Genomic DNA, 72,089 nt, shown 5'->3' with positions numbered 1-72,089 from the left:
AGCATTTATGATTGAGGAGCTACACCAATGGTAAAATCATGTTGGCCTCCATTATTTTATGATAATAAAATGGGTAGTTTGAAAGTATTCTACTAACAAAGTTATCATTGTATTTTAGACACATGCCTTCCTACACAAGTACTATGTGGTCTACGACAAACGCTAAAAACAAAAGAAATATCAATCAAGTCTCCAAGCCAAAACCAAAACTCGTTGAAGATTGTAGCTTGGAAGAAGAACTTACACAAAATAAGCTTGAAAACTTGAAGACCTAGAGTAAAAGTAAAATAAAAAATCTCAAAAACTCTAGTTACGTAAGTAGATAACCAACCAAATTTAGTTTCTCAAGCACAAATATGTAATAGAGGTTTAGGGCATCAAATATTTTAAACCAACTCCCAACAACCGCGCCCCCCCCCCCCCCCCCCCCCCCGCCCCCCCCCTTGTTGGGGAGGATTAGCTGAGTATTTCTTGGCTATTCAAAGCATTCCAAGGCTTTTTTAATTGAAACTATCAATAAACCTTCTTGAGAGAAAAAAAGTAGTTTTATCTCAAAATAACTTCATTCTCTTTCAGATCACTCAACATGCCTAGCTATCTCAAACTCCTCTACATAATCTCTCATGTTTGAAGATTTGGAAGTTTAGATTGCATAGGAGAGGGTATCTCTCCAACAAAATGTTGTAAGTTTTATATTACTCTTTTATATTTTAGTTTATTTAATAGAGGTTCTCTAGTACCTTTAAGAGAGAAGAATTGGCATTCTAGAGTATGGAATCAAGAAAGGGAATGCTTGATCCAAGGAGCATCTTGAGTTGCAGCCCAAGCAGTTAGAGAGAAACACCTGTAAGTGTGCGATTTCTCTTGTAAATTATTTCTTCATAGTGGATTACTATAGTGGCAGAAGACAGGATGTAGTCTTAGCTTGAGGAAAACTTGTATAAATCTTGTTGTCTTTTTTCCATGGTTTCTTTTCCCTTCTTTCACAATGTGGTGTCAAAGGAAACTACAATAGGGATGATGAAGATTTTGTTCGACATGTATGAGAAGCCGTCTGCAAATAATAAGGTACATCTCATAAAAAAACTCTTCAATTTAATGATGACATAAAATACACTAGTGGCATCACATTTGAATGAGTTTAGCACGATTTTCAATCATTTGACCTCGGTTCAGATTAAATTTAACTATGAGGTTTGTGCTTTAATTCTTTTGGCATCTCTGTCAAATTGTTGGGAGCCTATGAGGGTTGCAGTCAACATCTCTGTAAGCAACGGGAAGTTGACTTTTAATGATATTCGGGATACCATTCTTGTGGAGGAAGTTTGTAGAAAGGACTCTAGAGAATCGTCGACATCTAATTCTGCCCTAAGTGTTGATACTAGGGGCAGGAACTTCGAGAGGAATTCCAACTAGGGCAATGGTAGAGAGAAGTCAAAGAATGGAAGAAGGAAGTCCAAATTTTGAAGGAATGTCGAGTTCCAGAATTGTGGGAAGTCTGGTCACATAAAGAAGACCTGCAGAGCATCGAAGAAGGATGAAAAGAAAGGTGATGTTGTAAATACGATGACTGAAGAAGTTAAGATGCTTTACTCTTGTCGGTTGATAGCCCTATTGATTCTTTGGTGTTAGATTGAAGAATTAACAATCCATGAAGAGAATTGTCAACCACTATAAATCCTATGTTAGATTCACCACTATAAGATGCTCCGTCATTCAGCCTGAAGTGATGCAACATAGACTCAACCTTATGTTTTAGAAAGTCAAACATGGGATTAAAGGGTCATGTAGATGCTGACATGGTTGGACACATTGATGGCAGGAAGTGTACCACTGGATATGTATACACATTGGGTGGTATAGCAGTTAGTTGGGTCTGTAAGTTTTAAAAGATAGTTGCTCTTTTCCCATTGAGGTAGAATATGTCACCGTGACCGAAGCTAGCAAAGAGATGGTATGGCTCCAATCTTTTTGGGAAGAATTTCATCTCAAACACGGGAAGAATTTCATCTCAAACATGGGAAGAATGTGTTGTATTGAGACAGTCAAAGTTCTATTCATTCAGCAAAGAATCTTGTTTATCATGCCAGAACAAAGCACATACAGGTACATTACACTTCATCACATCAGCTCTAGAGGATGAAGTCTTAGTGTCACAATGTGGGACCCACCATTGTTGCATGAGCTGGTGGGATCCACCATTAGAACATGAGATGCCAAGAGGAGTCATCACACAAGCTGGCATGAGTTGGAAGATAACAAGCACGAGCTGGAATGAGTTGAAATATTTGAGCATCAAGTGGGACCCACAAAGATACCACGAGTTGGTATCCTTATCACATGAGTTGGAAGAACAAGTGGAACCCACAAAGATAACCACGAGTTGGCATATTTATCCTATGGTCACATCCTCATAGAAGAATTTTAGTTTGAGTTATATTAGTCTTCTAATTATGTTGAATTATTTTATTATAATAAACTTATCTTTAAGTGTTATAGTTTGAATGTAATTAGGAGAATGGTAGTTTAATCGTACTTGGACTCTACTACTTTCCTCTAATATAAAGAGAGGTGCTTGTACTCAAACTTAAATCTTCAAAGTGAAGTAGTTCTCAACTTCTCTCTAGTGAAAATTTCTTCTCTTGCCTAAACTCTTTTCTTTCCGTTTTTTCTCTTCTCTCCTCTCTACCCGAGAACCCTCTTTCTCCTTCTTTTATTTTCTCCCTCTCTCACCTTGCTTGAGATTTCAGTAAAGCGATCCTAAATTCAACACTTAGCACTTGAGAAGATTCAAGGGAATCAGAATCCAACTGATATGTTGACGAAGATTGTTATGATCGAGAAACTGAAGTTGTGTGCAACTTCAGTTGGACTTCTTTTTGAGGATTGAGAAGTTGTTGCCGCTGTAGAGGAGATATTGATGATATCTCCAAGTGGGAGATTGTTAAGTTGTGGAGCCTAATTAACGCCTTACGTTGAGTTGGTCGTGGATATATTAATTGTTGTTTCATTAAGGGTAGTTTTGGAATTTCACTCTTGTAATGTGGTTGCCCTAGCTTTTTGTGCTTGTTTTTCCCTTCTTCCGCGTTTATTATTATTGCTCTCATTAGTTTGGAATTAGGGTATCTAATTCCTAACATCAAATACCTGAGAATCCACCTCAAGTGACTCGTTGGTTTTGCATCATTCATGTTGAACTTGCTCAACACCTCTTCACATATTCTTCTTGTGACAGTTTCAAAACATCAATATCCTTACTAACCCTCATCCCAAGGAGTTGTTTTTCAGCACCCAAATCCTTGATTACAAACTTCTTGGACAACTCCATTTTCAACTTATCTATTTCCCTTTTGCAAGCACCTATAATCAACATGTCATCAACATATAGTATTAGAATGATGTAGGAGTTATCAAGGTTCTTTACGCAACAACAATGATCCACTAAAACCTTAAGAAACCAATACTACTGATGATGGTGTCAAACTTCTTATACCACTGTCTTGGAGCTTGTTTAAGACCATACAAGCACTCTCGAAGTTTTCACACCATTTTCTCCTTTCATGTGCTTTGAAACCTTGTGGGTGGATCATGTAAATTTTTTCCTCCAAATCACCATGAAGAAAAGTTGTTTTTACATCCAATTGCTCTAAGTGCAAGTCTTCATTTGTCACTAGTTCAAACATTATTCTAATAGTAGTCAATTTCACTACTAGAGAGAAAATTTCAGTGTAGTCAATGTCCTCTTTTGTTGAAAGCCCTTTACAACCAGTCTTGCCTTGTACCGCTTGCTGCCATCATATTCGTGCTGCCATCATATTCGTCTTTTATTCACTACACCTATTTATTCTACAAAGACTTCTTCCCTTTTGGTAACTTAGTAAACTACCATGTCTGATTGGATAACAGTGAATCCATCTCATCCCTCATGGCCAACTCCCACTTGGGTGATTCATCAACTTGCATAACTTCTTCATAACTCTCTGGTTCACCTTTATCAGTCAACAAAATATAATTCATTGCAAGGGAGTATCTCTATGGTGGTCTTCTAGTTCTGGTAGATCTTATGAGTTCAGTCACAGAAATGTTCTGATTTACTTTTGGGGCTATATTTTTCTGGTCTTGAGAAATATTCGCCATCTCAATAATTGGAAGATCTCTCAACTGAATCACTTCAAAGTTCTTAGCTTCAATACTTGTGCTCTCAGAATCTGTTCTCTACATGTCTTTATAAAGGGTACCTTCATTGAAGATCCCATCTTTGCTCCAGATAACATTAAGACTTTGGTCATCCCAAAAATGTTATCCAAGCTCGGTACCACCATAGCCAATAAAGAAACATATCTTGGATTTGGCATCAAGTTTACTTCTAATAGCATAATCAATGTGAATATATGAAACACAACCAAGCACTTTCAAGAAAGAAAGGTTTACCTATTTGCCGCTCCAAACCTCTTATAGTATTTTGCAATCCAATGGTGTTGAAGGACCTTTTTTTATCAAATAGGCCTCAGACCAGAAGGTCATTGGAAATCCCACATGTAATCTCATGCTCCTAATATGCTCGTTCAAAATCCTATTCATCCTCTTAGCCACACCATTCTATTGATGTTTTTCGGGAATGGTCTTCTTCATCTTGATTCCATTATCAACATAATTCCACTTGAAATCATTATCTATGTATTCTCCCTCATTATCTTACTACAAGCACTCCACCTTCAAATCTGTCTCATTCTCAACCATTGCTATCCATCTCTTGAATGTATGAAAAACATCATATTTATTTTTTAGGAAATAAAATCAAATTGTTCTGCTTGCTTCATCAATAAATGTCATTTAGTAATTAGAACCACCAAGGGAGGTAACAGTATAAGGTCCCCACACATCTATATGAACGAACACCAATTTTGTTATCTTTTGCTACTTTCCCGCCTTAGAAAAGCTAACCCTTTTCTGTTTGCCAAAAATACAGCCTTCACACAAACTGTTGTTTACAGATTTCAACCCTGGTAGCTTCCCTTTGGACTAAAGCACTTTCATTCCCTTTTCACTCATGTGACCGTGCCTATAATGCCACAAAGAATTAATAACAACAACCGCAACCGCAACCGTGTTTCTACAACTAGAAGTGATGTAAAGAGTTCCAGCTTTAACTCCTCATGCAATAACCATGGCTCCCTTAGTGAATTTCCATGTGACACCATTAAAAGTCTCATTATGACCTTCACTATCAAGATGCCCTACTAAGATTAGATTACGCATCAGTTTTTGCACATGTCTCTCTTTGTCAATTTTCACCCTAACCCATTTGACATCCTCAAATTGACATCACCAATACTGACAATATCAATGGTTCTCCATCAGTAAGATACACCTTCCCGTGATTTTCATGAACATAATTCTCCATGATCTTGTGATGCATAGTGGTGTGAAAGGAAGCTCCTAAATCTAATAGCCAAGAGTCAATAGGGCTATCAATTGACAAGAGTAAAGTATCTTGTACTTCTTCAGTCACCGCATTTGCAACATCTTTTTTCTTTCATCCTTCTTTGGTGCTCTGCAGTTCTTCTTTATATGACCAGACTTGCCACAATTCCACCATTCCACATTCCTTCCAAATTTGGATTTGCTTCTTCATTCCTTGCCATCTATTGTTGCCCTTGTTGGAATTACACTCAAATTTCTTGCCCCTAGTATCAACATTTAGGGCAGAATTAGATGTCGTTCTTTGGAGTCCTTTCTACAAACTTTCTAAGCAAGAATAGTAACCCGAACATCATTAAAGTTCAACTTCCATTACAGAAAGAATTGTTGACCGCAACCCTCATAGGCTCCCAACTATTTGGCAGAGATGCCAAAAGAATTAAGGCACAAACCTTATTATCAAATTAATCTAAAAGGAGGTCAATTGATTGACAATCGTACAAAACTCATTCAAATTTGTTGCCACTAGTGTATTTTCTGTCATTTTTAAATTGAACAGTTTTTTCATGAGAGGTACCTTATTATTTGTAGAAGGCTTCTCATACATATCAAACATAGGAATTAGATGCCCTAATTCCAAACTAACGAGAGAAATAGTAATAATCACGGAAGCAAGGAAAAACAAGCACGATAACAAACAAGATTTATACAAGTTCGTGTCAAGGTGAGACTACATCCTGTCTTTCATCGTTGTTGTAATCCACTATAAAGATGAAATTATTTACAAGAAAAATTACACACACTTACATGTGGTTTTTCTCTATCCTCTCTTGAACACAACTGATGCACATCGGATGATAAAATCCTAATAACAACACCCCAAATATAAAGAGGAAACAAGGGCAATAGCGATACAAGAGTTAAATTATCAAACTACCCTTAATGAATAGTAGTTAATATATCGTGGACTGGGAGGGGCGCTTCCTACCCCCCTTCCAACCCCCAGGACGATCTTACTGCTATGGTCAATCCGCATACCGACTCAGCATAGGGCATTGATAACAATCTTCATCATTCTCGTTGTGATTTTCTCCAATGCCACGTTATGAGTGGCATTCTTCGATAGTGTCAACTGGATCACTCCCAAATCCTATCATCTTTCATGCCTTCTGGTTTCATATCTAAAAGTGGTGAGTGCATCTTTTTACTATACAGATAATCTTCAATCTGCATTGTCTAGAATGAAAAATTCATACCATCAAACTTGTTGATTCCAAGTGTTGATCCTTCTCCGCTAGTCATTGCTCTCAATCCCGAACAAAACTCTTATACCACTTGTTCGGAATTAGACACCCTAGTTCAATACTAGTGAGAGCAATAATAATGGCAGAAGAAGAAATAATCAAGCATGAAAAACTCAAGATTTATACAGGTTCACCTCAAGGTGAGACCACCTCCTATCTTTTGCCGCTGCAACACTTCACTAGGATGATAAAGCAGTTTACAAGAGAAATCGCACCCACACACACAAGATCTATCCACATACTAACTTTTCTTAAGGCGTTATTTAGACTCTGCAATTTAACACTACCATGTTAACTTTCAAATAGTAAGCATGGTAGACAAAGAGAAGAGGAGAAAACGTAAGAGAGAGGAGAAAAGAGAGGAAATCGAAGAGTGAATGAATCTATATGAAGAGGAAATTGTGAGAGTGGTGTATTTATTGCTCTTTTACATGGTCCTTTTTATAATAGAATACTGACTTATGCTAAAAATAAACTTTTTTAAAGTTCCTAATTACGCCCAATAATCTCTCACTAAATCTAATCACAATACTTTGCAATAAGAAAACTATAACTAAGAGAATAAGGAGGAAATCTTCCTCTCACATATGATCGACTAAGATTCTTCTTCTTCTCTTTCTCTTTGACTTTATTTTATTAGTGAGACCTCCTTTTCATGAGACTCACCTTGGATTATTTGGTAATAGCTTTCTTCAACACTTTATATCTACCTTCACCCTCTTCCAAACCTTTTAATCACCCTATCTCAGTCTTCCATTGTGCTTGACTACAAGGGTAGGACCTTTCCAATGAAGGTTCTATCATATGGAAGTTAAGCTTCCTATGGTGATGAAATGTGATAATCAAGCAACTATATTAATAGAATAATCTAGCATTTTATGAAAGAACTAAACACATGGAAGTGGATTATCAATATATTAGAGACCAAGTTATGAATGGAAAGATAATTACTTATCATGAGAGAAATGAAGATCAAGTAGACCTCTCTAACAAGGCTTTCCAAAGAGCTCAATTTACTAAATTGGCTTCCAAGCCAGGAATGTTTGATTTTTATTATCCAACTTGTGGGGAGTGTTAGAATATAAGGAGATAGTTTGTAAAGATTAGTATTTAAATAAGGGTAGAAAGTGTAATTTAAATAACTTTTTTTTAAATATCTATTGTATAGCTCATTGGGTATTATTAATAATTTTCAGTGTTCCTCTTATATAACTTGATGGAGAACTTTAGTGAGCTTAATCTTTTGGGGCAAGCCTTTGAACAATTCAATTTCTCTCTTTCCTTCTTTCCTACTTCTTTTTCAAAATCTTATGTAATTAATCTCAGATTAAGCTCACACTTAATCACACTTTCCTTGTCCAAATTTGATAAAAAAAAATTGTTAACCTATATTTGTCGAGTCCAAACTGGAGTCGGCTCGTTGATAGACAAAAACATGGTTTTCTTTCTTTTCCTTGGAAATCATTGTAATAACTACCATAAAAATCTTATTATATTTCAAAATAATTTCAAATAAGAAAATAATAAGATTTTAAATTAGAGATTTCTAGAAAACCTGTAATCATGAAAAACTTTGTAGGAAATGCTTTCCCTAGGATTCTCATGATTTTCAACCAGGGCAGTGACATGGCCTAAGGATTGTACTAACTAAAAAGAAAATCATATGTTGTACAAGACATAGAAGTGTGCTCTTTTAACCTCCATCCTATTTACTTTTTAGAACCATTCTTTACGTGGTACAATTAGTAGTATCACTTCTGCAGCAACTTTTAAGATGGACTGGCCAAGAATATTGGTAATGTTGCTTTTAAGATAGGAATTTACTGTATTTGTTGAAGAGAGTAAGACTTACCTCCAAATGGGATCCTCAATTGGCTGAGAATAGACACTAATCATCTTATCTTCATTTCTCTTTTTCACAAAGCCTAAACAGATCTCCGTGGGGTCTTTCTGAGGTGCAGTCTCTTGACGTCTTTTTTTCTCTGATTCACGAGGAGCTGAACTTGTTTCTCCATCCAAACGTTTCCTTGGGCTGCTAGTCCCCCGCTTCCTTTGGGCAGGAGTCAAGTTGAGATCAAACTTAACAAGTCTTGAGCTCATTCCGATTCACTTCTATGCAAGAATTACTGCAAGACCAAACGATTGCAGAGCTCAAACAAAACGGGTGCAGTAAAAGAAGAAGAATCGGCAATCATGAAACTAGTTTTGTTTCAACAGTTTGCATCTGACAACTGTATTATGATACGATATAGAGCGCAAGTGAATCTAAGTACTTTGATTATTTATGATTTTTGAAAGAGCATTAGCAACTTGTAACAGAGGACTGTATATTAGCGCAAGTGTAACAGAGCAAGAATAGTTGTTTGGCTATGACCGTACGGCTTGAGAAAAACTAATGCCATTTTGATAATGAACTTTTTTTACTTATAGTGCTGAAATTTGTGTTACACTTTTGACTTCTTTCATCCTTTGTAGATTTTCTTTGGTGTAGGGAATGGAACGATGCATGAGACTCATTGACTAAGGAGAGCAGTTCCTATTCACTCCAATGGATCTAACCCCATGCTAAAATGGGCTAGCATATCTAAACTCAATTTTTTATATCTTTTGTAAGACAGAAATGCACATCCACACATAACAAAGTTTAAAAGAAAAAAGAAAAACACATAGATATGATAATATATCAACTCACTTCTACTCTATTGTCTCTTCTTTGATTGTGTTTCGTTTGATTGTTGTTTCAAGACAGATGCAATTTTTCACTATTTAATAGGAAACATACCCTAAAATTCGGATTCTCAATATGTTGGCTCTTACAACTTTCCCCCAATTAATCAGCAATGGAATCTAAAAAGAGTAAAAACCTTGGATGAAAGATTTTCAGGATCTTCAATCGTCTCTCATCAACAAACGATACTCTCCAAACTTACCTTTATATAATGTGGAAAACACAAAATTAAACAAAAAAACATCAAATGGGTGATTCGTTTGTAGCTGATTTATGTTTCATATTTTTCCAAAAATAATATTATCTCCATAGGTCACCAAATTGAAAAATACTACAATGAATTCTACCCATATAAAAAGTAATGAAATTAATATTTTAACATCTTACCACAAACTTTTTTTTTTTTTTTGTAAAATCTGAACAAGTTATTGCCATGTTTACAAAAATTATAAATAACCTTTAAACATAGTTTTGTGTGTCTTAAGTGTTTTTTGTCTGCCAAAGTAGTAAAACAAAAGGTTCAAAAAAATTCTAAATTGTAAACTACTAAAATAATTCTTATTACATTCAAAGGACAAGGAGGTTGGACTTGTGTTCTCCCAAGTTTAGTTACATGCAACCTTTTCCCATGCTTATAAAACTCATAATATCGACTGGGTTGCAAACTACCACATTTCATCTACAAAGGTTTTTTTTATCTTTTATCCTTCAATAACATAAACTTTTTATTTATTTTATATATATTTAAAAAATATATTATAATATAAAAACTTAAATATCATCAACTATCAATAATTTAAAAAAGATATTTCATTGAAATCCAACAACTAATTAAATATGGAATAGCAAATGACTACTCGGATTAAATCCATGTTCTTGATTTCTTCATATAAAATGTCTCTTATTATTTTATACCTATAAATTTTCTCTTATTGGAAATTTCATTTATAATCATTTATACATATATATCTCTAGGCACACTCATGATGTGCAAGGGCGATAAAGAAAATAATTGTATATCTTCAACTAACCATACAAAATTAAATTGTTAAATTTAAGAAACATTTTATTAATTTTATTAACACATGAATAATTTCATCTAAGAAATTTTTTGTTTTAATATATATATTAGTAAAATATCTATTTGCAATGGGTTAATTTGGTAATCGTTTCAAAAAGCCCAAACATATGTCTTGCTTCTCGGTTCTTATTGAATTATAGCCTAGCTTGAGGGTAATAAAAGCCTCATATAAATCATAGCACTAAGAAACCACAATCTAATCAATCTATTTCTCATGTGGAGTGAGATAGACTTCATGTGGTGTGAAAAAAAATACGGTAAAAATGGACAAGGACTTTAGACCAATAAAACCTACAAAACACAATTTAGAGAGGTGAAGATTTCAGGATGAAAACTATAGAGTAATATTCTTATAAAAAGAAGAAGAAGAATAAGAAGAAGAAGAAGAAGAAGAAGAATACAACCATACATAAACATTAAGGATCTAAAACAGAAATACTCTTACTTGGAAGACTGGAAGTGCAAAATTTCAAATCTGGCTCAAGTAATCTTTTTGTGCTTCCGTAGCAATGCGCCGCGTAATATGACTGCTTGAAAGATATGTAGAAGGAAGAAATAGAATTCCTAGGGTTTTGATTTATATACTTTAAATTTCTTAACCTTAATTAATAACCCCCTAAATATTTATAGTAAAAAACTCGTAAAGATGTATAAAAAAACAATTGCATGCGAATAGGACTATTCATTATGGGGTACATACATCTAAAATCCATTCAGAATTGAGTTAGCTTATAACCTGGCTTAGATTTTCAGACCCAAACTCAAACTTAAGTTAAAATCCTAAACCAACAACAGAAGTTCTTCGGATGCCTTTACCTAGTACTTACCCTTATAATAGATTACATCTCCTAGAAAATATTAAGATAGATGATGATAAGCTCGGGGTGGCAACAAGGTGGGATAACAAGATATAATGTCATAGTACAATGGCCATTTATCCTCACAAGACAAGTATAAGGCCAAGTGGTTTAGTTTGAGGTTAGAATGTGTTTTTTTACCCCTAGTTACCTTTTAAAATTTTAAAGAAATGTGGCAAATAAGTAGAATAAAGAATAATTATAACCTATTTTTTAAATGATAAAAAAATTCAGATGCAAATTTTTATAAATTTTTGATTGACAAGAGAGAAAAAATTGATGGCTTAATTTTGATGACCTCTTTAAAGAATAAATATTTGTTATTAGATGATATCTCCATCTGATTTTCTTCTTTGTAACAATCAATATGAGGTTTGCTTTGGGTTCTCAATTTAAAGTTTTTTTTTTTTTTGAAATTTTTGGTTTTCTTTGTCGGTCAAAATTAGATTTGCTTTCTTATTTGTTTGCTTCAAATCATTCGATATTTTCCATTTCTACCTAACCAAAAGTTTACTTTTTTGTTTATTTTCACTAATAACCAACTCTACATTGATTTTACCCATGAATGTTGCTTGTTTTCTTCAAGTATTGCTTTTTCTCCAAATTAATAACACTTGATATATCCTAACTGGAGCATTTATTGAGTTTTCACATTTATTTTGCAAAATTTTTGAGGTAGATAGGAAAATGCAAGACAATTAGATAGGGAAGTAGGGCTTGAAAAAGGAAATAGTTAAATGAGGTTAGAACAAGGTTGAGAATTCAACCCACAATATGATTAGAAGCCTGCTATGAATAAATTTTTATGTGACTAGTAATAAAGAATTCAAAGAGTTGTGTAGAAATTATCCAATTAATGGGAAGGATCAGAGACAAAACCCAAGTATTAAAGAAGGAAGAATGGAATCTTAAAGACCAAAGAAATTTTCTTAATTGCTAAGAATTTCTATTTTTAAGGTGAAATGACCAACTCCAACTTGAAGGGGATTGTTGAAGCATCAAAGAGTCTAAGATGAGTTTCATGCACAACATTTCTCACAAGGGAGTCTAAGAAGAATCTCATGCAAGACAAGTCTCACAAGAGAAGCAAGGTAAAAAGAAAAAACTCATGTAAAAGAAGACGTTTTCTAGTTTTTTTTTTTTTTTTTGTTTCTTTCATGTTTAATTTAGCAAGTTATAGTTTGAGTGTAATTGGATATCTTGGGCAGTATAGTTAGTTTGTAACTAGGAAATATTTTTTTCTTTATTAATAAGAATGCCAAAGAGGAAGGGAGACAAGCATGTTAATCTCCTCTCCTAGTTTATTTTCTCTTAATGTGCCTTTACCTCTCTTGTCTCTAGTTCTCTTCTTCCTCTCTCATGTTTTCCTCTCAAGCATGCCCATTTTATGAAATGAAACACTAAACTTCATGTGAACAACCCTTCTGCATCCCCTAACTAAGCTAAATATTTTAGCCACAAACATGTTAATTTTTTTGTCTTCCAATAAACACAATATTCAATGTAACTATCTTTTAGATTTTCTTATTATTTATTTATGGTTATCATAAAAAATCCTGATTGCATTTGTTTATTATTTTTTTTAGTTGTGATAAAAAAATCCCAATAGCATAAATTGGGTGTAAGGGGGTAAGGATGCTAACCAAAAACCCACCTTGTCAGGGGTGATGAGCCTAATTTGTAATAACAAATAAGGCTCATATAATAGGTTGGATTTTTTATATGAATAGGAAGAAAGGAGTCTGGGCCTAACTCTATATAAACTTAGGTCAATTTTTAATTTAATCATAAAATTTTAATTGAATAAATAAAAAATAATTTCTTCGTATTTGGCATGTATTTGTTTGTTCCATTAAAAAACAAATGTAGAGTGAGAGTGAATAGATTTTTTTATTATCCCTCAAGTATTTTCAAAGTTTCTAGAATTTAATTGTGCAATGTAAAAATTAAAATCAGAGTTCAACCACAAAAATTCATACAATCACATGATGATCATATGATGATCTATATTGGTTCACATCTTAAAATATTCTAGAGTTTCCAATCCAACTACAAGTTGTTTTCACCTTAAGTTAATTCACTATGTTTTGGGTTGTCTAATTGTACGTACAATAAATAGTCTCTAAGACAATTATATTGTTGTCCACACAAGGATTTACACTTATCAATTAAATACAGTAGCTGGTATACAAAACTTCACCCTCATAAAGGAATACAGTAACAATTACATTATCCAACCTAGACCCATAAAGGAATATTCCAGCAACTTGCTAGGCAATCTTGCCTAGACCCACAAAGGAATTTTGCAACAACAGCTCAATAGGTACACTAGGCCTAAACCCACCAAGGGATTTTCAGTACCGCTTGCTTTCACAATGATTTATGGTTCACAACAGCTTCTAAGGCCTAATGGTTCTTTCCTATTCAACCAAACTGGACCCTCTTAATACAGAAGAGGAGAGGATGGTCTTGCCTTAACAAGGCTTAAGTCAACAATGCAAAGGTTACTTGCTTATAGTTCAAGCTAAATATAGAAATGTCTTAATATAGCAGATATTGTAATACAAACATAGTATGGATAGATACACCAATCCTAATTATCTATTTGAGGTAATAGTAGCTCAATCAGTTCCTCAAATGACTAGATTTAAAGTTCAAAAATCAGCGTAAAATTGGATACATTTTGAAAAATGGCAGCGGGGGGGGGGGCACTTAAATGTAGTTCAATCAAATAAAGATTCTACAATCTAAGCGCACAAGTAACATTTTTTTGGAGCTTTAAACTTCAGAAGAGTTTGAACATGTAATTTTTCTTTATCTCTACTTTTTTGTTTCTTGTTATGTAAAAGGGGTAGTCTTGTAATTCTTGATATCTAGTGAATGTTACAGATAAAGTTGGAAAGGGGTGTGAGTGGAACGACATACACATGAATCTCTTTTCTCTCTTTCTCACATATTCTCTCTCATTCAATTTGTCCCTACTTTTGTGCACTTTCATCTTCTTCCACATGGCTAAGTAAGAAAGTTCTCAAAGGTATTTCATAGAACTCTAGAATCTAACACGTTCTAAACAACTTTGATGTTTATAAAGTATAAGATCTTATAGTTTAGACTTACTTGACCAAGTGTATTTTATGGATTTTAAAATAGGAGTCACATAAGCACTTTGATTTTTAAAACAAGTAGTGATATTAATAAAACAATTGATCTCAAAGTAAGTGCACTTCAATTCATTATGCTTCATCAAGTATCATGAACTCATTTCAAAATATGTGCACCAAAATACTTGGATTTTTGTAACAACCCAATTTTTTAATATAACACAAATGACTCCAAAAATTTTCTTGCTAGAAGAAAAATAAAATATCAAAATCAAGATGCATAAAAACCAGAGAGGATTAAGCTAAGTAAACAATATTTCAAAGTAAAAGCACAAGAAATAAATAGCTTTTTTATGAATAGCATTTAAAATTCCTAAATCCATTTCCAAAAAATCTGTTTCTAAGTATGAGAAATGCTTATGAGTGATTTTTTTGCTTTATGAGTCAAAAGGGGCAAATCTTGGAGTGAAATCAACTCATAAAGACAAGTTCTTGATGTTAAAAAATAGAGTCATAAAACATCGAAAGGGACACTTGTCCTTTTTAAAATCACAATAGAATCTCAAATACATCTCTCAAGAAAAACATAAAATTCTTGCAATAACGTGCTTCTAATATAGATAGCTTATGTACATATTTTGAAGACCTATCTTTCTTAGATTGAAGCTTCATTCTTAATTTGCAATTTTTTTGGAATGGGTTGTTTAAATGATTGTGGATCAGTCGAATGATCTTCACTAGATTCTTGTTGTTCTTCCTCAAAGTGTTTGGTTTCTTTGTGTTGGATTTAGGATCCCATGATAAGGTCCTCGACCAAGAGGGTAAGAGAGAGGAGAAGAAAAGGAGAGGAAGAATGAAGAGAGAACAAAGAGGGACAAGGTAGGGGGGGGGGGGGGGGGGGGGGGAGGAGGAGAGAGAGAGAGAGAGAGACTTTGAGAGAAAAGTCTATGGACGAATTTGAGAGAGAAAGGGGAGACTTAATGATCTAACCCTTGCCATGAGCCTCTATTTATAGTTTATGAAGGAAAGTTACAATGACTACAATGGCCTTAGGGATACAATCTCTCAAAAGGAAAAGATATAAGTTGCATATATCATCTTCATTAGTTACAACCTTATGCCCCTTAATCATTAAATTACACATTGTGCCACCTCCTTGATGTGGGAAGGTATTTATTGTAGCCACTTTGAGATGTCTTCCAAAACTCCCCCTCAAGTTGGTGGAGAGAAAACATCATTGATATCTAATTTGCCACATATAGTGGTTAAGATCTTGAGTGTGACTGGTTTCGTAAGAATGTTTGCCACCTGCCCTTGTGATGGAACATGTATAAGATATAAGATTCCAGCCTGAAATATTTCCCGAATAAAGTGGCAGTCTACCTCAATGTGGTTTATCCTCTCCTGGAAAATAGGATTTGAAGTGATATGAATGACTACCTAGTTGTCGCAATATAATTCCATAGAAGCTCCTTTATAGAATCCTGATTTAGTTAGAAAAAATTTGATCCATAGAAGCTCTGTTTGGGCCTTACTTATTTACTCTACTTCTGCACTTGAGCTTGCAACAATATTTTACTTTTTGCTTCTCTATGTAACCAGGTTACCTCCAACTAAGGTACAATACCCTGAAGTGGACTTCTTGTCATTAGGTGATCCAGTCAATCTACATATGAGAAACCTTCTATGTTGAAATGGCCATGATTCTTATAGAGAAGCTCTTTTTTTTGGAGCTCCTTTGAAATATCTTTGTATCCTCTCCAAGGCTTGACAATGGGTAAGTTGTGGTTTGTTCGTATATTGACTCACCACACTTACTACATATGATATATCTGGTCTGGTCACTGTGAGGTAAATAAACTTTCCCACAAGCCTCTAATATTTACCTATATCAACATCTTCGCCAGAGCTTGCACATAGTTTTTCATTAGGATCCATTGGAGTGTCAATAGGTCGACTCCCCATCCATATGTCCTCGAGTAGGTCCAAGGTATACTGTCTCTAAGATAATATGATCCCATGCTTTGATTGGTATACCTCAATTCCTATAAAATATTTTAGAAGTCCAAGATCCTTTGTTTAAAATTCTTGGTAAATACTTTCTTTGACATCTTTGATGTTGTCCTCACTACCAGTTAAAACGATATCATCCACATAAACTACTAGTAATACTTTTCCATTTGAGGTATTTTTGATAAAGGCAAAATGATCTATTGAGCACCGATTGAATCCATACCGTAACATTGCTTAGCTGAAATTTTGCAAACCAAGCCTAAGAAGACTATTTAAGGCCACTGAAAGACTTTCTCAATTTGCATACCGACTCTCCCTCAACCACAAAACCAAGTGGTTGGTGCATATACATCTCTTCTTTTATGTTCCCATTCAAATTTGTTTTTTTTTTTACATCCAACTGAAATATTGCCCAAGTGGAATTAGTAGCCAGAGATTATAAGATGTGTATCGAGCTTAATTTAGAAACTAGAGAAATTTTTTTCCCATAATCCACTCCATAACATTGAGTGTATGTCTTGGAAATGAGTCGGTCTTTGAGGCATGTTGAATTTATGGAAAGAGAAATACTTTATTGACTTATTATAATCAAATTACATGAACCTCTATTTATAATAGAGGAAGGAAGTAAAGTCCAATTACAATTAAACTACATTTGTCCTAATTATACCCAAACTCTAACACTTAAAAGATAAGTCCTAGCATAATTAAATAACACAATATAAAAAAAAGACTAACATGACTAAAGAACCTTTAAATTGAAACTCTTTTGTGAGACCTACTTCCATAATAATTCTGGGTCTGTAAGACTTCTTATGCCACCTCACATGATCATGGTGGGTCTCACCAGCTTGTGTGTTCATGGTGGGTCCATATCATATGGGCTTTGGTCCATCTTCCAAAACTTCCCCTCAAGCTGGGGGTGACAGAACATCATGAACTCCCAGGTTGCTGCAAATGATGTATAAGATCGTCTTGTAAAAATGGCAGTCCTCCATATCTTCCAATGCTCCCCCTCACGCTAGTGGTCTCTTCCATGAAGTTGAGCTGGCATAAGATAAGTGAGATTAAAATCACTCCAAGCCGTATGACATTGTCTTTACGCAATACTTAGAAGTGTAACAAAACTCCTGCATGACCGTGTCCCTCCACAGGACAACGACTCTCAAGTGGTAGGATTAATAAATGCCAATAAAGGGGGGTAACAAATATGTAGTAATAAGCTCCTCCATCATAGTGTCCCAACCCGAGAACCGACTCTCATAGGTAGAAATGGATGATAAATGCTTTTCATTCACAAGACGTCTATAAAAGATGTGATACATGATAAATGACATTCATTCACAAGATAGCAATAAAAGACGTCATAAGTGGGTAATGTTTATCATTCACGAGACAACAATAAAAGACCCACGGGTATATATATATAAAGTCTCAATGGTCTTAAAACACTCAAACATGATGGACTTAACTCCCAACCGAAGCAACACGCGGGAGATTGGCCCAAAGAGGTATGTGAGAGTCAAATAATAGCTGGTAGGAGAAAGGTTGTCAAATAACCAATAGGTAATGGGTAAAGAGGAAGATAGGATGCTGAGGCCATCACTTCTTCAATAATAACATCTCATCCAAAGAGACACAATAGTTGCAGCTGAAATAGGCTGGGCCCATATAACACAAACCAAAATAATAAAAATCATTGTAAAATGACCCATGAAATAATCCAATGCGAGTAGTTGCACCAAATATATGTTGTCAATACTTCAAAATAATAATCCACCTGGAGAAAAAGAATCGAGTCAAGACAATTAAGATATCACCAATAACTAATACAATTATTATTGCAAGTTAGGATTCTTGGTCTTCAATGTTTTTTTATGCTCTCCCTTTCTTGAATATTTTGATCACATAATACTTACCACAACATATGAAATAAAATACCTCTTTCTTGTACTTCTTCTTCTCCCCCTCAAGCTGGGAGGTAATGACACTGATCCCAGCTTGAACCAAATAACATAGATGTAGTATGACAGTGATATAGTTGATCAATAATAGCAACTCAAAAATTGATGCAAAACATTCGGCTTAAACTCGGATTTTTCAATGCAACAGGATATCAGCATGACCTTCGATTCTTCCAATGAGAATATATCTTTAAATATAGATCAGATTGGCATGAAAATTTCTCCTTATGAAACTAGACTTAAATAAATTTCATCCAAGTATAATTTATCTTCATAAAATATACTTATATTGATATATATAATCTGATAGATTTGGGTCTTTGTAATTTGGTTGAACTAAGTACTCTTTCCCCTTTTTCCAACATGACCATTGAATCTTCCAAGATCAATATCTCCATATAAAAAACTCAGATAAAGAATTGGTTTAATAGTTAAGAAAATAGAATTAGAGATATTTCTTTTGATATGTAATTCTCCATATAAAGTTTCATTCTTGATAGCATTAAATAACTCAGTAGTTGAAGCTTTCTGCTGCTGCTCGAATCTCTTTTGTAATCCGACCTTTGCTGCTTCAAATATCGATTTCTATTTATAGATAACTCTAATTTGAAAAAATAAATTTTACTTGGAAATTAAACTTGAATATCTTTCTATCAATATATAATATGCAATATTAAAAGCTCAGTATAAAGTAAAAATTCAAAGCAAACAAATGGTATAGGGATTGAAAAGAGAAAAAAAAAAGATAAATACGAACCTAAAAAACTAGAGATAATAGATCAGAAAAGGATATCATTATCTTTGTGGGTTGATTGAGTCAATACCATGTTGAATTTATGGAAAAGAGAAATACTTCATTGACTTATTATAATCAGAGTACATGAAACTCTATTTATGATAGAGGAAGGTAATAGAGTCCAATTACAATTAAACTACCTTTGTCCAAATTATACCCAAACTCTAACACTTAAAAAGATAAAGATAAGCCCTAGCATAATGAAATAACTCAATATTAATAGAAGACTGACATGAATAAAAAACCTTTAAACTGAAACTCTTCTATGAGATCTGCTTCCATTATAATTTTGGGTCTGTAAGACTTCTTATTGTGTAAGACTTCTTATGCCACCTCAAGTGATCATGGTGAGTCAATATCTTATGGGCTTGGGCCAATCTTCCAACAAACTTGGATATGTGGGCCTTCCTTGTTCATGTGGACTTGGGCCCATCTTCCAATAGAACAAGCAACATAACCATCTGGAATGTGTTTGATAGTAAAAACCCATTTATAGCCCACTAGTTTCTTTCCAAGAGGAAGGGGAACAAAGACCCAAGTTTGATTTTCATACAAGGCATGCAGTTCTTCTTCCATGGCTACCTTCCATCCTAGATGTCTCCAAGCCTCCTGATAGGGCTGCGGAACAAAGTTGAAGAAATAGATGCAAGAAACTAATAGCATGAACAAAACAATTGATGGTGAGAAACAAAGTTTGATATAGGATGAGAAGTGGATGTTAGAAATTAGACGCCCTAATTCCAAACTATCGAGAGCAACAATAATAATCAAAGAAGAAAAATAAGCAAGCAAAAAAAATACAACAAGATGTACATAGGCTCGCCTCAAGGTGAGACTATGTCTTGTCTTTTGCTACTATAGTAATTCACTATCAAGATGAAATTGTTTACAAGAGAAATTGCACACACTCATAGGTGTTTTTATCTAACCTCTCTCAGGCCACACCACAATACAAGAGGGAAAGATTAGTGGTCCACATACCGACTCAGTGTAAGGCATTGATTAAGCTCTACAACTTAACAGTGGAGGGCCTACTACAAATATGAGGCTCCTTCTGCAGAGCTATGGGCCAAATATCAAATTGTGGGCCAAATACAATAGGAGAAGACTGACTTACCTCAGACGGATCTATAAACTTCACAAGTGTGGTGTTGGCTCAGTCTTCAGGGGGATGAAGTAGATCCACATCAAGTGGCACAACGGGCTTCAAAGTTTCTTGTACTAATGAAAGACCCGGAGGTGCATCTTTTGAGATATAAAAAGATGCGTCCTAAAAAAAGGTGAACTTATTAGAGACAATTAACTTCTAAAGATAAGGATTATAATAGACATAACCTTTTTGGGTACGAGAGTAGCCCGAAAAGATACACTTTAGAGACTTAGGCTCAAGCTGACTCTTTGGAGAGGGTGTGATATGAACAAAGCATGTGCAACCAAAGACCTTCAAACAAAGTGAGTATGGGTCTTCATCTGAAAAAAAAATAATGAGTATAGGGATTTATGGCTAAGAACTAAAGAAGGTAGCCTATTAATAAAGAAGTAGGTTGTAAGAATGGCATGTGGCTAGTAATATTATAGCACCTTCATAGAGTAGAGTAAGCCATGGGCTACCTCAAGAAGTTGCAGTTTTTTCTTTCAGTTACACCATTTTGTTGAGGGGCTTAGGCACAAAATTTGATGAATAATACCACTATCATGACAAAAAGGATTGAAATTCACCTTTTGGCATTATTCAATCAAACAATTGTATTTGTTTTCCAAATTGTGTGGACACCATAGCATGAAAAGAGTTAAATATGGAAAAAAATTCAGATCGTTCTTTAAAAAAAAATAGCCATGTTACTCTAGTGAAGTCATCAACAAAGGTGACAAAATATTTAACTTGAGATATGTTTGAGACATTTAAGGGTCCCCATACATCTGAATGAATTAATGAAAGGGAGCAACACCTTTAAGTTTATTTCGAGGAGAATATGTTGTCCTCTGGTGTTTGCTCAATTGATAGACTTAATAATCGAAATTTGATAAAGTTTTTAAAGATGAAAATAAGTGCTGAAATGATGCTACTGATGGATGACCAAACCGGTTGTGTCGCAACCTTGCCTTTGTCCAAGAAGTGGCAATCGCAGTGAGTGGAAGAGAGTTTAAGTAATAAATGCTCCTTTGTTCATGGCCGCCATAATCATGTGCTTAGTTGTGAGATCCTGGAAAACACATGAAGAAGGTGAGAAGGTTATGGAGAAATTAAAACATTTTGTTTACTGGCTAACAAATAAAAACATTTAAGGGAAATTGAGGGACAAATAGGACATAAGTAAGCGAAAGGGATGGTGTAACAGAGGAGGATCCCTTCCCAAGAACTTTAGTTATGGATCCATTAACCATGGTAAAAAAACTTATTTGGTAGACATGGCTATAGGAAATTTAATAGATTCTTAGTACCTATAAGATGCTCGGAGGCCCCTGAGTCGATGATCCAAGATAAAGAGGATGAAGTTAGAGAAATTATACCCAAAGTAGTGGCAGTAGTAGTAGTAGTTGAAGATGCAAAAAAAGATGGAGGGGATACCATCAAAGTTTTTATCCTTTATAAGATATCATAATCATCATCGGTGATAGTCTTCTTTTCTCTTTGTGACTTAGATTGGGTAGCATTATTCTCATTTTGAACCGAGGCTTGGTTGGCAATGACCCAGTTCGGTTTGCCATGAAGCTTCCAATAGGTATCGACCAGATGGTTACTCCACCATAGTGAGTGCAGACACATTTGTCTAACCTTGAAGGACCTGAGCCACTTCTACCACCTCTTGCTCGGCCTCCTCTATAATTTCTACCGTGCCCTCGGGTGGTAGAAGATTTACCCCTATTTCCTGACTATATAGCAGATGATACATTAGTTTGAGAGGTGGAGGAAGGATCTCGTATCTGAAGTAATATTTCACGTATGTCATCAAAAGATGAAAATGTGGAGGAGGTAAGGAGTTGGGATTTTTCCACTTCAAGAAATAACTTGATATTTGACAAATAAATAGCAACTGCTAAGGCCTCCCATTGCTTTTCTTGAACCGATATATCAATGGACTAGGTTTGAGAAAATTTCCCACTCATTAATCAGCCCTCTTAAACCTAGCCAAGAAATCATGCAAGTTTTCTCCTTATTTAGTAATAAACATGTTATTAAATACATCATATAGTTTCCTCCTTGTTGTCAATTAGCCAACTAATGACAATTGTGTCATTCTTGAGCCATTTAATATAGAAATTATTAACTTCATCTATGGGTGGAGCTGGTTTAGCCAAATGTCCTAAGAGATCTCTAGTTATAAGGAATCTCTTAACCGACTGATCTCAACTTAAGTAATTTGAGAAACTGTTATGGTCCTGGGTCATGGATCTTGTAACATGGCACTAGAAAGGGTAATCTAGAGTTTTGGGGATGAGTTCTGCACTGCTAAAGTCACTATTGGTTTTGGAAAATGGAAAAGAGAAAGAAGAAAAGAGAAGAAAATCAGATTCATAAGGGAATCTAGACCTTTGGGTTAGTTGAGGAGAACTCCAACCCTAGAGCTCATTGAGGAGAACTCCAAATCCCAATTTAGGTTAAAATTAGACTTGTCTTTTCCCATTCCTCTTTCCCCCTTAAGTAGGTTTGTGCCAACAAGAGTTCAAGAAAAATAATTACAATAATGTCCCTACAACATACTAATTCTTCAATTGAAATAAAAATGAAGTAAAAACAAATTGAAAGAAAAGCAATTAACTGAATAACTAAATGGCTCAGCCGCGGCTCCTCTGAATGACTCAGCTTGCTATTGAGTCCATAACATCACTCCCCTTGGAGAAAGAACTTGTCCTCATGCTCAGGGTAGGCTTGGCGGAATGTCTCCAGATCTTCCCATGTTGTAGATGCTTCATACGTGTTAGCCCACTGGATGAGAACCTCCCACCTATTATGAATTTGTCAGGCTTGCAAAATTGTGGCTGGAGAGAGGATAACATGCCCCTCTATCACTGGAGGTAAGAACGGAGGTGGATTGGTACCATTGAATGGTTTGAGGAGTGACACATGAAAGACATTATGAAGCTGAGAGTGTGGTGGAAGCTGAAGCTGGTAAGCCACTTGGCCGATGCCCTGGATAACCGAGAAGGGCCCAAAAATTTTGGGTGATAGCTTGTGGCGGGGGCCAGCAATGGAATGTTGATGGTAGGGTTGGAGACGGAGCCCCACATAATCACCTGGGTTGTATGTAACATCTTTGTGCCCTTTGTCATAGTATTCCTTCATCCGAGCCTAAGCTTTCTTGAGATGTTGGGTAGCATCTTGGAGTACTTGATCATGGTCCAGCAATGCCTAGTCAAGAGATTCAACTCTGGTGGAGCCAAATATATGAAAAAAACCGTAGAAGATCCCTGCCATAGAGAACCTTGAAAAGGGTAACTTGCAAAGTTGTATGAAAAGATGTATTGTAGCAATATTCTGCCCATGGAAGCCATTCGAACCATCGTTTAGGGCGGTCACCCACAAAGCACAGTAAATACGTTTCCACCATACGGTTAACAACCTCAGGGTGGCCATTGGATTGAGGTTGAAAAGAAGATGAAAATTTGAGTTTGGTACCGCATAATTGGAAAAGCTCTCTCCAAAAATGGCAGGTAAAGACTGCATCATGATCACTCATGATAGACTTCGGAATGCCGTGCAAACAAACAATATTTTCTAAAAACACTTGAGCTACTCTGGAAGCCGTATAACGATGAGCCAATGGAATAAAGTGAGAGTACTTTGAAAAATTTTCAACCACCACAAATAGGATGGATTTTCCATAAGTTTTGGGGAGGCCATCAATGAAGTCCATGGAAAGATCAACCCAAACCTGTGTGGGAAGGATTAGTGGTTGAAGGATGCCAACTGGTGATAAATGTTCAGCCTTCTCACATTGGCATACATGACACGAGGTCACGTAATCTACAAGAAAAAATTGGCCCTAATCCAATGCAAGAAAAATCTGCTCTAATTCGATGCAACGTCTTTTGAACACCCTCATGAGTGCTATCATGATAAGTGGATAAAATTACTACAATCAAGGAAAAGGAGTGTTGTAAATAGATACAATTGTCATACATTATAATGTTGTCCTAGATATCCCACTAGGAGTCCATTGTCCTTGCCGTAATCTTATGAGACAATTCTTGGAGTGCTAGAGTAGTCTAATGGTCCTCTTTAATGGAGTCTAACAGGAGAGACTTTGGCTAACTAATCGCATATAATTGGTGTTGTTCGTCCAGACGACGGGATAAGGCAACAACCACCTTATTCTATTTGCCCGACTTATGTTTCATCATAAAGTCAAATCCCATTAATTTTCTATTCTAATGCCGCTATAGAGAAGTAGAGATGCATTGCTCCAGTAAAAATTTTGAGGCTGTAATGATCAGTGCGGATGAGGAAGGTGCGTCCCCGCAAGTATGGCCACCAATGTTGAATAGCCTTGGCCAAACCAATTAGCTCTCATTAACAAGCGGGTAACTTTTGGTGATGTGCCACTAATTTGCGGCCAATTATGCAATGGGATGCTGAGTTTGTTGTAGAATTGCCCCAATACCTCTCTCGGAAGCGTCACACTCAACCAAAAATAAGGCCACAAAGTCTTGCAATTGCAGGACTGGGGTGGAAGCTCAAGCCTATTTGAGTGCATTGAAAGAGTCTATAGCCGCATCGCTCCAATTGAAGACATTGCATTTGAGAAGACTGGTCAAGGGAATGGCCAGCGTTCCATAAATTTTTTATGAACTTCCAATAATATCCCACTAACCCCAAAAATCCTCTTATGGCTGAAATGTTGTGCGGTTGTGGCCAATTGGTAACTACTGTAATTTTTTCTAGGTCCACGGTTACACCCTTTACTGAGATTATGTGGCCAAGAACTTGGGGTACCCCAAATGAATATTTAGAGCATTTCAAGTAGAGGTGACGTGCTCGGAGAAGTTGGAAAACAAGTTGTAAGTCTTCCAAATGCTTGTCCCTTGATATGTTGTAAATCAAAATATCACCAAAGAAGACTAACACAAACTTTTGGAGATAGCCATGGAACACCTCATTCATCAAAGCTTGAAATGTGGAAGGTGCATTGGATAACCCGAGTGGCATCACCACGAACTCAAAATGTCCTTGGTGAGTATGAATGTTGTTTTCTCAATATCGGAAGGATGCATTCTAACTTGATGATAACCTGATCATAAATCTAACTTGGTAAAAATTTGAAAATCATGCAATTCATCCAATAGCTTATCCACAACTTGTATGGGAAACTTGTCTTTAACTATTTTTACATTTAGCTCCTTGTAGTCCACACAAAATCTCCATGTGCCATCATGTTTCTTAACTAGAAGGACTGGTGAAGAGAATGGGGAACAATTGTTGCAAATAAGGCCCTATTCCAGCAAGCCTTGGCTCTGCCATTCTATTTCATCTTTCTGGAGGTGTGGATACCTATATGGTCTAATAACCACCACATCTGATCCAGATTTTAAACAAATTATATGATCACAGTGCCTCAATGGAGGCAACCTTGAAAGCTCCTGAAACAAGTCTATGAACTCTTCCAATCACTTTTCTAACGTGTTGTCTGATGGTTCCTATTTGTGTAGTAGGTGGATATGATGTGCCACTTCAGCTTGACTGCCCTTTAGCATTACTTGGCTTCCTTCCGACACAAAACTCATTGTTATAACAGAGAAATCCCACAAAATTGGGCCCAAGGTTTGCAACCATTTGATTCCAAGTACCATATCAAATCCAGCTAATAGTATGACAAAAAATTCAGTGGTAAAATGAGTGTTACCAATTGAAAACTTTACTGCCTTGTTGACCCCATAGCTAGGGATTTTCTCACCATTGGGAACTAAAACCATGGCAATTGGGTGAGGCTGGATCCCAAGTTGAAGATGTTTAGCAGCTGTTTAGCATAAGAAATTGTGGGTACTTCCAGAGTCCACTAACCCCACAAGTTCCTTGTCTAGAACCCTTGCCCGTACTTGCATACTTTTGGCTGACTTCTGTCTAGTAATTATTGCATTCAAAGAAATTTCTGGTTCGTCCTCCTCTTGAGGACCTTCATTTGGTTCTTCTTATGCCAATGCATCTAACTCCGACCAGAACAATCTTTTACATTGGTTGCCTGCTCTGTAAGGTTCATTACAGTTATAACATAGGTTTTTTGCCCTGCGGTCAGCCATTTCTAAACCAGATAATTTTTTTATATATTTCAATGGTGGTTTGTCCTTTTATCTGCTGCCATAGTATTAGTCAGTGTATTTTTGGGTGGATGCATTGTTGGCAAGGTCACCTAAGGTGAGTAGTTCCTCCTCCTTGTCAACCAGTCATCCAACTTTGAACTTTCTGTCTTGCATCCAGTGCTTGAGCTAAATCCATTGCTCATGCCAAATCAGCAGGTGCATGGAGTTCCACCTCTAACTTCAAAGACTCATTAAGGCCTGCTGTAAACAAATTTACCTGCTGGTCGACTCTAACCTTCCTGCTTGCTTGAGCCAATTTTTCTTGGAATTGTTTATGATAATGGTCCATGGATCCGGTTTGTCTTAATAGGACCAAATCCCCCAACGGGTTGCTGTGTGTTGGAGGGCTCAATCTTATAGTACATAAATCTTTAAATTCCTCCCAATCTAGCACCAATCTCTCAGATTCTACTTGATGAAACCATAACTGCACTTCAACAAGCATGTGGAAGGTGGTCAGTCCCACCTTATCAAATTCAGGTGTCCCTTGATTAAAAAAAAATTCTCACATCTATGCAAGTGAATTAAGGGGTTGTCTAGTCCAGTAAAAGTGGGAAAATCCAATTTTGTATACCTGGGTACTGTACCTCCACCCTGTTGTGCATGGACACCAATGCGCCTTGCATGCTTCTCCCCCCTTCTACTGTGCGAGTTGTCCTCCCCCCCTTGGGTCTGGGGTTGGGTTTCTTGCAGCCAAAAGATCTGAAACCATACCTGAGAGTATCTTCATTTGTAGGATAATACTTGGAATTTGTTCTAGTTGTTGGCCGAAATTTGTCATTCTCACCTCTTGTTCGGCCTTTGCGTCCTGCATCTCTCTGACCATGGCTCTCAACTCTTCATTGCTGGACATATCACCCATGTTACCCTGCTCTAATAACAAGTTGTTATGGTCCCGGGTCATGGATCTTGTAACACGACGCTAGAAAGGGTAATCCAGAGTTTTGGGGACGGGTTCAGCACGGCTAAGGTCACTCTTGGTTTTGGAAAATGGAAAAGAGAAGAAAGTAAAATTCAAAAGGGAACTTGGATATTTGAGTTCTCTGAGGATAACTCCAACCCTAGAGCTCATTGAGGAGAACTCTAGATCCCTATTTAGGCTAAAATCAAAATTGTCTTTTCCCATTCCTCGTTCCCCCCTAAGTAGGTTTGGCGCCAACAAGAGTTCAAGAGAAAGAATTAAAATAATTCCCTTATGGCATAATAACTCTTCAATTGAAATAAAAATGAAGTAAAAGCAAATTGAAAAATGCAATTAACTGAATAACTAAATGACTCTGCCACGACACCTCTGAATGACTCGGCCTACTATTGAGTCCATAGCAGAACACTTAAGTTTGAAACATAGGAGGGGTAATTTTTCTTCTTGTATGTGAGCTTAGTAAATTTTTCCAATAGGGATTCTAGAATGGTATAACCTTACCTCACTTGGTATTTCTTGTTTAAGGCCTCCAATGAAGCTACCAACTTGAGCCAATGGACTCAGTTGACTATGCATTCAAACTTTGTTTGGTACTCTTTGATGGAGCCACTTTGCTTGAGCTTTATGAGAAGAGAATCAAAATCATGATATTGGTTGGCCCAAATCATATGCATAGATCTTGTACAAACACATGCCAAGTGATAAGAGGGCTGGTGTGGTTGTTCTCTTGGAACCAACACACATATCTCCTTCTAGATGGAAACAAGCTAGAAGAATTTTTTGGTTTTCATCAGTTTATTGATGTTGATTTTTAGGACTCCATAGATTTAGCTCATGGAGAAAAGAAGAGATGACATATTGGAGAAAACATGAGGAAGAAGAGGTTATGGACTTGTATCCTAACCCTTCCCTTGAAGCTCAACTTATAGATTAATAATCCCACAATATTATAATTATGCCCCTGGTACTTAAACTAATTATATCAGTGCCATCTCTATGAGATGACTCTTTATTTACCATCATTGTATGGGCTTGTGGGCCTTCTCCTTGGTCTACAGGCCTTGAGCCGATCTTCCACATCTCTTGGATGTGTGGGCCTTCCTTGGACATGTGGGTTTGGGCCCATCTTCCAACACTCCCCCACATTTGGGGCTAATAGAACATAATGAAAGCCCAACTTGCTGCAAATGTTGTATGGGATCTTCTGTATAAAATGGAAGTCCACCATATTTTCCAACACTCCCCCTCAAGCTAGTGGTTTCTTCCAAGAGGTCCAACTGTCATAATATAAGTGAGAGTAAAATCTGTTATGGATTCAATAGTAGCTTGAGTCATTCAGAGGCGACGTGATTGTGTCAATTACTTTGGCTGAGTCAGTTAGTCATTAAGTTACTTAGTTATTAAGTTAAGTCATTAAGTTTATTTACTTTTCAAGTTGAATGTCAAGGAGGGGCATATCTATAATTTTGTACTCTTGAACTGTACTTAAGGGGTGAAAGGAATGGGAAAGGGAAGTCTTGATTTTAGGTTAAACAAAGGATTTTTGAGTTCTCCTAAATGAGCCCCGGGGTGTGCGTTATCCTCAACGAACCTAGGGCCTCAAGCTTCCCTTCGACTTGATTTTCTTTGTCTTTCATCTTCTCCCCCTGTGAATCATCGTGTGAGATCCGGAACTGTAACAACTTGTTATAAGAGCTTGAACATGGGTGATTCGTCCAAGAGTTACAAGCTTCGAAGCAAAATCCAGAGAGGTGTGATTTGCAGCAATGAGGGTAGAAAATGCAGCAATGTGGGCAAAAAGTGAGGAACGAATGAAAAGAAACGACCAAAAAATCAATGGGATGTGGGGTATGATGTTTGGAAGAAATCCACCCCTAGATTGAAGGGTGGAAGACTTGAGATTGGCCAAAATTGAGAAGCATCGCTATAAGGCCTTAGAGGGGAAGGTCACCGCTTCGGAAGATGAACAGTTGCTGCCCATCATTCGACCTCAAATCGCGTCAGAACAGCCAAATTTTGGTTCGACCTCAAATCTCCCCTGTTCAAGGCAACCTAAACTTCTCCTAGAATTGGAGACAGAAAATTTCCGAGCGGAGAAGCCCCATGTTGCAGTTGTTTGCCTTTGGCAACAGATCAGGCTCTACTTCATCAGGGGGCATAAAAATCTTGAGATTTTGATTTTGGAGTGGAAATAGTTGCTTTGGTGGAAGATGATAAGTCTAGACTAGTTGGTTTCGATCTGAAATTGTGACCATCGAGTTGCAGCCTCTCACTCTCGCTCTCGGCCTCCAAGTTGGAAACCAACTTGACTGAATTTTGTGGCAAGTTTCAAAACCGATTTTCTCCAAATTTTGTCTTGTCCATTCTCAAGTCCCTAGACTTTGTAAGAAAAAACTCTACAATGGTGTTGAGGGTGTTCAGTTGGGCTGAGAACCAGAAAGGTTACTTGCATAAGCTTGAACGTTATGTGTTGCTTGCTGATATATTGGCTTCCACTGGTGATTTGGAAGGAGTTCAGGCTCTAGTGTTAAAAATTTGCGATGGGGATTTTTTGGGTCACGTGTATTCAGCCTGCGGAGAAGTAGCGTCCACTAGGACACTTATTCGTTGAAATTCTTCGACCAGGTGGGGGTTGTGGGAATGCTATTTTGGATGATTATGAAATGTGTGGAGATGTGTTTGTGGTTACTTCTTTGATGCATATGTATTCCAAGTTCGGGGATATTCCTAGTGCTTACCTAACAATTGATGAAATGCCCTTTCGAGATGTGGGTACTTTGGCACACCATGAGAGCTGGATTCTGCAGAAAAGATGTGATGTCATGGAACACTATCCTCAATGGTTTTGCAAAGAATGGGCTTGCTGATGGGGCAATTAAGCTTTTCCATGTTTTGGGTAAGTCTGAAGGCATACTAGTAGATCAGGGTACTATTATAAGCCTTCTCCCTGCTTTATCCCATTTAGGATCTATGCGACAAGGAATGGTAATTCCTGGAAGAACTATATGGACTGGTTTGTTATATGAGGTGTTTGTTGTAACATGTCTGCCAAATGTGGAGAAATCAAGATTGTTCATTATGTACTTGATAGAATGGACCAAAAAGTTTTACTAGCATGGAATGCACTCACTAATGGTAACCAGAAATTGGGGGATCCTTGGGCAATAGTTTACGCAAAGAAAAGATATGCTACACTGGAAGAACTGGGGTGGACAGAAGTAATTACGAATCAATTGAATCCTATTTGGATTTCAAAAATCGGATTTGTGTGTCAATTTGAAACTGCCCAACCACTGGTATGTAGGGTGTATGATGTTGGTAACCAGTTTCATGACATGCTTGTCAAGGTACTTCAGGTGGATGATACTAGAAGAGTTTTTTACCAAATCTCACAGAGAAATTTAAATTGTTGGAATACAATGATGTTCGGACACTGTATTCATGGATATCTTGCGGCAATGGTGGGACAAAGTTCCAATAACGAAATGGGTGCTAAGGCAACATCAAAGAAAATGTGTTGACCAAGGAAATTACCTTTATTGGTCTGTTCTATGCTTATATTCATGCAGGATTAATATCAGAGGGCCACAAGTGTTTTAATGAAATGTTGACTATATCTGACATCAGTCCCAAGTTCGCACACTTTTGGTGCATGGCTAATCTTGACCCACATGCTACTACACAAAGTGAGGGTAGTTGTAAATTTGGAGGTCTCATTTTCATTTTGGATGGAGCACATAGTCCAACAAGCATGGAAGTGTGTGAAAAATGATTTTCCCAAGCAGTGCAAGACGACATCAACCAACTTTCTATAGACGAGCAACATCATAATATTCCCAACATCAAACAAGAAGAGGAACAAAATCTCCCAACAAATGCCACAGATGACACGACTGGCCCAGGGGAGGACATGGAGACGCTCCACCAAGCTTACCCTATCTTTGAACTTGAGAACAAGCTCTTTCTTCAGGGGGGAGTAATGCTATGGACTCAATAGCAAGCCGAGTCATTCAGAGGCGACGTGGCTGAGTCTATTACTTAGTCGTTAGATTACTTAGTTGTTAAGTTATTTAGTTATTAAGTTAAGTCATTAAGTTTATTTACTTTTCAAGTTGAGTGGCATAGAGGGGCATATTTTTAATTTTGTACTCTTGAACCCTACTTAAGGGTTGAAAAGAATGGAAAAGAGAAGTCTTGATTTTAGGTTAAAGAAAGGATTTTTGAGTTCTCCTAAATGAGCTAAGGGATGTGTGTTCAGGTCAACAAACCTCGGGTCTCAAGTTTCCCTTCGGCTTGATTTTCTTCGTCCTTCATCTTCTCCCACTGTGAATCACCGTGTGAGATTTGGGACTGTAACAAAATCACTCCTAGCTATTAGACATCGCTCCATACTCGAGTCAAATAACTCATGCTGGATGTTGGGCACACTCCTATCTTTTGTAGGTAGTGGGTCTATAGGCATTCCTTTGAAGTGTAATTAAACTCCTCAATCACTGTATCCCTCCACAAAACACCGACTCTCAAATGATAGGAATAAAAAATACCAATTAAGGAGGGGTAAAGAGTAATCACCCAGAAGATAATATTTTGGGGCCACCTTGTGCTTTTTTTTTTTCATCGGAATAACCAATGCTGACAAAAATCATCAAGTGAGAAGTCCTTCAATAATAATGTCTCAGCCAAAGAGACATATTAACAACAAATGAAATGGGCTTGGGCCCAATAACACGTACCAAATAATAAAAATCCTTAAAAAATTATCCTTAAAATAATTTGTTGCAATTTTGTGCACAAAATAATATACTGACCAAGGAATAAGCTGCCAATACTTTAAAATAATAATCCAGCCAGAGACAAGGAACCAAGTTGAGCCGAGTCAAATATCAGACCAATATTACTGAGTCGCAAGAGAAATCAATAGAGAACTCATGACCCGAACACATATAACATAGGAAAATAAACAAGAGGGCATAGTCGGGTTGACCTAGACCAAGTTGACCCAACCCACTGAGTTAACCCAAGCGGAATAGAATGAGTCTGGCGCTCGCCCGTTGGGTTTACCATGTGGAACAGAACAAACCCGGTTCGGGTCACTCGGCAGAATAAAATCTCTACAGCACCTTATTGATTTTTAGGAATCCATGGATTTAGCACATGGAGAAAAAGAGAGATGACAAATTGGGAGAAACTAGGAGGAATAAAGAGGTTATGGACTTGTGTCCTAACCCTTCCCCTGAAGCTCAATTTATAGATTAGTGAAACTATGGTATTACAATTATGCCCCTAAAACTTAACCTAATTACATCAATGCCATCTCTATGCCATGACTCTTTATTTACCATCTTGCCATCACTATATGGGCCTATGGACCTTCTCCTTGGTCTAAGAGCCTTGAGCTCGTCTTCCACATCTCTTGGATGGGTGGGACTTCCTTGGTCTTATGGGCTTGAGCCCATCTTCTAACACACTTGGATGTGTGCGCCTTCCTTGGTTGTGTGGGCTTGGGCCCATCTTCCAACTCTCCCCCTCAAGCTAGGGGTGAGAGAACAACATGAATGCCTAGCTTGCTACAAATGGCGTATAGGATCTTCTCGTATAAAATGGTAGTTCACCATATCTTCCAACACTCCCCCTCAAGCCGGTGGTCTCTTCCAATTGGCCTAATTGGCATAATATAAGTGAGAGTAAAATCACTCCTAGCCATAAGACATCGCTCCATACTCCAGTCAAATAACTCATGTTGGATGTTAGGCAAACTCCTATCTTCTGTAGGTAGTGGGTCTCTAGGAATTGCTTAGAAGTGTAATCAAACTCCTCCATCATCGTGTCCCTCCATAGGCAAGAGTAATAAATACCAATTAAGGAGTGTAATAGGTAATCACCCAAAAGATAATATTTTGGGGCCACCATATGCTTTCTACTTCATCAAATAACCAATGCTGACAACAATCAGCAACTAACAAGTCTTTAAATAATAATGTCTCAGCCAAAGAGACACAATAGTAGCAAATGAAATGGGCATGGGCCCAATAACACGTACCAAATAATGAAAATTCAAGGACCCATAAAATAATCCACTCAGAGATCATTAGAAGGTTGTACACCAATAATATGTTGACCAAGGAATAAGTTGTCAATTAATTCTACATAATATCATGTTGGAGCCAAGGGACCATGTCAAGCTGAGTTAAGTAGTAGACCAATGTAGTTGAGTCACGAAAGAAATAGGTATAAAACTCAGGACCTGGACCTGTATAACCGAGGTAGGAAAACAAGTGGGCTGAGTCAGGTTGATCTGAATTGAGTTGATTCAGTCTGAGTTGACCCAACCCACTAGGTTAACCCGAACGGCACGCAATGAGTCTCAGGTCGGTGGGTTGACCCGACAAGGTCTGGTCTGAGTTGGGCTCGAAGCTGAATCAGTGTTGGGATGAAAACAAGTTTCCTAACTTAATAAACATTTAATTTTTCAAGAAGTCATCATCCCTGAACATCACAATGGATCAGTCATCTTCCATAAATATCTTGGAAAATCTTCAAGCCGTGATTGAAGATCGGCATATCAAATGGTGAGACAGCTACAAGACTTGCTGGTGAAATCAATCTGGCTATCATCTTCGTCCTCCCAAAATGGCAATCTAGCTGGGGCAGGAAAGGCTAGCAGAAAAAACTCTATCTTTAGAAGTTACTTAAATAGTAGAGGACCAACAAGGAGATTCTGAAATAATTAGAGTTGTCATCCAAAAATGGCAACACAAAGGGATATAGTCACGAGACATTCCAAAAAATAGATATAACAACAACAACTAATGAGTCTCTGTAAATGGCAATGGACCTGACGCAAGGAGATGAACCAAGGAATTTTCCAAAAAAGAAAATAGCAGAAAGAGCAAATGTATTCTTGGCATAAACCTCTTTCTGCGATAGAGAAAAATAATCTAGTGAAGAATAGCTATTTAGCTGCAAACTAGTGTTGTCGTGATACGATGACAAAGGCAATGGCTATAGGAGGAAAGCATGCAACCAGACAACAACTAGAAGAGTAGAATAGTATCTGCTATTCACCAGCTCCATCACAGGCGCTTGAATCGCAGTTGTTGTGGATGTTGTGGCACACCTCTACTTCTACTTATCGGAGGCGAAGCTTTCTACTTTCTCCTTTTCTGAGCCGGTTACTCTAGTTTAGATGAGTTGACAAGAGTGGTAGAAAATGCATGTGGACGTGGATTGGATGGGGATGGAGAGAATGGCGATTTTTTTTCAAGTAGAATCAGTGCCCGAGACCAAAGTTGTATAGCACTTGCACCTCCTTCCCTGCCTTCTTCATCGCCTCCTCGCACTCCATTCCTCTGTCGTAGATCAGATCTTGCTCGTCGATAGAGACCAAAGGTGTAATACTAATACCATATACGACTCTGATATAAAGACCACAATAAAAGTTTTTTTAGTCTTCTCGGCATCACAAACATCTCTTCATTTTTTGACATTGGTACTACTCTTTTTAGTAATAAAACTATCACTATACGGCTAGCCACTGATGACTGAATTGGAGACAAGTGATGTCAGAAGGCAAAGGATTCAACACTCAGATGGTGGAGACTCTCCTCTCAAGAATGTTGCAAAGAAAGCCAAAGAGATAAAATAATCATAGAGCTGAAGGAGATGACATAAAAAGAACTATAAAAAATGAACCATCAATATGACAAATAAAAGGGTTTTTGGAATCCTAAAAATCATAGCTACGAGTCCTGAAAATCAATGCTCTGATACCGTGTTAATTTTCAGAATTTCATGCATTTAGCTCATGGAGAAAAGGAGAGATGATATATTGGGATCAAATAGGAAGAAGAAAGAGGTTATGGACTTGTGTCCTAACCTTTCCCTTAAAGCTCAATTTATAGATTAATGAAACTACAATATTAAAATTATGCTCTTGAACTTAATCTAATTACATCAATGCCATCTCTATGAGATGACTCTTTATTTACCATCCTACCATCACTATATGTGCCCATCATTCACATTTCTTGGATGTGTGGGCCCTCCTTGGTCTTATGGGCTAGAACCCATATTTTAACACATTTGGATGTGTGGGTCTTCCTTAGTCATGTGGGCTTAGGTCCATCTTATAATACTCCCCCTCAAGCTGAGGGTGAGAAAGCATCGCCCAGTTTGCTACAAATGGTGTATAAGATTTTCCTATATAAAATGGCAGTCCACGATATCATCCAACACACCAAAGTTGGAAATTTAATTTATTTATCGTCTTCCCCGCTTCTGAACACAGCGAAAAACCAAAGAGAGCAGAGAGGTATCGTTGCGGTTGTCAATGATGAACAAGCGATCCTGAGGACGTAGCTCTGAGAAGAATCAGAAGTTTCCTAAAAACAGCAGTAAGATCTGCCAATGAAGTGACAGTTATAATCAGAAACTCGACAATATTTTCTTCAGATTAACAGCAGTAGGTGACAATACAGAATCAAGATATCTTCCATAAATAAACTCAGATTCATACGAAGCAGAAACCTTCGGATCAAAAGATGCATCTTCAGCCAGAAATGGTAACATTGTGGTGCTGGTGATTGCCAAGTAGAGCAGGATTAGAGCCAGCTCAGTAAACCAGCTAGAAGATTTTGACAGCAGGAAGATACGATTCTATCTTCAAAAGATAGTAGAGAACTCCGATTAAAACAAAGACTCTCTTCCCGATATATTAAATTCAAGGTACCAATTAGAGGATTTTCCAGAAAGTCAGCAGTAAGATCAAGATAAGTTTCTCGAAATCAATCGGTAAATCAGTAGCTTGTATAAGCCATACCAATGAAGACGAAGCTGCTTCTGTTGCTGAAAAACAAAATCTGATAAAGCCTTGTTCTGTTGCTGAAGGGATATGTATCTCCTGCTAATGAGATGCAGATATTCAAACAGAAATCCAAACAAAAAACTATGCTTCTTAAAAGGATGCGTATTTTCTGTTAATGAGATGTCCAAACAGCAATACCAGCGGGAAATCTGGAACACCCCTTAAATAGAAATTCCAAACCAAAATTCTTGTTGTAACGCCCTTAAACAACAGCAATGACATAGACAAGAGATTGTGATATGGAATCCGAATAGGTCGCTAATTGCTTCACCAATGTCTCCCTACAATTTTGTCATGTTGTTCTATAATTCCCCATGGCCGAACTGGAACTTTAACAATGAATCTTGTGTCAGATTTGGGACCATAACAACTGGTATCAGAGTGGGAACACAATGAGCCCGTCTATGTCATGAGAAAAAAGGATTGCCATGCGTGATCATGGGAAGAAAGACGTGCACAGTATAGAGCAATTTACAAAGAATTGCATACAACAAGAGAAGTATTTTCTGATCGCGTTGCGACCGAAAAATTCATAAAACTTGAAATCCCCGAGCAGGATGTACGAGAAGGGAAAGCAACAGAAGTTGTCTCGGATGGAGCTTTTTATTTTTTTCGTTTACCAGCCGAAGGCCCTACGGAAGATTTGGGGGAAACCACAAATTCGGACGGACAGAAAGGCTGTCTCGGAAACCTTCAAAATTTCAGCGCAGGGAGAGAGCCAAAGCCACACAACGGGGACCACGATTTGGGGCATTCGGCAGGGTTTTCTGCCGAGACGTAGTAGGTGGTGGACGATACTGGTGCGACCCCAAATCCGAATACGGGGACCTCAAAAATCTCCAAAGACCCTAGAAATCCGAAATCGGAGGGGGTATGCGGACACAATCTTGTCAATAAAAGTTGATTTGGGTTCGACCTCCCAATATCCATTATCATGGCCGACAGAAGGTCGATTCTTCACCGTCGACAGGGAAATCTCCCAAACGGCGAAGCCCCAACGGGCTACAATTCGCCACCGGAGAAGCAGAGACTCCGTCGGGTCCGTCGGCGAAATTTTTTCTCAAACTCGGTCTTGGCAGCACAACGGCAAACGAATTTCCACAAAATCTGGGGTAAACTCCTGCGACGAATTTTCCAAAATTTCGTCTTCTCTTTTCTGAAATCCATCTATGTTTTACATAATTATTTCCCAATGGCATCGAAATTGTTCCATGAAAATTTTGGTGTTGCAAACAGAGGGACTTTCTGTTTAATTTTCGGGATCCCATGTATGTTGTTTGGCCACGAACTTCCAATTCGAAATTTTGGCCCGGTGTGTTTCTGTTCCGAGAAGTAGAGAAATTTTGGGTGTATGAATTTTGACATGTAATTTTTTCTGGGGCTGCCGGGATTCATAGAAATAATTTTATAGAGAATGCTGAAATTTTTTTTTGAGGGGCTTTGTTTTTCTTTGGATGAACACAATATCTGTGCGGCTGTGAGTCTTCAAATTTTTGGATGTGGGGTTCAAGTTGAAGTTGTTTTGGAGGAGACTAGCCGTTATGTAGCTGAGGCCCTTGTCCAAACACTTCGGGTTGATGTAATAGGCAATATGGCTTCCATAGAAAAGGATGTAACTACAAATTTTGAAGAGATAACAAGTCCTGAAAATATGGGGAAGCCTAACGCCATAAACTATAGTGTGTTGGCCACTAATGAGGCATCTATTTCTTCAATAACTAACAAACAGAAAACAGTGGATGGCCCAGAGGCAGCTTCTGATCTTGTGGAGGGAAAAACGGATGAAAGTACATCAGGAGTCCACCCAAACATTGGGATTGAAGTTCCTATTACAATGCAAAGTTTCTATTCAGGCAAGGGAGAATTAGAAACAGATGTTGCTGAAAACAGTTGGTCTCCTATTGAGAAGGAGTTATACATGAAAGGAATTGAGAATTTTGGAAGAAATAGTTGCCTTATAGCTAGGAACTTACTACCTGGCTTGAGGAGCTGCATGGAGTTATTCAGTTGTATGTTTAATGATGCAGAAGATGCTTCCAACAACACTTCCACATTGCCCAGCTTAACGTTGGATGACAAAGAAAAAAATGAACTGGAGTATATGGAACAGTGGGAAAAATCTCCATTCCTTGTGTGGCTCACCAAGAAAGACTATGAGGTAATTTTCTTCACAGCCCCAGTATTTGAATTTGGAGAATTTGGAGGCAATTCAGCAGAAGTGTCCTTCCTTGGCACTGCTTGTGCTTCTGTCCCTGAAGGGAAGACATTAGATCTGAAACCATTCATGTCGGAGGATCCATTTTTGCATAGTTTTGGCGGGGACAAAGATGGCCGAGATGAATGTACCCCAACAGTTGAAAGAGAGGAATTCCTGAGGGAGGTGGACAACGTCAAAGATTTTGCTGGAATTTGCTTGGCGGATGAGAATGTTCTTGATGCTGTTTTATCTGAATTTGATTATGTTCATGGACCCTTTAAGAAGGTACATGAAGATGTTCATGAATTTCCAATTGTTGCTTACAAGGCCCAAAATGTTATTGCTGGAAATGGCATGCCGGGGGGTGAGCTTGGAAGATTTCCTGCATGGGAAAGGAAGGATAAAAGTTTGATGGGTTCTTTTGCAAATATTGCTGCCAGAGAAATCAAGAAAGTAAACGAGAATTATTTTGGGGCGTACAGTTCTTTTGGAAGTCACAGAGAGATGATCAGCGAGATGGTGAGGACAGATTCTTATAGGGTATCTATTCTGAATAATCCTTCTCTCATGAGCCATGCAACAGTTCTTGATGTTAGTTGTGGTACAGGAATACTGATTTTATTTGCTGCTAAAGCAGGGACCATTCTCCCTGATATGGCAAATATGTTTGCTGCTGGAGTTGGGAGAGGTGGACCTAGCGTTCCATTATGGGAAAATGTCTATGGATTTGACATGTCTATCTTTGGGATGGAAGTTCTGGAAGATGCTACCCAGCTTCCTATTGTTGAAGTAGTTGACATTAGTGATATTGTAACAGGCACATCAGTTCTCAAGACCGTTGATCTGGTGACAATGGAGTCTAGTTATGTAGACTTCACCTCTAGCTTTGAGTTGGAGCCGAAGAGGCTATCTCATGTTGCTGCTGTTATTGTAGTGCAGATAAGGGCACCCCAGCAGCAACGACAACCTGAAAAATATAATGCAGTTCCATATTGTGTACAGAGACAGAACCATGAATGGGACATAGCTTCATGCACACCTGACTTGGACAGTGGCCTGCAAATTGCTACTGTGGTGGCACTGCAGCAATGGGGTCAGCAGAAAAAAATAACACCTGGAATATGTAGACCAAAATGGAAATGGCTCACAGGGTGCATCTATAGCTGATGTGATTCAGGGACATACTGCAGTGATTAATGCTGTCCAGTTCGGTGAACACCAATGGGAAACAACACACCTAATCGGTCCATATTTAGGCAAACGGTATGGCAGTGTTTATGGGCTGAGAGGAAGTTCCACTCCATGGAGTTCTTTACACCTAGCAAAGGCTCTCTTAACCCAGTGGAGTGCTGTGGCAGTCCAGCATACTCTGCTAACAGCCAGCCAAGCCAACAAGGCTGCTGTGACAGTCCAGCATACACTGCTGCTAGTCAGCCCAGCCGAGGTGCTTCTTGTGGATGCAGAGGGCTATTGGCATGCAATCAAGGCACTAACCCAGAGTGTTGGACACGGGCTGTATCATTCCGGTGATGCTGAATCTATTGCTTCTGCTGAACCTGTTATCAGTGATGGTAATGTTTCCAGCCTCTGAGTGTTTCAAGATGTAGCAAATGGAGGGGGTTAGTGCTGCTGATTCTTCTCCATCCTAGGGGGCTGGTCTTGATGTTGTTGCTGCCAGGCTGGCAAAGTGTAGGCTGTGCAACCTGGCCAATGGGGGGCCGCCATGAGGGGCTGTTTCACACCAGTCCAGGACTGAGGGAGGGCAGAGATGCTGCTTGGGGAGATGTAGAGACATTCGGCATGCATCCCTACAGTCAAGCGTAAAAAAAAAAAAAAAGTTGCTAGAGGGAGTGCTCCAGTTTTGGGCGTCCAGAGGGCGGACATAGCGATTGCGGATGCTACTTGGGCCCAGAGGAGACGTCGGCATACAAACCCTTCTTACGAGTTTGAGGACAAGCTCGTTCTTCTGAGGGGGGTGTAATGTTATGCATGCAATAACATAAATATTTAATTCTTTATATTTAATTTACATTATTTTATTTCATTTTAGGCTACATGGGCATTTTTTGGAATATTTTAATTATAGGGGTATTTTTGGAATATTTTATTTATAGGGGTATTTTTGTAATATTTTATCTTAAACCCTAACAAGGGGAATCCTATTTAAGGGGATAAGAGTAATGAGAAAGAGAAGCATTGATTTTAGGTTAAATTTAGGTTAAACAAGCTTGGAGCTCTCCTCAACGAGCTTAAGGGTTTTTAATTGATTTTCATCTTCCTCTCCATGTCTCCCTACAATTCTGCCATGTTGTTCTAAAATTCCCCATGGCCAAACCGAACCTTAACAACGAATCTTTGTGTCAGATCTGGGACCATAACAAATTACGTCAAGACCACCACATACCAGACTGCAAAAAAATTACTGCTCCCTCTACCAAGATTACTGCTCCCTGTGCTTTGTTACATAAAGACTACAATAGGTGATGAATAACGAGTACCATGCACACTCTAATGCATACAAGCATTTTGCAATATAATCAGCAATAGATGAATATGTGGAGACTAATTGCAGCAGAAATATTCTCTTACTCTACTGTTATCCAATGACCGCTGCACAGAGTAACAAAATCAGCCACCAGAATCAGTAAGGATTCTTAGGAACCAATAATTAGAAACAACGACTGCTCAAGGATTCGCAAAAACCAGCAATCCATATCCACGTCACAGAAACAAACCAGTAAGCACCAGAAACCAGAACCCATCTGCGTCATGTGGACACCCAAAATTACAACAATTCTTTAGCTTCCAGTTCAAGTGGTTACGTCGATTAACAAAGACTCTGAAATATATATGTTACCAAGCAACCAGTAACCAACAACAAACAATGGAAAGGAGCCTAGAGATATCCAATATTAAATCACACAAAGAAAAATGTGAACCTTGCCTAAATAGCAGCTACTTGCGGTAGACCACTAGATTTAGAATCAGAATTTGCCAAGGACAGAAGCAGAGAATTATCAACAACAACAAACTTTGAATAATCATGTAAAGGGAAAACCCCATAGAGTAAATGAGATTGAGAGCTTTTAAAATAAAAAAATAGGAGAAGACGTAGAATCATGCGCCCAAAAAAATTGAGAATTCTAAAAACAACAGCAATAGTCCTAAAAATCATACTTTGATACCATGTTGATTTTTCAGGATTCCATGGATTTAGCTCAAGGAAAAAAGGAGAAACGCATATTGGGAGAAAATAGGAGGAATAAGAGGTTATGGACTTGTCTCCTAACCCTTCCCCTAAAACTCAATTTATATATTAATAATACTACAATATTACAATTATACCCCTGATACTTAAACTAATTACATCAGTGCCATCTTTATGAGACGACTCTTTATTAACATCCTTCCATCAGTGTATGGGTATGTGGGCCTTCTCCTTGGTCTATGGGCCTTGAGCCAATCTTCCATATCTCTTAGATGTGTGGGCCTTCCTTGGTCGTGTGGGCTTGGGCCCATCTTCCAACAGTTGAAAAGGAAAAAAAATTAGACATATAAGCTCCCACTGCATCGGGTCATCTCTGGGCCTATATTTTGGAAAATATTTCATGCCATGCGTGTTAAGTTGTGGAGCTTAATTAAATCTTACCCTCTGACACGATATATTAACTGATGTGTCATTAAGGGTAGTGTGGGAATTTCACACTTGTAATCCAATTGCCCTATTTTCTTTTTATATATGGAGTCGTCGTTGTTAGGGTTTTATCATTTTGATGAGTATCATCATCCTGAGGAGCATCTGGAACTGTAGCTCGAGAGGTTAGAGAAAAGCATATGTAAGTGTGTGGTTTCTCTTTGTAAACTATTTCATCTTCATAGTTGATTACTGTAGCGGCGGAAGACAAGACGTAGTCTCACCTCGAGACGAACCTGTATAAATCTTGTTTTTAATTTTCATTGCTTGCTTTTATTTCTTTCGTGTTTATTATTATTGCTCTCGTTAGTTTGGAATTACTGTATCTAATTCCTAACAAGTGGTATCAGAGGTTTGGTTTGTGATTGAAAGCAATGGCTGGCGGAGAAGGATTGATACTTGGAATCAACAAGTTCGATGGTATGGATTTTGCATTCTAGAGGATACAGATCAAAGATTATTTGTGAAGTAAAAAGCTGCACGCACCACTTCTGGATTTGCAACCAGAAGGTATGAAGGATGATCATTGGAATCTCCTCAATAGACAAGTGTTAAGAGTAGTCCCATTAAAATTGTCGAAGAATGTTGCTCTAAACATGGCGTCAGAGAAAACCACAGAGGGGATGATGAAGATTATGTCCGAAATGTATGAGCAGCCTTCCACAAATAATAAGGTACATCTAACCAAAAAAAATCTTCAATTTAAAGATGATAGAAAAAACATCAGTAGCATAACATTTGAATGAGTTTAGCATGATTGTCAATCAATTGACATCCATTCAAATTAAATTTGATGATGAAGTTCATGCATTAAATCTTTTGGCATCTCTGCCAAATTGTTGGGAACTTATGAGGGTTACGATCAGACCCTATGCAGGTAATGGGAAAATTGATCTTTAATGATATTTCAGATACCATTCTTGCAGGGGAAGTTGTTATGATCCCAGATCTAACACAATGATTCATAGAGAAAGAAAGAATATCAAGCCAAATAGAAGCTTGAAAACCCTAGGTTTGTTAAGGAGAAAGCACACCCCCGAGCTCATTTAGGAGAACTCAAAACCCTCTGTCTAATCTAAATTCAGACTTGTCTCTTTTCCTTTCCTTACACCCCTAAATAGGGATCACGTCGACAAGGTTCAAGAGAAAATTATAGATTGCCCCTCCACAGCATTTAAAGTAAATAAACTTAATGACTAAGTAGTTGACTTAACTTACTGACTAAGTAACTTAACATGTAAGTAACTTAATAACTAAGAAACTGACTCAGCCAAAGTAATTGACTTAGCCATGACATCTCTGCATGATTCGGCCTGCTATTGAGTTCATAATATTACACCCCTTCTGGAGAAAGAGCTTGTCCTCAAGCTTGAAGATCGGGATGCGTGCCAAAATGTTGCCATATCTCCCCAAGTAGCATTTGTGGCATCCGCGTCAACCCACAGGATGACATAAGTGTTGTAAGTGCTGCAATGTAACACCCCGGACATAGATATTGTGGTATTTGAAACCCTCCACTAGTTCCCCCAGTTGGCAGAAAGTTTCCTTTGAAAATTAACAATTTTTTTTTATCCAAGTACTATATTGTGGTAGAAGCACCAATAGTATTCAACATATATTCTCCACCTCGGAGTGCATTTTTGCTCCTTTCCTTTCTTCTTCAGCCTCATTTTCACGTTATTTCCAGCTCTCATATGCATGGTTTTCTGTTTGTAGCTCATGCCTGCAGATCGGGCACGAATTATACTCATCCAGCCATTGGAAATAAATTCTTGCAAGGCAACTCTGCATCTTGTCATCTATAACCAAGTTCTCTATGCAAAGTGCACATTCTGTCTCTCTCCCTAGCTTCACCCAGATTTCAGGTGTGACTGTGATGACTGGAAGCCTTGCAACCATCTCTTTTGAGGTTGGAGGTGGCTTCTTTGGTCTAGCACCAATTTCCTGTAATGAAGCTTCAATGACAGAATGAATGTCTTGCAAACCACTGATTTCTTGCATAGTTTTTACCAACTCTTCCAACATTGCAAAAGTAGCATCAGGATCAAAATTTTTTTTTCTATTACTCTCCCCATGGGATTGAGAAGACTCAGCAGCACTAACCTGCTCTTGTGTGGTAGCAAGAGTTGTAAGTAAATTCTATGCCACGAGCCATGCAAGTGGTCGGGGCTCAAGTCCAACTGTTAAATGTCCTTCAAATAGAAATATAGAATCTCTGTGCAGAGTATTTGGTGTGGAGTCTGAGGCCCGGGGTCCATTCTCTGCCTCATCTAAATGTTCAAGAGCCCTAGCAATGCATGCTCCCAGGTGCTCCTTTTGTGAAGACTCAGCAACAATGCGTTCTGCATCTTCAAAAAGCCTCAAACCTGCATGCCAGAATCCTGTTGGTGTACATCTAGTCTGCAAGATCGTTGCTGCTCGAAAAATTACAGAATAAATGAATTTACGAAGTTACGGAGAAGCATTTTGAGTTTTCGCTCTCCCTTCATCCCGTTGACAAAAAAGGGAAATAGATCACAACAAAATGAAAGTTTTAGAGTTTATGTAAGGAAAAAATTTAAAACAATAACAAATGTTAGTAAAGAAAATTTATTCACACACCACAAATGAAAAAAAAAATTGTTATCCAAGTTTGGGAAATTCCACTTGTTCAACCCTAATAGCTCAGAATTTTATAAGAAAGAGATTTCTTCTACACATGTTTTAAAAATGGATATGCATGCTTGAAAAATGTTAAAGATGCAAATGACCTATGGATCCAAATCTTTTAAAGAGAATAACAAATGCTCATTAAATTTTCAAGTGAACGTGCGGTAGGATATTTACCCGAGTCAAACAAGCCATTATTTTGGCCATTTACAAAAAGTTGACCTAACAACCATAGATGATTGTAAAGTGAATTATCATGCGTAACGGACAATATTTTTTTAAGAAATGATTTATGGATTGGGAGTCAACACTCATTTAAAAATCCCCCGCCTCCCCCCATTTCCTTGACGATTGCAAAACCTTGTATATAAAAACTAAAAAGAGTTTTAAATCCCTAAAAATTACAGACACACTTTGGAATTATCTCTCTCTACATATCTGCAATGTGCAATTGCATTGTTTATGTATACTTTTTTCTTAAATCAAAACTTTGAGTTTTCCCCTCCCTTCTTCCCGTAAAATAAAAAGGTAAATAGATCACAACAAAATGAAAATTTTAGAGTTTATGTATGGAAAAAATTTAAAACAATAACAAATGTTTGTAAAGAAAATTTATTCACACACCACAAATGAACAAAAAGTTTATTATCCAAGTTTGGGAAATTCCACTAGTTCAACCTTAATAGCTTGTAATTTTATAAGAAAGAGATTTCTTCTACACATGTTTTTAAAATGTATATTCATGCTTCAAAAATGCTAAAGATGCAAATGACCTATGGATCCAAACCATTTAAAGAGAATAACAAACACTCATGAAATTCTCAAGTGAACGTGGGGTGGTATATTTACCCGAGTCAAAAAAGCCATTATTTTGCCCTTTTACAAAAACTTGACCTAACACTCATAGATGATTGGAAAGTGATTTATCGTGCATAACGGGCTATATTATTGTAACAAATGACTTATGGATTTCGAGTAAACACTCAGTTAAAAATCCCCCGCCTCTCCCTTTTCCCCGATGAATGCAAAACCTAATTTATAACAACTAAAAAGATTTTACAATCCCTCAATATTATAGACACTCTTTGGAATTATCTTTATCTACATTTGTGCATTGTGCATTTCCATTTAAGATGTATACTTTTTTTCTTAAATCAAAACTTTGAGTTTTTGCTCTGCCTTTTTCCTGTAAACAAAAAAGACAAATAGATCACTCCAAAATGAAAATTTTAGAGTTTATGTATGCAAAAAATTTCAAACAATAACAAATTTAAGTAAAGAAACTTTATTCACATACCACAAATGAACACAAAAGTTTTGTTGTCCAAGATTGGGAAATTCCACTAGTTCAACTCTAATAGATTGGAATTATATAACAAAGATATTTCTTCTACACAAGTTTTAAAAATGGATATGCATCCTTGAAACATGCTCAAGATGCAAATGACCTATGGATCCAAACCTTTTAAAGAATAAAAAACTATCATTAAATTCTAAAGTGAATGTGTGATGGGTTATTGACCAAAGTCAAACAACCCATTTTGCCCATTTACAAAAAGATGACCTAACAATCATAGATGATTGTAATATGATTTATCATGCATAACGGGCTATATTTTATTAAGAAATGACTTACTAATTGGGAGTCAACAGTCAGTTAAAAATCCCCTACCTCCCCCTTTTCCCCGACGATTGTAAAACCTAATATATAAAAACTAAAAAGAGTTTAAAATCCCTAAAAACCACAGACACTCTTTGGAATTATCTCTCTCTACATTTGTGTATTGTGCATTTCCATATTAGATGTATACTTTTTTCTTAAATTAGAACTTTGAGTTTTCGCTCTCCCTTCATCCCGTAAACACAAGGCAAATAGATCACAATAAAATAAAAAATTTAGAGTTGAAGTATGGAAAAAATTTAAAACAATAACAAATGTTAGTAAAGAAAATTTAATCACACACCACAAATGAACAAAAAATTTTGTTATCCAAGTTTGGGAAATTCCACTAGTTTAGCTTGGAATTTTATAAGAAAGAGACTACTTCTACACATGTTTTAAAAATGGATATGCATGCATGAAAAATGTTAAAAATGCAAATGACCTATAGATTCAAACCTTTTAAAAAGAATAAAAATGTTCCTTAAATTCTCCAGTGAACGTGCAACTAATATTTACCCGAGTCAAACAAGCCATTATTTTGCCCATTTACAAAAAGAAGACATAACAATCATAGATGATTGTAAAGTGATTTATCACGCATAACGGGCTATATTTTTGTAAGAAATGAGTTATGGATTGGGAGTCAACACACTGTTAAAAATCCCCCGCCTCCCCCTTTCGCCGACGATTGCAAAACCTAGTATATAAAAACTAAAAAGAGTTTACCATCCCTAAAAATTACAGACACTCTTTGGAATTATCTTTCTCTACATTTGTGCAATGTGAATTTCCATTTTAGATGTATCCTTTTTTCTTAAATAAAAACTTTGAATTTTCGCTCTCCCTTCTTCCCGTTAAAGAAATGGCAAATAGATCACAACAAAATTAAAAACTTAGAGTTAATGTGTGGAAAAAAAATTTAAAAAAAAATGTAAGTAAAAAAAATTTATTCACACACCAAAAATGAACACAAAAGTTTTGTTATCCAAGTTTGGGAAATTCCACTAGTTCAACCTTAATAGCTTGGAATTTTATAAGAACGAGGTTTCTTCTACACATATTTTAAAAATGGATATGCATGCTTGAAACTTGTAAAAGATTCAAATGACCTATGGATCCAAACCTTTTAAAAGAGAATAAAAACCTCACGTTAAATTCTCAAGTGAATCTGTGGTGGGATATGTTTTCGAGTCAAACAAGCCATTATTTTGCTATTTACAAAAAGTTGCCCTAACAATCATAAGTGATTCTAAAGTGATTTATCATGCGTAATGGACTATTTTTTTTTTAAGAAATGACTTATGGATTGGGAGTCAACACTCAGTTTAAAATCCCCCACCTCCCCTTTTTCCCCCGACGATTGCAAAACCTAATATATAAAAACTAAAAAGAGTATACAATCCCTAAAAATTACAGACACTCTTTGGAATTATCTCTCTCTACATTTTCACATTGTGCATTTCCATTTTAGATGTATATTTTTTTCTTAAATCAAAACTTTGAGTTTTCGCTCTCTCTTCATCCCGTAAAAAAAGGGAAATATATCACAACAAAATAAAAATTTAAGAGTTTATTTATGGAAAAAACTTAAAAAAATAACAAATGTTAGTAAAGAAAATTTATTCACACACCACAAATGAACAAAAAAGTTTTATTATCCAAGTTTGGGAAATTCCACTAGTTCAACCCTAATAACTTGGAATTTTATATGAAAGAGATTTCTTCTACACATGTTTTAAAAATGGATATGCATGCATGAAAAATGTTAAAGATGTAAATGACTAATGGATCCAAACCATTTAAAGAGAATAACAAACGCTCAATAAATTCTCAAGTGAATGTGCGGTAAGATATTTACTCGAGTCAAACAAGCCATTTATTTGCCCATTTACAAAAAGTTGACCTAACAATCATAGATGATTTTAAAGTGATTTATCATGCATAACGGGATATATTTTTGTAAGAAATGATTTATGGATTGGGAGTCAACATTCTGTTAAAAATCCCCCGCCTCCCCCTTTTCCCTGGCGACTGCAAAACCTAATATATAAAAACTAAAAAGAGCTTACAATCCTAAAAATTACAGAAAATCTTTGGAATTATCTCTTTCTACATTTGTGCATTGTGCATTGTGCATTTTATTTTTAGATGTATACTTTTTTCTTAAATCAAAACTTTCAGTTTTCGCTCTCCCTTCTTCCCGTAAACAAAAAAGGCAAATAGGTCACAAACAATTGAAAACTTGAGAGTTTATGTATGAAAATTTTTTTAAACAATAATAAATGTAAGTAAAGAAATTTTTTTCACACACCAAAAATGAACATAAAAGTTTTTTTATCCAGGTTTGGGAAATTCCACTAGTTCAACCATAGTAGCTTGAAATTTTACAAGGAAGAGATTTCTTCTACACATGTTTTAAAAATGGATATGCATGCTTGAAACATGTTAAAGATGCAAATGACCTACGGATTCAAACCTTTTAAAAGAGAAACACAAATGCTCATTAAATTCTCAAGTGAACGTGCGGTGGGATATTTACCCAAGACACACAAGCCATTATTTTGCCCATTTAAAAAAAGCTGACCTAACAATCATAGTTGATTTCAAACTTATTTATCATGCGTAACAAGCTATATTTTTGTAAAAAATGACTAATGGATTGGGAATCAATAGTCAGATAAAAATCCCCGGCTTCCCCAATTTCCCAGACGATTGCAAAACCTAATATATAAAACCTAAAAAGAGTTTACAATCCCTAAATATTATAAACACTCTTGGGAATTATCTCTCTCTACGTTTGTGCATTGTGCATTTTTATTTTATATGTATACTTTTTTCTTAAATCAAAACTTTGAGTTTTCGCTCTCCCTTCATCCCATAAAAAAAAAGGAAAAAAGATCACAACAAAATTAAAATTTTAGTGTTTATGTATGGAAAAAATTTAAAACAATAACAAATGAAAGTAAAAAAAATTTATTCACACACCACAAATGAACACAAAAGTTTTCTTATCCAAGTTTGGAAAATTCGACTAGTTCAACCCTTATAGCTTGGTATTTTATAAGAAAGAGATTTCTGCTAAAAATGTTTTAAAATGGATATGCATGCTTGAAACATGTTAAAGATGGAAATGACCAATGGATCCAAACCTTTTAACCAGAATAACAAACGCTCATCAAATTCTCAAGTGAACGTGCGGTGGGATATTTACCCGAATCAAACAAACCATTATTTTGCCCATTTACAAAAAAGTTGACCTAACAATCATAGATGATTGTAAAGTGATTTACCATGTGTAATAGACTATATTTTTGTAATAAATGACTTATGGATTATGACTCAACGCTCAGTTAAAAATCCCCTGCCTCCCCCTTTTCCCTGACGATTGCAAAACCTAATATATAAAAACAAAAAAGAGTTATTTACAATCCCTAAAAATTATAGACACTCTTTGGAATTATCTCTCTCTACATTTGTGCAATGTGAATTTCAATTATAGATGTATAGTTTTTTTCTTAAATCAAAATTTGGAGTTTTCACTCTCCCTTCATTCCGTAGACAAAAAAAGCAAATAAATCACAACAAAATGAAAATTTTAGAGTATTTATGGAAAACATTTAAAACAATAAAAAATTTAACTAAAGAAAATTTATTCACACACCACAAATGAACACAAAAGTTTTGCTAGCAAAGTCTGGGAAATGACACTAGATGAACCCTAATAGCTTTGAATTTTATAACAAAGAGATTTCTTCTACACATGTTTTAAAAATGCATATGCATTCTTGAAACATGTTAAAGATGCAAATGACCTATGGATCCAAACCTTTCGTAGAGAATAACAAATGCTCATTAAATTCTCAAGTGAACATGCGGTCGTATATTTACTCGAGTCAAACAAGTCATTATTTTGCCCATTGACAAAAAGCTGACCTAACAATCATAGATGATTTTCAAGTGATTTATCATGCGCAACATTTTTGTAAGATATGACTTATGGATTGGGACTTAGCACTCAGTTAAAAATCTCCCGCCTCCCCCTATTCCCCGACGATTGAGAAACCTAATATATAAAAAGCTAAAAGAGTTTACAATCCCTAAAAATTACAGACATTCTTTGGAATTATTTCTCTCTATATTTGTGCATTGTGCATTTCCATTTTAGATGTATAAATTTTTCTTAAATCAAAAGTTTGCGTTTTCGCTCTACCTTCATCCCATAAAAAAAAAGGAAAATAGCTCACAACAGAAATAAATTTGTAGAGTTTATGTATAGAAAAATTTTAAAACAATAACTAATGAAAGTAAAGAAAATTTATTAACACACAAAAAATGAACACAAAAGTTTTGTAATCCAAGTTTGGGAAATTCCACTAGTGCAACCCTAATCACTTGAAATTTTATAAGAAAGAAATTTCTTCTACACATGTTTTAAAAATGGATATGCATGCTTGAAACATGTAAAAGATGCAAATGACCTATGGATCCAAACCATTTAAATAGAATAAAAAACTCTCAATAAATTCTCAAGTGAACTGCAGTGGGATATTTACCCGAGTTAAAGAAGCCATTATTTTGCCCATTTACAATAAGCTGACCTAACAGTCGTAGATGATTGTAAAGTGATTTATCATGCGTAACATGCTATATTTTTGTAAGAAATGACTTATGGATTGGGAGTTAGCACTCAGTTAAAAATCCCCAGCCTCCCCCTTTTCCCCGACGATTGTAAAACCTAATGTATAAAAACTTAAAAAGTGTTGACAACCCTTAAAAATTACAGACATTATTTAGAATTATCTCTCTCTACATTTGTGCATTGTGCATTTCCATTTTAGACGTATACTTTTTTCTTAAATCAAAACTTTGAGTTTTCACTCTCCCTTCATCCCGTAAAAAAAAAGTAAAATAGATCACAAAAAATAAAAATTTTAGAGTTTATGTATGGAAAAAATTTAAAACAATAACAAATGTAAGTAAAGAAAATTTATTAATACACCACAAATGAACACAAAAGTGTTTTTATCCAAGTTTGGGAAATTCCTCTAGTTCAACTCTAATAGATTGGAATTATATAAGAAAGAGATTTCTTCTACACATGTTTTAAAATTGGATATGTATGCTTGAAACATGTTAAAGATGCAAATGACCTATGGATGCAAACCTTTTAAAGAGAATAACAAACTCTCATTAAATTCAAAGTGAACGTGTGATGGGATATTTACCCAAATCAAACAACCCATTATTTTGCCCATTTACAAACGCTGACCTTACAATTATAGATGATTGTAAAGTGATTTATCATGCATAACAGACTTTATTTTTGTAACAAATGACTTATGGATTGGGAGTCAGCACTCAGTTAAAAATCCCCCACCTCCCCCTTTTCCCCGACGATTGCAAACCCTAATATATAAAAACTAAAAAAATTTTACAATTTCTAAAAATTACAGTCACTCTTTAGAATTATCTCTCTCTACATTTTTGCATTGTGCATTTCTATTTTAGATGTATATTTTTTCTTAAATTAAAACTTTGAGTTTTCGCTCTCCTTTGATCCCGTAGACAAAAAAGGCAAATAGATCACAACAAAATAAAAATTTTAGAGTTTATGTTTTGAAGAAATTTAAAAAAATAACAAATGTTAGTAAAGAAAATTTATTCACACACCAGGAATGAAAAAAAAAATTTATCCAAGTTTAGGAAATTTCATTAGTTCAACCCTAATAGCTCAGAATTTTATAAGAACGAGATTTCTTCTACACATGTTTTAAAAATGGAAATGCATGCTTGAAAAATTTTTAAAATGCAAATGACCTATGATCCAAATATTTTAAATAGAATAACAAACGCTCATTAAATTCACAAGTGAACATAAGGTGGTATATTTACCCGAGTAAAAAACGCCATTATTTTGCCCTTTTACAAAATGTTGACCTAACACTCATAGATGATTGGAAAGTGATTTATCAAATATAACGGGCAATATTATTATAAGAAATGATATATGGATTGGGAGTCAACACTCAGTTAAAAATCCCCCGCTGACCCTTTTCCCCGGTGTTTGCAAAACCTAATATATAAAAACTAAAAAGAGTTAACAATCCCCAAAAATTACAGACACTCTTTGGAATGATCTTTCTCTACATTTGTGCATTGTGAATTTCCATTTAAGATGTATACTTTTTCCTTAAAACAAAACTTCTAGTTTTGGCTCTGCCTTTTTCCCGTAAACAAAAAAGGCAAATAGATCACTACAAAATGAAAATTTTAGAGTTTATGTATGGAAAAAATTTAAAACAATAACAAATGTAACTGAAGAAAATTTATTCACACACCACAAATGAACACAAAAGTTTTGTTGTCCAAGAATGGGAAATTCCACTATTTCAACTCTAAAAGATTGGAATTATATAAGAAAGATATTTCTTCTACACATTTTTAAAATGGATATGCATGCTCGAAACATGTTAAAGATGAAAACGACCTACAAATCCAAACCTTTTAAAGAGAATAACAAACGCTCATTAAATTCTAAACTGAATGTGCGATGGGATATTTACACAAGTCAAACAACCCATTATTTTGCCAATTTACAAAAAGCTGACCAAACAAACATAGATGATTGTAAGGAGATTTATCATGCATAATGGGCTATATTTTGTTAAGAAATGACTTAATGATTGGGTGTCAACACTCAGGTAAAAATCCCCTCCTCCCCCTTTTCCCCAACGATTGTAAAACCTAATATATAAAAAATAAAAAGAGTTAACAATCCCTAAAAACCGCAGACACTCTTTGGAATTATCCCTCTCTACATTTGTGCATTGTGAATTTCCATTTTAGAAGTATATCTTTTCTTAAATTAAAACTTCGAATTTTCGCTCTCCCTTCATCCCATAAACACAAGGCAAATAGATCACAACAAAATGAAAATTTTAGAGTTTAAGTACGGAAAAAATTTAAAACAATAACAAACGTTAGTAAAGAAAATTTATTCACACACCACAAATCAACAAAAAAATTTTTTATCGAAGTTTGGGAAATTCCACTAGTGCGACCCTAATAGCTTGGAATTTTATAGGAAAGAGATTTCTTCTACACATGTTTTAAAAATGGATATGCATGCATGAAAAATGTTAAAAATTCAAATGACCTATGGATTCAAACCTTTTAAAGAGAATAAAAAATGTTTATTAAATTCTCAAGTGAACGTGCGATAGGATATTTACCCGTGTCAAACAAGCCATTATTTTGCCCATTTACAAAAAGCTGACATAACAATCATAGATGATTGTAAAGTGATTTATCATGCATAACGGGCTATATTTTTGTAAGAAATAACTTATGGATTGGGAGTCAACACTCAGTTAAAAATCCCCCGCCTCCCCCTTTTCCCTGACGATTACAAAACCTAGTATATAAAAACTAAAAAGTGTTTAAAATCCCTAAAAATTACAGACACTCTTTGGAATTATCTCTCTCTACATTTGTGCAATGTGCATTTCCATTTTAGATGTATATTTTTTTCTTAAATAAAAACTATGAATTTTCGCTCTCCCTTCTTCTCGTAAAAAAAATGGCAAATAGATCACAAAAAAATTAAAAATTTAAAGTTTATGTGTGGAAAAAATTTAAAGCAATAACAAATGTAAGTAAAGAAAATTTATTCACACACAAAAAATGAACACAAAAGTTTTGTTATCCAAGTCGGGGAAATTCCACTTTTACAACCCTAATAGCTTGGAATTTTATAAGAAACATGTTTCTTCTTCACATGTTTTAAAAGTGGATACGCATGCTTGAAACATGTTAAAGGTGCAAATAACCTATGGATCCAAACCTTTTAAATGAAAATAAAAAACTCACATTAAATTCTCAAGTGAACATGTGGTGGGATATTTTCCCAAGTCAAACAAGCCATTATTTTGCCATTTACAAAAAGCTGACCTAACAATCATAGGTGATTCTAAAGGGATTTATCATGCATAATGGTCTATATTTTTGCAAGAAATGACTTATGGATTGGGAGTCAACACTCAACTTAAAATACCTCGCCTCCCTCTTTTCCCCCAACGATTGCAAAACTGAATATATAAAAACTAAAAACAGTTTACAATCCCTAAAAATTACAGACACTCTTTGGAATAATCTCTCTCTACATTTTTTCATTGTGCATTTCCATTTTAGATTTATATTTTTTTCTTCAAATCAAAACTTTGAGTTTTCGCTCTCCCTTCATCCCGTAAAAAAAAAGGCAAATATATCACAACAAAATAAAAATTTAAGAATTTATTTATGGAAAAAATTTAAACGAATAACAAATGTTAGTAAAGAAAATTTATTCACATACAACAAATAAACAAAAAAGTTTTATTATCCAATTTTTGGAAATTTCACTAGTTCAACCATAATAGCTTGGAATTTTATATGAAAGAGATTTCTTCTACACATGTTTTAAAAATGGATATGCATGCTTGAAAAATGTTAAAGATGTAAATGACTTATGGATCCAAACCATTTAAAGAGAATAACAAACACTCATTAAATTCTCAAGTGAACGTGCGGTGGGATATTTACCCGAGTCAAACAAGCCATTTTTTTGCCCATTTACAAAAAGTTGACCTAACAATCATAGATGATTGTAAAGTGATTTATCATGCATAACGGGCTATATTTTTGTAAGAAATGACTTATGGATTGGGAGTCAACACTCAGTTAAAAATCCTCCGCCACCCCCTTTTCCCCGACAAATGCAAAACATAATATGTAAAAACTAAAAAAAGTTTACAATCCCTTAAAATTACAAACACTCTTTGGAATTATCTCTCTCTACATGTCTGCATTGTGCATTTCCATTTTAGATTTATACTTTTTTCTTAAATCAGAACTTTGAGTTTTCGCTCTCCCTTCATCCCATAAAAAAAATGAAAATAGATCACAACAAAATGAAAATTTTAGAATTTATGTATGGAAAAAATTTATAACGATAACAAATGTAAGTTAAGAAAATTTATTCACACACCACAAATGATTACAAAAGTTTTGTTATCCATGTTTTGGAAATTCTACTAGTTCAACCCTAATAACTTGGAATTTTATATGAAAGAGATTTCTTCTACACATGTTTTAAAAATGGATATGCATGCTTGAAACATGTCAAAGAAGCAAATGACCTATGGATCCTAACATTTTAATGAGAATAATAAAATCTCATTAAATTCTCAAGTGAACGTGCGGTGGGATATTTATCCGAGTCAAACAAGCCATTATTTTGCTTATTTACTAAAACTTTACCAAACAATCGTAGACGATTGTAAAGTGATTTATCATGCGTAATGGGCTATATTTTTGTAAGAAATGACTTATGGATTGGGAATCAACACTCTGTTAAAAATCCCCCGCCTCCCCCTTTTCTCCGACGATTGCAAAACCTAATATATAAAAACTAAAAAGAGTTTACAATCCCAAAAAATTACAGACACTCTTTGGAATTATCTCTCTTTATGTTTGTGCATTGTGCATTTCCATTGTAGATGTATACTTTTTTCTTAAATAAAAATTTTAAGTTTTAGCTCTCCTTTCATCCAGTAAAAAAAAATGGAAAATAGATCACTACAAAATGAAAATATAGATTTTTTGTATGGAAAAAATTTAAAACTATAACATATGTAAGTGAAGAAAATTTATTCACACATTATAAATGATTTCAAAAGTTTTGTTATCCAAGTTTGGGAAATTCCACTAGTTCAACCCTAACAACTTGGAATTTTATAAGAAAGAGATTTCTTATACGCATGTATTAAAAATGGATATGATTGCTTGAAACATGTTAAAGATGCAAATGACCTACGGATCCAAACCTTTTAAAGAGAATAACAAACGCTCATTAAATTCTCAAGTGAACGTGGTGTGGGATATTTACCCGAGTCAAATAAGCCCTTATTTTTCCCATTTACAAAAGATGACCTAAAATTCATAGATGATTGTAAAGTGATTTAACATGCATAACGGGCTATATTTTGTAAGAAATGAGTTATGGATTGGAGTAAACACTCAGTTAAAAATCGCCCGCCTCCCCCTTTACCTCGACGATTGCAAAACCTAATTTATAAAAACTAAAAAGAGTTTACAATCCCTAAAAATTACATATACTATTTGGAATTATCACTCTCTACATTTTTTCATTGTGCATTTCCATTTTAGATGTAAACTTTTTTCTTAAATCAAAACTTTGAGTTTTCGCTCTCCCTTCATCCCATAAACAAAAAACATAACCACATCAAAACAAAATGAAAATTTTAGAGTTTATGTATGGAAAAAATAAAAAAAATAACAAATGTAAGTAAAGAAAATTTATTCACACACCACAAATGCACATAAAGGTTTTGTTATCCAAGTGTTGGAAATTCCACTAGTTCAACCCTAATAGCTTAGAATTTTATAAGAAAGAGATTTCTTCTACACATGTTTTAGAAATGGATATGCATACTTGAAATATGTTAAAGATGAAATGGACCTATGGATCCAAACCTCCTAAAGAAAATAACAAAAGCTCATTAAATTCTCAAGTGAACGCGCGATGGGATATTTACCTAAGTCAATCAAGCCATTAATTTGTCCATTTAAAAAAAGTTGACCTAACAATCATAGATGATTGTAAAGTGATTTATCATGCATAACGGGCTATATTATTATAAGAAATGAGTAATGGATATGGTGTCAACACTCAGTTAAAAATCTCCTGCCTCCCCCGTTTCCCCGATGATTGCAAAACCTAATATATAAAAACTAAAAAGAGTTTTACTATCTGTAAAAATTACAGAAAATCTTTTGAATTATCTCTCTCAAGATTTGTCTATTGTGAATTTCCATTTTAGATGTGTACTTTTTTATTAAATCAAAACTTTGAGCTTTCCATCTCCCTTCATCCCGTAAACAAAAAAGTCAAATAGATCATAACAAAATGAAAATTTTAGAGTTTATTTGTCGAAAAAATTTAAAAAAATAACAAATGTAAGTAAAGAAAATTTATTCACACACCGCAAATGAACACAAAATTTTTGTTATCCAAGTTTGGGAAATTCCACTAGTTCAACCCAAATAGCTTGGAATTTTATCGGAAAAGGATTTCTTCTACACATGTTTTAAAAATGGATATGAATGCTTAAAACATGCTAAAGATGCAAATGACCTATGTATCCAAAACTTTTAAAGAGAAAACAAATGCTCATTAAATTATCAAGTGAACGTGGCGTGGGATATTTACCCGAGTCACACAAGCCATTATTTTGCCCATTAACAAAAAGCTGACCTAACAATCATAGATGATTGTAAATTTATTTATCATGCATAACGGGCTATATTATTGTAAGAAATAACTTATGGAATGGGAGTCACACTCAGTTAAAAATCCCCCGCCTCCTCTTTTTCTCTGACGTTTGCAAAACCTAATATATAAAAACTAAAAAGAGTTTACAATCCCTAAAAATTACAGACACTCTTTGGAATTATCTTTCTCTACCTTGTTTCACTCAGCATTTCCTTTTTAGATGTTTACTTTTTTCTTAAATCAAACTTTGTGTTTTCACTCACCCTTCATCCCGTAAAAAAATAAGGCAAACAGATCACAACAAAATGAAAATTTTAGAGTTTACGTATGGAAAAAATTTAAAACAATAAAAATTGTAAGTATATAAAATTTATTCACACACCACAAATGCACACAAATTTTTGTTATCCAAGTTTTGGAAATTCCACTAGTTCAACCCTAATAGCTTGGAATTTTCTAAGAAAGAGATTTCTTCTACACATGTTTTAAAAATGGATATGCATGCTTGAAACATGTTAAATATGAAAATGACCTATGGATCCAAACCTTTTAAAGAGAATAACAAACGCTCATTAAATTCTCAAGTGAACATGCAGTGGGATATTTACTCGAGTCAAACAAGCATTATTTTACCCATTTACAAAAAGCTGACCAAACAATCATAGATAATTGTAAAGTAATTTATCATGCGTAACGGGCTATATTTTTGTAAGAAATGAGTTATGGATAGGATGTCAACACTCTGTTAAAAATCCCTTGCATCCTCCTTTTCCCCGACGATTGCAAAACCTAATATATAAAAACTGAAAAGAGTTTACAATCCCTAAAAATTATAGACACTCTTTGGAATTATCTCTCTCTACATTTGTGCATTGTGCATTGTGCATTTCCATTTTAGATGTATACTTTTTTCATAAATCAAACTTTGTGTTTTCGCTCTCCCTTCATCCCGTAAACAAAAAAGGCAAACAGATCACAACAAAAAGAAAATTTTAGAGTTAACGTATTGAAAAAATTAAAACAATAACAAATGTAAGTAAATAAAATTTATTCACACACCACAAGGGAACACAAAAGTTTTGTTCCCCAAGTTTGGGAAATTCCACTAGTTCAACCCTAAGAGATTGGAATTTTATAAGAAAGAGATTTCTTCTACACATGTTTTAAAAATTGATGTACATGCTTGAAACTTTTTAAAGATGTAAATGACCTATGGATCCAAACCTTTTAAAGAGAATAATAAACGCTCATTAAATTCTAAAGTGAACATGCAGTTGGATAAAACAAGCCATTATTTTGTTTATTTACAAAAAGCTGACCTAACAATCATAGATGATTGTAAAGTGATTTATCATGCGTAACGGGCTATATTTTTGTAAGAAATTACTTATGGATTGGGTGTCAACACTTAGTTAAAAATCCCCCGCTACCCCCTTTTTCCCGACGATTGTAAAACCTAATATATAAAAACTAAAAAGAGTTTAAAATCCCTAAAAAATATAGACACTCTTTTGAATTATCTCATTCTACATTTGAGCATTGTGCATTTCCATTTAGAATGTATACTTTTTTCTTAAATCAAAAGTTTGAGATTTCGCTCTCCCTTCATCTAGTAAAAAAAAAAGGAAAATAGTTCACAACAAAATGAAAATTTTAGAGTTTATGTACGGAAAAAATTTAAAACAATAACAAATTTAAGTAAAAAAAATTTATTCACACACCACAAATGATTACAAAATTTTTGTTATCCAAGTTTAGGAAATTTCACTAGTTGAACCCTAATAACTTGAAATTTTATAAGAAAGAGATTTCTTCTACGCATTTTTTTTTAAAATTGATATGAATGCTTGAAACATGTTAAAGATGCAAATGACCTACGGATCCAAACCTTTTAAAGAGAATAACAAATGCTCGTTAAATTCTCTAGTGAACGTGCTATGGGATATTTACCCGAGTCAAAGAAGCCCTTATTTTTCCCATTTATAAATGATGACCTAAAATTCATAGAAGATTGTAAAGTGATTTATTATGTGTAACGGGCTATATTTTTGTAAGAAATGAGTGATGGATTGGAGTAAACACTCAGTTAAAAATCCCCCGCCTCCCCCTTTTTCTCGTCGATATCAAAACCTAATTTATAAAAACTAAAAAGAGTTTACAATCCCTGAAAATTACAGATACTCTTTGGAATTATCCCTCTCTAAACTTTTCCATTTTAGATGTATATTTTTTTCTTAAATAAAAACTTAGAGTTTTTGCTCTCCCTTCATCCCATAAACAAAAAACGTAAACAGATCACAACAAAATAAAAAATTTAGAGATTACGTATGGAAAAAATTTAAAACAAACAGATCACAACAAAATGAAAATTTTAGAGTTGACGTACGGAAAAAATATAAAAAAATACCAAATGTAAGTAAATAAAATTTATTCACACACCACAAATGGACAGAATGGTTTTGTTATCATAGTTTTTGAAATTCCACTAGTTCAACCCTAATAGCTTGGAATTTTATAAGAAAGAGATTTCTTTTACACTTTTTTTAAAAATGGATATGCATGCTTGAAATATGTTAAAGTTTCAAATGACCTATGGTCTCAAACCTCTTAAAGAGAGTAACAAATGCTCATTAAATTCTCAAGTGAACGTGCAGTGAGATATTTACCCGAGTCAAACAAGCCATTTTTTTGTCCATTTACAAAAAGTTGATCTAACAATCATAGATGATTGTAAAGTGATTTATCATGCATAACGGGCTATATTTTTTTAAGAAATGAGTTATGGATAAGGTTTCAACACTCAGTTAAAAATCCCCCGGCTACCCTTGTACCCCGACAATTGCAAAGGCTAATATTTAAAAACTAAAAAGAGTTTTTCTATCCCTAAAAATTACATACACTCTTTTGAATTATCTCTCTCAATATTTGTGTATTGTGCTTTTCCATTTTCGATGTATACTTTTTTCTTAAATCAAAACTTTGAGTTTTCTTTCTCCCTTCATCCCGTAAACAAAAAACTCAAATAGATCATAACCAAATGAAAATTTTAGAGTTTAATTGTGGAAAAAATTTAAAACAATAACAAATGTAAGTAAAAAAAAATTATTCACACACCACAAATGAACACAAAATTTTGTTATCCAAGTTTGGGAAATTCCACTAGTTCAACCCTAATAGCTTGGAATTTTACAAGAAAAACATTTCTTCTAAACATGTTTTAAAAATGGATATTAATGCTTGAAACACATTAAAGATGCAAATTACCTATGGATCCAAACCTTTTAACGAGAATAACAAATGCTCATTAAATTATCAAGTGAACGTGGCGTGGGATATTTACCCAAGTCAAACAAGCCATTATTTTGCCTATTTACAAAAAGCTGACCTAACAATCATAAATTATTGTAAATTGATTTATCATGCGTAACGGGCTATATTATTATAAGAATTGACTTATGGATTGGAAGTCAACACTCAGTTAAAAATCCCCCGCATCCTCTTTTTCTCCGACATTTGCAAAACCTAATATATAAAAACTAAAAAGAGTTTACTATCCCTAAAAATTACAGAGACTCTTTGGAATTATCTCTCTCTACATTTTTTCACTCTGCATTTCCATTTTAGACGTATACTTTTTTCTTAAATCAAACGTTGTGTTTTTGCTCTCCCTTCATCCTGTAAAAAAAAAAAAAGGCAAACAGATCACAACTAAATGAAAATTTTAGAGTTTACGTATGGAAAAAATTTAAAACAATAAAAAATGTAAGTAAATAAAATTTTTCACACACACCACAAATGAACACAAAATTTTTGTTCCCCAAGTTTGGGAAATTCCTCTAGTTCAACCCTAATAGCTTGGAATTTAATAAGAAAGAGATTTCTTCTACACATGTGTTAAAAATTGATATGCATGCTTGAAACTTGTTAAAAATTCAAATGACCTATGGATCCAAACCATTTAAAGTGAATAATAAACACTCATTAAATTCTCAAGTGAACGCGCGGTGGGATATTTACCCGAGTCAAACAAGCCATTATTTTAACTATTTACAAAAAGCAGACCTAACAATCGTAGATGATTGTAAAGTGATTTATCATTCGTAAGGGGCTATATTTTTTTAAGAAATGATTTATGGATTGGGAGTCAACACACAGTTAAAATTCCCTCCCGCCCCCTTTTCCCCGACGATTGTAAAACCTGATATATAAAAACTAAAAAGAGTTTACAATCCCTAAAAATTATAGACCCTCTTTTGAATTATCTCTCTCTACATTTGTGCATTGTGAATTTCCATTTTAGATGTATACTTTTTTCTTAAATAAATATTTTTAGTTTTAGCTCTCCTTTCATCCCATAGACAAAAAAGGCAAAAAAATACAACAAAATGAAAATTTTAGAGTTTATGTATGGAAAGAAATTTAAAACAATAACAAATGTAAGTAAAGAAAAATTAATCTCACACCACAAATGAACACAAAAGTTTTGTTATCCAAGTTTGGGAAATTCCACTAGTTCAACCCTAATCGCTGTAAATTTTATAAGAAAATGATTTTTTCTACACATGTTTTAAAAATGGTTATGCATGGTTGAAAATTTTTAATAATGCAAATGACCTATGGATCCAAACCTTTTAAAGAGAATAACAAAAACTCATTAAATTCTCACGTGAACGTGCTGTGGGATATTTACCCGAGTCAAACAAGTCGTTATTTTGCCCATTTACAAAATGCTGACCTAACAATCATAGATGATTGTAAACTGATTTATCATGCATAACAGGCTATATTTTTGTAAGAAATGACTTATGGTTTGCGAGTCAACACTCAATTACAAATCCCCCGCCTCCCCCTTTTCCCCAACAATTGCAAAACCTAATATATAAAAACTAAAGAGAGTTTTTTACAATCCCTTCAAATTATAGACACACTTTGGAATTATTTTCCTCTACATTTTGGCATTGTGCATTTTGAATTTTAGATGTATACATTTTTCTTAAATCAAAACATTGAGTTTTCGCTCTCCCTTCATCCCTTCAAAACAAAAGGCAAATACATCACAACAAAATGAAAATATTAGAGTTTATGTATGGAAAAAATTTAAAACAATAAAAAATGTAAGTAAAGAAAATTTACTCACACATCACAAATGAACACAAAAGTTTTTTTTATCAAAGTTTGGGAAATTCCACTAGTTGAACCATAATGGTTTGGAATTTTATAAGAAAGAGTATATTCTACACATGTTTTAAAAATGGATATGAATGCATGAAACATGTCAAAGATGAAAATGACCTATGGATCCAAACCTTTTAAAGAGAATAACAAACGCTCATTAAATTCTCAAGTGAACGTGCGGTGGGATATTTACCCGAGTCAAATAAGCCTTTATTTTGCCCATTTACAAAAAGATTAGCTAACAATCATAGATGATTGTAAAGTGATTTATCATGCGTAACCGGCTATATTTTTGTAAGAAATGATTTATGGATTGGAGTACACACTCAGTTAAAAATCCCCCGCCTACACCTTTTCCTCGACGAATACAAAACCTAATTTATAAAAACTAAAAACAGTTTACAATCCCTAAAAATTACAGACGCTCTTTGGAATTATCTCTTTCTCTACATATTTTCATTGTGCATTTCCATTTTAGATGTTTACTTTTTTCTTTAATCAAAACTTTGAGTTTTCCCTTTCCCTTCCTCCCGTAAACAAAAAAGGTAAACAGATCACAACAAAATGAAAATTTTAGAGTTTACTTATGGAAAAAAATTTAAAACAATAACAAATGTAAGTGAAGAAAATTTATTCACACACCACAAATGCACACAAAGGTTTTGTTATCCAAATGTTGGAAATTCCACTACTTCAACCCTAATTGCTTGAAATTTTATAAGAAGGAGATTTCTACTACACATGTTTTAGGGTAAGAAATGAGTCATGGAAAGGGTGTCAACACTCAGTTAAAAATCCCCTGCTTACCCTTTTTCCCCGACTTTGCAAAACATAATATATAAAAACTAAAAAGAATTTACAATCCCTAAAAATTATACACACTCTTTGGAATTATCTCTCTCGACAATTGTGCATTGTGCATTTCCATTTTAGATGTATACTTTTTTCTGAAATAAAAACTTTGAGTTTTTGCTCACCCTTCATCCTGTAAAAAAAACGGAAATAGATCGCAACAAAATAAAAATTTAAGAGTTTATGTATGGAAGAAATTTAAAACAATAACAAATGTAAGAAAAGATATTTTATTCACACGCCACAAATGAACACAAAAGTTTCTTTATCCAAGTTTGGGAAATTCCACTAGTTCAACCCTATTAGATTGGAATTTTATAAGAAAGAGATTTTTCTACACATGTTTTGAAAATGGATATGCATGTTTGAAACATATTAAAGGTGCAAATGACCTACGAATCCAAACCTTTTAAAGAGAATAACAAACGCTCATTAAATTCTCAAGTGAACGTGCGATGGGATATTTACCCGAGTGAAACTACCCATTATTTTTCTCAATTACAAAAAGCCGACCTAACAATCATAGATGATTTTAAAGTGATTTATCATACGTAACAGGCTATATTTTTGTAAGAAATGACCTATGGATTGGGAGTCAACACTCATATAAAAATCCCCCGCCTCCCTCTTTTCCCTGAAGATTGCAAAACCTAATACATAAAAACTAAAAAGAGTTTACAATCACTAAAAATTACATACACTCTATGGAATTATCTCTCTCTACATTTTTCATTGGGCATTTCCATTTTAGATGTATTTTTTTTCTTAAATCAAAACTTTGAGTTTTCGCTCTCCCTTCATCCAGAAAACAAAAAAGGCAAACAAATCTCAACAAAATGAAAATTTTAGAGTTTAAGTATGGAAATTTTTTTTAAAAATAACAAATGTAAGTAAAATATGCCGCCTCTCCCTTTACCCGACGATTGCTGAACCTGATATATAGAAACTAAAAAGAGTTTACAATCCCTAAAAATTACAAGCATTTTTTGGAATTATCTCTCTTTACATTTGTGCATTGTGCATTTCCATTTTAGATGTATACTTTTTTCTTAAATCAAAACTTGAGTTTTCACTTTCTCTTCATCTCGAAAACAAAAAAAAGAGATAAAAGGCAAATAGATCACAACAAAATGAAAGTTTTAAAATTTATGTATGGAAAGAATTTAAAGCAATCAACAAATATAAGTAAAGAATATTCATTTACATATCACAAATGAACACAAAAGTTTTGTTATCCAAGTTTGGGAAATTCTACTAGTTCAACCCTAATAGCTCGGAATTTTATAAGAAAGAGATTTTTCAACACATGTTTTAAAGAATGAATATGCGTGCTTGAAACATATTAAAGATTTAAATGACCAATAGATCCAAACCTTTTAAAGAGAATAACATTAAATTCTCAAGTAAACGTGCGGTAGGATATTTACCCAAGTCAAACAAACCATTATTTTGCCCATTTACAAAAAGCTGACCTAACGATCATAGATGATTGTAAAGTGATTTACCATGCGTAACGGACTATATTTTTGTAAGGAATGACTTAAGGAATAGGAGTGAACACTCAGTTAAACATCACCTGCCTCCCCTTTTCCAGATGATTGCAAACCTGATATATAAAAACTAAAAGGAGTTTACAATCCCTAAAAATTATAATAGACACTTTTTAGAATTATCTTTCTCTATATTTGTACATTGTACATTTCCATTTTAGATGTATTCTTTTTTCTTAAAACAAAACTTGAGTTTTCACTTTCCCTTTACCTCGTAAACAAAGAAAGAGACAAAAAGCAAATAGATCACAACAAAAGGAAGAAAGATACATTTGTGCATTGTGCATTTCCATTTTAGATGTATATTTTTTTTTCAATCAAAATTTTGAGTTTTTGCTCTCCCTTCATCCTGTAAACAAAAAATGCAAATAGATCATAAAAAAATGAAAATTTAGTAGTTTATGTATGGAAAAACATTAAAATGATAAAAAAAATGTGTGTAAAGAAAATTTATTCACACAACACAAATGAACAAAAAAGTTTTGTTATCTAAGTTTGGGAAATTCGACTAGTTCAACCCTAATTGCTTGGAATTTTAGAAGAAAGAGATTTCTTCTATACATGTTTTAAAAATGGATATGCATGCTTGAAACATGTTAAAGACGCAAATGACCGATGGATACAAACCTTTTAAAGAGAATAACAAATGCTCATTAAATTCTCAAGTGAACGTGCGGTGGGATATTTACCTGAGTCAAACAAGCCATTATTTTTTCCATTTACAAAAAGCATACCTGACAATCATATATGATTTTAAAGTGATTAATCATGCGAAAAGGCTAATTTTTTTAAGAAATTACTTTTGGATTGGGGGTCAACACTTAGTTAAAAATCCCTTGCCTCCCCCTTTTCCCCGATGATTGCAAAACCTAACATATATAAACTAAAAAGAGTTTACAATCCCTAAAAATTACAGACACTCTTTGGAATTATCTCTCTCTACACTTTTTAATGTGCATTTCCATTTTAGATGTATACTTTTATCTTAAATTAAAACTTTGAGTTTTCGCTTTCCCTTCTTCCCGTAAACAAAAAAGGCAAATAGATCACAACAAAATGAAAAGTTTAGAGTTTATGTATGGAAAAAATTTATAACAACATCAAATGTAAGTAAATAAAATTTATTCACACACCAAAAATGAACAAAAATGTTTTGTTATCCAAGTGTGAGAAATTCCACTAGTTCAACCCTAATAGCTTGGAATTTTATAAGAAAGAGATTTCTTCGACACATGTTTTAAAAATGGATATGCATGTTTGAAAAATGTTAAAGATTCAAATGACCTATAGATACAAACCATTTAAAGAGAATAACAAATACTCATTAAATTCTCATGTGAACGTACGGTTGGGATATTTACCCGAGTCAAACAAGCCATTATTTTGCCCAATTACAAAAACTGACCTAACTATCATAGACGATTCTAAAGTGATTTAGCATGTGCAATGGGCTATATTTTTTTAAGAAATGACTTATGGATTGGGAGTCAACACTCAGTTAAAAATCCCCCACCTCCCCCTTGTCCCCGACGATTGCAACACCTAATATATAAAAACTTAAAAGATTTTACAATCCCTAAAAATTACAGATTCTCTTTGGAATTATCTCTCTCTACATTTTTGCATTGTGCATTTCCATTTTTTATGTATACTTATTTCTTAAATCAAAACTTTGAGTTTTCGATCTTCCTTCATCCTGTATACAAAAAAGGAAAATAGATCACAACAAAATGAAAATTTTAGAGTTTATGTATGGAAAAAATTTAAAACAATAACAAATGTTAGTAAATAAAATTTATTCACACAACACAAATGAACACAAAAGTTTTGTTATCCAAAATTTGGAAATTCTACTAGTTAACCCCTAATAGCTTTGAATTTATAACAAAGAGATTTCTTCTAAAAATGTTTTAAAAATGGATATGCATGCTTGAAACATGATAAAGATGCAAATGACCAATAGATCTAAACCTTTTAAAGAGAATAACAAATGCTCATTAAATTCTCAAGTGAACGTGCGATGGGATATTTACCCGAGTAAAACTACCCATTATTTTTCTCAATTACAAAAAACTGACCAAACCATCATAGATAATTGTAAAGTGATTTATCATGCGTAACAAGCTATATTTTTGTAAGAAATGACTTATGGCTTGGGAGTCAACACTAAATTAAAAATCCCCGCCTCCGCCTTTTCCCCGACGATTGCAAAACCTAATATATAAGAAGTAAAAATAGTTTTTTACAATCCCTAAAAATTATAGATACTCTTTGGAACTATCTCTCTCCACATTTGTGCATTGTGCATTTCAATTTTACATGTATACTTTTTTTTTAAATCAACACTATGAGTTTTCGCTCTCCCTTCATCCCGTAAACAAAATTAATCTTTTAGAGTTTATGTATGGAAAAAATTTAAGAAAATAACAAATGTAACTAAAGAAAATTTATTCACACACCACAAAAGAACATAAAAGAGTTGTTATCAAAGTATGGGAAATTCCACTAGTTGAACTCTAATAGCTTGGTATTTTATAAGAAAGAGATTTCTTCTACACATGTTTTAAAAAGGGACATGCATACTTGAAACATGTTAAAGAAACAAATGACCTATGGAACCAAACCTTTTAAAGAGAATAACAAACGCTCACTAAATTCTCAAGTGAACTTGATGTGGGATATTTACCTTAGTCAAATAAGTCATTATTTTACCCATTTACAAAAAGCTAAACTAACAATCATAGATGATTGTAAAGTGATTTATCATGCGTAACGGGCTCTATTTTGTAAGAAATGACTTATGGATTGGGAGTCAACACCCATTTAAAAATCCCCCTCCTCCCCCTTTTCCTCAATGATTGCAAAACCAAATATTTAAAAATAAAAAGAGTTTACAATCCCTAAAAATTACTGACACTTTTTGGAATTTACTCTCTCTTCATTAGTACATTGTGCATTTCCATTTTAGATATATATTTTTTCTTAAATCAAAACTTTGTGTTTTCGCTTTCCCTTCATCCTCTAAACCAAAAAGGCAAATAGATCACAACAAAATGAAAATTTTAGAGTTTATATATCAAAAAACATAAAACCAATAAAAATGTAAGTAAAGGGAATTTATTCACGCACCACAAATGAAAAAACAAGTTTTGTTATCCAAGTTTGGGAAATTTCACTAGATGAACCCTAATAGCTCTGAATTTTATAAGAAAGAGATTTCTACTTCACATGTTTTAAAAATAATTATGCATGCTTGAAACATGTTAAAGATTCAAATGACCTATGGATTCAAACCTTTTAAAGAGAATAACAAACGCTCATTAAATTCTTAAGTGAACGTGCGGTGGGATATTTACCCGAGTCAAACAAGCCATTATTTTTCCAATTTATAAGAAGTTGACCTAACAATCATAGATGATTATAAAGTGATATATCATATTTAATGGGCTATATTTTTGTAAGAAATGACTAATGGATTGGGAGTCAACACTCAGTTAAACATCCCCCGCCTCCCCCTTTTCCCCGACAATTGCAAAACCTAATATAAAAACTAAAAAGATTTTTTTTAAAATCCCTAAAAATTATAGACACTCTTTGGACTTATATATCTTTTTACATTTGTGCATTGTGCATTTCAATTCTAGATGTATATTTTTTTCTTAAATGTAAACTTTTAAATTTCGCTCTCCCTTCATCCCGTAATCAAAAAAGGTAAATAGATCACAACAAAATGAAAATTTTAGAGTTTATGTATGGAAAAAATTTTTAAAAATAATAAAGTAAGTAAAGAAAATTTATTCACACACCACAAATGAACACAAAAGCTTTGTTATCTAAGTTTGAAAAATTCCACTAGTTGAACCCTACTAGCTTGGAATTTTATAAGAAAGATATTTCTTCTACACATGTTTTAAAAATGGATATGCATGCCTAAAACATGTTAAAGATGAAAATGACCTATGGATTCAAAAGAGAATAAAAAACGCTCATTAAATTCTCAAGTAAACATGCAGTGGGATATTTACCCTAGTCAAACAAGCCATTATTTTCCCCATTTACAAAAAGCTGACCTAACATTCATAGATGATAGCAAAGGGATTTATCATGCATAACGGTATATATTTTTGTAAGAAATGACTTATGGATTGGGAGTCAACACTCAGTTAAAAATCCCCTGCCTCCCCTTTTTTCCCACAATTGCAAAACCTAATATATAAAAACTAAAAAGAGTTTTACAATCCCTAAAAATTACAGACAATCTTTGGAACTATCTCTCTCTAGATTTGTACATTATGTATTTCCATTTTAGATGTACACTTTTTTCTTAAATCAAAATTTTGAGTTTTCGCTCTCCCTTCATCCCATAAAAAAAAAGACAAACAAATCAAAACAAAATGAAAATTTTAGAGTTTATGTTTGGAAATTTTTTTTAAAAATAACAAATGTAAGTACAAAAAATTTATTCACACACCGAAAAATGAACACAAAAGTTTTGTTATCCAAGTTTGGGAAATTCCACTAGTTCATCCCAAATAGCTTGAAATTTTATAAGAAAGAGATTTTTTCTACACATGTTTTAAAAATGGATATGCATGCTTGAAACATGTTAAAGATGCAAATGACCTATGGATCGAAACCTTTTAAAGAGAATAAAAAATGCTCATTAAATTCTCAAGTGAACTTGCCGTGGGATATTTACCCGAGTCAAACAAGCCATTATTTTGCCCATTTACAAAAAGTTGACCTAACAATCATAGATGATTGTAAAGTGATTTATCATGCATAAATAGCTATATTTTTTTAAGAAATGACTTATGGATTGGGAGTCAACACTCAGTTATAAATTCCCCGCCTCCCCCTTTTCCCGGACGATTGCAAAACCTAATATATGAAAACAAAAAAGTTTTTTTTACAATCCCTAAAAATTACAGACACTCTTTAGAATTATCTCTCTCTACATTTTTGCATTTTTCATTTCCATTTTAGATGTATACTTTTTTCTTAAATCAAAACTTTGAGTTTTCGTTCTCCCTACATCCCGTAAACAATAAAGGCAAATAGATCACAACAAAATGAAAATTTAAAAGTTTATGTATGGAAACAATTTAAAACAATAGAAAATGTAAGTAAAGAAAATTTATACATACACCACAAATGAACACAAAATTTTTGTTATCCAAGTTTGGAAAATTGCACTAGTTCAACCCTAATAGATTTGAATTTTATAAGAAAAAGTTTTCTTCTACACATGTTTTAAAAATGGATATGCATGCTTGAAACAAGGTAAAGATGTAAATGACCTACGGATCCAAACCTTTTGAAGTGAATAACAAACACTCATTAAATTCTCAAGTGAACATGCGATGACACATTTACCCGAGTCAAACTACCCATTATTTCGCCCATTTACAAAAAGCAGACCTCACAATCATAGATGATTGTAAAGTGATTAATCATGCATAAAGGGCTATATTTTTTTAAGAAATGACATATGGATTGAGAGTCAACACTCAGTTAAAAATCCACCGCCTCCCCCTTTTCCCCAATGATTGCAAAACAAAATATATAAAAATAAAAAAGATATTTTTAAAATCCCTAAAAATTATAAACACTCTTTGGAATTATATCTCTCTACATTTGTGCATTGTGCATTTCAATTTTAGATGTATACTTTTTTCTTAAATCAAAATTTTGAGTTTTCGCTCTCCCTTCATCCTATAAACAAAAGGGGCAAATAGATCACAACAAAATGAAAATTTTAGAGTTGATGTATGGAAACAATTTAAAACAATAAAAATTTAAGTAAAGAAAATTAATTCACACACCACAAATGAACACAACAGATTTGTTATCAAAGTTTGGGAAATTCCACTAGTTGAACCCTACTAGCTTAGAATTTTATAAGAAAAAAAATTCTTCTAGACATGTTTTAAAAATGGATATGAATGCTTAAAACATGTTAAAGATGTAAATGACTTATGGTTCCAAACCTTTTAAAGAGAATAACAAACGCTCATTAAATTCTCAAGTGAACGTGCGGTGGATATTTACCCGAGTCAAACAAGCCATTATTTTGCTCATTTACAAAAAGATGACCTAACAATCATAGATGATTGTAAAGTTATTTATAATACGTAACGGGCTATATTTTTGTAAGAAATGACTTATGGATTGGGAGTCAACTCCCAGTTAAAAATACTCCACCTCCCCCTTTTTCACGACGATTGCAAAACCTAATATATAAAAACAAAAAAGAGTTTACAATCGCTAAAAATTAGAGACACTCTTTTGAATTATCTCTCTACATTTTTTCTTTGTTCATTTCCATTTTAGATGAATATTTTTTTCTTAAATCAAAACTTTGAGTTTCCGCTCTCCCTTCGTCCCGTAAACAAAAAAGACAAATACATCACGACAAAATGAAAATTTTAGATTTTATATATGGAAAAATTTAAAACAATAACTAATGTAAGTAAAGAAAATTTATTCACACTCCACAAATGAACACAAAAGGTTCGTTATCCAAGTTTTGGAAAGTCAACTAGTTCAACCCTTTTAGATTGAAATTTTATAAGAAAGAGATTTCTTCTAAACATGTTTTAAAAATGGATATGCAGGCTTGAAACATGTT

General features: G+C 34.7%; 2 protein-coding genes across 2 annotated transcripts; one reads left to right on the top strand and one right to left on the bottom strand.

Annotated features, from left to right (window-relative positions):
- Positions 1-23,091: 23,091 nt before the first annotated feature.
- On the bottom strand, positions 23,092-23,550 carry LOC137963144 (uncharacterized). Its single transcript, XM_068810316.1, has 2 exons — positions 23,267-23,550; positions 23,092-23,212 (listed from the first exon to the last, which is right to left on the bottom strand). Exons 1-2 carry the CDS (start codon positions 23,548-23,550, stop codon positions 23,092-23,094), a joined length of 405 nt encoding a protein of 134 aa, XP_068666417.1.
- Positions 23,551-30,249: 6,699 nt separating this feature from the next.
- On the top strand, positions 30,250-32,739 carry LOC137963143 (pentatricopeptide repeat-containing protein At2g34400-like). The gene is made up of 5 exons (XM_068810315.1): positions 30,250-30,496; positions 30,544-30,972; positions 31,053-31,193; positions 31,299-31,459; positions 32,635-32,739. Exons 1-5 carry the CDS (start codon positions 30,250-30,252, stop codon positions 32,737-32,739), a joined length of 1,083 nt encoding a protein of 360 aa, XP_068666416.1.
- The last annotated feature ends 39,350 nt before the right edge of the window (positions 32,740-72,089 follow it).

This window comes from Aristolochia californica, unplaced genomic scaffold (assembly GCF_029961685.1).
Source record: "Aristolochia californica isolate CCGP_79_NKW_82.1479 unplaced genomic scaffold, dmAriCali1.0.hap1 SCAF_4, whole genome shotgun sequence".
In the NCBI taxonomy this organism is placed as follows: Eukaryota; Viridiplantae; Streptophyta; class Magnoliopsida; order Piperales; family Aristolochiaceae; genus Aristolochia; species Aristolochia californica.
The sequence above is the reverse complement of the archived record's forward strand: the minus strand, read 5'-3'. Positions and strand labels throughout refer to the sequence as shown.

Excerpts from the sequence above, each read along its gene's own strand:
- LOC137963144 (XM_068810316.1), bottom strand. The coding sequence starts at position 23,550 with ATGAAGGAATACTATGACAAAGGGCACAAAGATGTTACATACAACCCA. Across the intron at positions 23,213-23,266 it reads TTACCTCCAGTGATAGAGGG|GTGGGAGGTTCTCATCCAGT; the intron begins GCATGTTATCCT and ends AATTCATAATAG.
- LOC137963143 (XM_068810315.1), top strand. The coding sequence starts at position 30,250 with ATGTGGGTACTTTGGCACACCATGAGAGCTGGATTCTGCAGAAAAGAT. Across the intron at positions 30,497-30,543 it reads TGGAAGAACTATATGGACTG|AAATCAAGATTGTTCATTAT; the intron begins GTTTGTTATATG and ends CCAAATGTGGAG. Across the intron at positions 31,194-31,298 it reads GGGTAGTTGTAAATTTGGAG|ACGAGCAACATCATAATATT; the intron begins GTCTCATTTTCA and ends AACTTTCTATAG.